The 54,593-nt window shown below is 45.3% G+C and overlaps 3 protein-coding genes and 1 long non-coding RNA gene across 4 annotated transcripts; 2 read left to right on the top strand and 2 right to left on the bottom strand.

Annotated features, from left to right (window-relative positions):
* Positions 1–6,238: 6,238 nt before the first annotated feature.
* LOC132387593 (uncharacterized) lies at positions 6,239–7,081 on the bottom strand. The gene is made up of 2 exons (XR_009509946.1): positions 6,976–7,081; positions 6,239–6,652 (listed from the first exon to the last, which is right to left on the bottom strand). It is a non-coding gene; the product is annotated as an uncharacterized LOC132387593 (long non-coding RNA).
* Positions 7,082–9,152: 2,071 nt separating this feature from the next.
* On the top strand, positions 9,153–14,804 carry LOC132387592 (zinc finger protein 239-like). The gene is made up of 3 exons (XM_059959967.1): positions 9,153–9,585; positions 9,672–9,840; positions 12,774–14,804. Exon 3 carries the CDS (start codon positions 13,161–13,163, stop codon positions 13,860–13,862), a length of 702 nt encoding a protein of 233 aa, XP_059815950.1. The 5' UTR covers positions 9,153–9,585; positions 9,672–9,840; positions 12,774–13,160; the 3' UTR covers positions 13,863–14,804.
* A 1,758-nt stretch (positions 14,805–16,562) lies between these two features.
* LOC132387591 (uncharacterized) lies at positions 16,563–21,760 on the top strand. Its single transcript, XM_059959966.1, has 2 exons — positions 16,563–16,670; positions 19,706–21,760. The coding sequence occupies exon 2, from the start codon at positions 20,514–20,516 to the stop codon at positions 21,324–21,326; it is 813 nt and encodes a 270-aa protein (XP_059815949.1). The 5' UTR covers positions 16,563–16,670; positions 19,706–20,513; the 3' UTR covers positions 21,327–21,760.
* LOC132387590 (zinc finger protein 239-like) lies at positions 17,960–34,556 on the bottom strand. The gene is made up of 4 exons (XM_059959965.1): positions 34,086–34,556; positions 29,074–29,237; positions 24,593–26,145; positions 17,960–18,164 (listed from the first exon to the last, which is right to left on the bottom strand). The coding sequence occupies exon 3, from the start codon at positions 25,821–25,823 to the stop codon at positions 24,702–24,704; it is 1,122 nt and encodes a 373-aa protein (XP_059815948.1). The 5' UTR covers positions 25,824–26,145; positions 29,074–29,237; positions 34,086–34,556; the 3' UTR covers positions 17,960–18,164; positions 24,593–24,701.
* Positions 34,557–54,593: the final 20,037 nt, after the last annotated feature.

Consider the following 54,593-nt stretch of genomic DNA (forward strand, 5'->3'; position numbering starts at 1 on the left):
CACCAACCAAGAATAGTGTAGAAATATATAGCAATATAATACCATCAATAATTAAATAATAATAAGTTAATCTTTGCAAGTGGAAATAATTCCAGGACCAGCCTATTGGCTCAGGATGTCTGGCACTATGAGGGAAGATTAGAAAAGTTTGATGGCCACAGGCAGGAATGACTTCCTGTGACGCTCAGTGTTACATCTCGGTGGAATGAGTCTCCGGCTGAATGTACTCCTGTGCCTAACCAGTATACTATGGAGCGGATTGGAGTCATTGTCCAAGATGGCATGCAACTTGGACATCATTCTCTTTTACGACACCACCGTCAGAGAGTGCAGTTCAACCCCCGCAACATCACTGGCATTACGAATGAGTTTGTTGATTCTGTTGGTGTCTGCTACCCTCAACCTTCTTCCCCAGCACACAACAGCAAACATGATAACACTGGTCACCACAGCCTCGTAGAACATACTCACCATCGTCTGGTAGATGTCAAAGGACCTCAGTCACCTCAGGAAATAGAGTCGGCTCTGACCCTTCTTGTAAACAGCCTGTGTGTTCTTTGAGCAGTCCTGTTTATTGTCAATTCGTATCCCCAGGTATTTGTAATCTTCCACCATGTCCACACTGACCCCTTGGGTGGAAACAGGGGTCACCAGTGCCTTAACCCTCCTCAGGTCCACCACCAGCTCCTTAGTCTTTTTCACAGTAAGCTGCAGATGATTCTGCTCGTACCATGTGACAAAGATTTCCACCATAGCTCTGTACTCAGCCTCATCTCCATTGCTGTTCGACATAACTGCCTTCTCTCGACATTTACCCTGAATTACAAATATCTCTCTCATCACCTATTTTGTGGATGAACTGAACATTCATACTTTACCATCTGAAGACTCCAAGCCTTGTTTCCCCCGAGCTCAATAGTTTGGGAGTTATATTTACACACATATATACACATAACACTGTTAATTTTCATTTAATTTGCTGAAGTTACTATAGTATAAATGGATACTAATAAGCATTGTTGTTTTCACATCAAAAACAGACTCCAGTAGTAGTCTGTTGCTGGTGGTTCGTTTCTGAAGCGTTAAGGTTCGTAACAAAATGGGGCCTGCTTCTGGGATATGATCAAATTTGAGGATTGATTAATTATCAATTTCATTGGGGAAATCTCTTTTGATTTATTTCTGTTTGGAAAATTTGCAGCAATGGATGTTGATCGATGTCAGGAAGCGCCAACCTCTGTGGCATTAGAGGACGCCAGAAGGGTTGAGTTGTTGAGTATTGCTGAAAGGTTAAAACTTGCTAAGGTGAAATTGACAATGAGGAGATGCAGAGGATAACAGCTTAACATTATGTATCTGAGGGGGTGTTTAAAGTGGAGGAGTTGGAGGGGTTTCCTGAAAGTAAACCTCGTGAGCTTGAGCTCCAGTACAAGTGAGAAAAATTAAAGATGGAGGCTGCGGAAAGGCAGAGGCAGTTTGAGGCTAGAGAGGCAGAAAAACAGACAGAAAATTGTCTCATAAAGTGTAATAAAGGGAAAGGCTTAGCATGCCTATACTGCTTTGCCAGTTGATGAAGCAGCTGATTTTTTATACTGCACCAATCATCGCCATTGGGCTATAAACGTGCAAGAGCAGTGTGTGGTTCAGTGCTTTGCTCAAAAACACTCACACTGCCTCGGCTGAGGCTCGAAAACATGACCTTCAGATCACTAGTTCAACACCCTAACCAGCTGGCCACGCACCACACATTATGACCTAGTGAAGCAGGCTGTGCTCAAAACTTATGAGTTGGTCCCAGAAGCATAAAGGCAAAAGTTTAGAAATTTGAAGAAACCTGTGAAACAGACTTATATGGAATTTGCTTATGAGTAATTTGTGTGTATTGCCCGCTGGTGCACATATAAAAAATATAAATAATGATTTTAACAGCTTGAACGAGTTGGTTTTAACTGAAGAATCCAAAAAGTGTGTCCCTGATGACATAAAGATGTATTTAGATGGAAATGATGCTGCCACTATGCAGGAGTCTGCTAGATTAGCAGATCAGTTTGCTTTAACTCATAAGGTTATGGTTACCCTGAATAAGAGTTTCGAAAAGAGTAGCAGGGATAACCAGGGTAAACCAGAAATTAATGCTGGGATTTGTCACAGTTGTCAAGTTTTGGCTAAACCTCATCAGGTCACCCCAGTGGCCCCACTCCGACCTATACCTGCATTCTGTGAACCCTTTTCTAAAGATATAGAGAATTATGTTGGCCCATTGCCAAAGCCTAAAGCTGGCCATCAGTATCTGCTAACTATTATGTGTACTGCGTCCAGATTCCCAGAGGCAATGCCTCTCAGAAATATTAAAGCTAAAACTGTGGCGAAGGCTCTTACTGAGTTTTTTTTTACTTTATTCGATTTGTCTCAAGAAATCCAGTCTGATCAAGGAAGTAATTTTACATCTGGGTTATTCCAGCAGGTAGTTTCTGAACTGGGAGCAAAACAAATTACATCGTCTACATACCATCCAGAATCACAAGGGGCTTTAGAAAGATTTCACTATACCCCCAAAACAATGATTAAGACATACTGTGTTGAAAATGGAAACAACTAGGATGAAGGAATACATTTGCTTTTGTTCGCAGTAAGAGAGTCGGTTCAGGAATCATTGGGCTTTACTCCATTTGAACTCGTATTTGGACGCAGAGTGAGGTGACCTTTGACCTTGTAAAAGGAGCGGTGGATTGGTAGGGATTTACATGTTAACTTGTTAGACTATGTTTTAAATTTCAAAAATAAACTACACCAATTCTGTGGTCTAGCGAGACAAAACTTAAAGATTTCTCAAAACAAAATGAAGTGTTGGTTTGATAAGCAGGGTTGTGAAAGAAAATACCAGGTGTGAGATAAGGTGCTTGCCTTATGTTGACGAATCCACTTCAGGTGAAATTCAATAGACCGTATGAAATAGTCTCTCAATTTAATGATGTGAATTATGTTATTACAACACACAACCTACGTAAACTAACACACCTGGCACACATAAATATGATAAAGCCTTGTTTTGACAATCAGGCACCATCTGTGTGTGTTGTTGTCAAAACATATGAATCTGGCAACCCTGAGCTTGAAACAATTGACTCGTCTGAGACTTTTTACAAGCCAAACGTGGTCCCAGTTCGGCTAATGAACTCCGTTGTTCCAGAAAACATTGATAACAAGTCGGCTCATCTGCAGCCAAAGCAACAACAACAGCTGAAGGAATTAATTCTGAAGTTTAAAGATTTCTTTCCCGATGTTCGCAAGCAAACCACGGTCTCATTACATGATGCAGATATTGGTCAAGCCAAACCGATTAAACAACACCCATATCGCATGAACGTAGAGAATGTAAATTGGCTGAGCAATTGTTGTAAGCGTGGAAACAGATTCAGTAGGTCTCAGGGGCACAGATTATGGGAAGGTAAATGAAGTAACAAAAACAGATGCCTATCCTGTCGCTAGGATAGATGATTGCATCGATAAAGTTGGAATAGCTAATTTCTTACAAAGATTGATCTGTTGACAGGGTATTGGTGTGTTCTATTGACGGACAGACATAGAGAAATTTCTGCCTTTGCGACACCATCTCGGTTGTATGAATACAATGTTTTGCCTTTTGGAAAGAAAAATGCTCCAGGAACATCCCAGAGAATGATTAATTTTGAAATTCGAGGGTTAGAACACACAGATGCCTATATTGATGACTTAGTCACAGGGAGTGACACTTGGGAAGAGCATATCTCTGATTGGTAAGAAGGCTCTGAGAAGGTTTCTGGGAATGGATGGATATTATCGTAAGTTCTGTAAGAACTTTCCTGCTCTCGCTCTTCCTCTGACTAATCTCCTGAAGATGGGTGAAAAGTTTGTTTGGACTGAACCTTGTCAGGAGGCATTTGATCGATTGAAAGATATTATTTGAGATTAGGCCAATCAATGTAGTATTCTCAGCAAATTTAATTAGCAGATTGGAGCTGTGGGTGGCAACACAAGTCATGGGTGCACAGAGAGTAAAGGAGAGGGCCAAAGTGACAACCCTGTGGGGTATGTGTGCTGAGGGTCAGAGAGACAGAGGAGATGGAGCCCACTCTTACCACCTGCTGGTGATCTGACAGGAAGTCCAGGATCCAGCTACACAAGGCAGGGTGAAGGCCGAGGTCTCTGAGCTCCTTGTCGATACTTCATGCCTTTGTATGGCTTCTGCTCTGCCCATGACTGCAAGAAACTGCAGAGAACTTTGGAGAGCAGAGAACATCAGAGAAACAAGCCTCCACTCCATGGACTCTCCCTACACTTCCCCTCCCTCGGAAAAGCAGGCCATGTACACAAAGAACCTCATAACCCGGACATTCTTGCTGCAAACCCGCTCCCACATTGGCGGAGAGATACAAAAGCCTTAAAGTGCGTAACACCAGGCTGAAGAACGGCTTCCTGTCTGCAGTTATAAGCCAAATGAATGATAAAATGGACTCGGCCTCACAATGTAACTCGACGTGACCCTGCACCATATGTCTATCTGCACCGCACTTTCTCTGCAGCCATAATACTTTGTTACAGTTATTTTTTTGTTGTCTATGAGTTCAATGTACTGTTGTAATGTATCGATCTGTGTGGATGTTACATCAGGCAAGGTTTTCACTGTAGCTCAGTACGTGATGATAATAAACAAATACACCACTTTAATTGTGTGGAAATATTAGACAGACTGAGCTTCTGCTCCGGAACCACAGAAGGAAACTGACCAGTTGTCATTTCTGTGGAAAGCAAATATATGGAAAATGCTTCAATCTCACATTACGATCTGCGGTAACTGGGATCAGGTGACTGGCGGTGGGTCTCCCATATCAATATCAGAATCAAGTTTAATAGCACCAGCATATGCCATGAAATTCGTTGTCTCTGCGGTAGCAGTAGAACCTAATTAACAAAGGATCTTAACAATTGTGACTTAAAGTAAGTATATATATATATATAGTACAAAAATATAAAAAAAATGTAATAAGCTATTCTAATTGTGTAAATGTAATAATCTAATTTAATTGTGTGGAGCTATTTGATCCGGATCTCACTGCGTTCTCTGAAAGGGACAAAGGTGAAGCTACACGTACACGTCGAGCAGTGACCCGCAAATACTGCAGATCTGCAGAAAAACGTGAACAGGAAACGGGATCAGGTGACGGGTGGAGGGTCTCCCTCCTGAACTGGTGACTCTGCTCCTCGGCCCTAACATGCTGCCCGACCCATCCGCCGCATTCCCCACATTATTCCATATTTACACCAGATACATGTCTACTTTTCCACACCATATCTACCGCGATCCCTTTCCCTCCACCCCCAGGTCACAGAGTCACGGGCTCGATTCCCATCCCCTTTTTCAGAGACTGGGATCACTGGTTCAACCGGTAATGATGTTCTGCATTTCAATGTGTTCACCTCTCAGTCCTCGATTCTCTAAATGACATTTAGAGTTACCACATTTGATCTTTCTTCAGGTTATGACCCCACCTCTCCAGGGATCAGTCAAGTGAATCTTCATTGCACTCTCTATAACAAATACTCTCTAACCTCATTGTTTATGGAATTAATTTCCATCTTCTGCAGCTCCGTGTTGCCCCAACCATTGAGCTCCCACCCCTGTCACTATTTTCACCTTCCACCTCCCCCCTCACCTGAATCCACCTCTCACTCCCCAGCTCATGCCCCATCCCTACCCCTCACCTCTTTTCTCTGACTATTTCCCCTCCACTCTCAGTCCAGAGGGAGGGTCTCGGCCCGAAATGTTTACGGTCCATCTCCCTCCACAGATGCTGTCCGACCCACTGAGTTCCTCCGGCAGTTTGCTCTTTGGTCTGTATAACCCGTGTTAATATGGGGAGCGGGATTTTACACCATATTGCAGGGTTAGGGTTAATGGATTTTTCGGTGAGACGACAACATTAATCAGGGGTTTCATCACTGAATCCAGGGTTGTGGGATGTAAAGTCCCCTGTTATGTGTCCGGCTGTGCCGTGTTGTTGGTGGAGTGGGCAGCGTGGTGTTTGTCTCGATTCGGGTCACAACACCAGAATTGCCAGCGGGATCCACACACAGTGTATTAGTCAACAGAAAACCTCTCGTCCCTGCAGTCTTTGTCTCCTGGTAAACTCAACACCCTGACAGTGTGGACCATAGATACCCCTTCCTCTCAGAGTCAGGGAATCACTCAGACAGCTGATCGCTGAGAGGAATTATATTTATTGGTCATTAAAGTTCGCCCAGATTCGTTTGGACGGATTTGATGTGGAGTTCGGGGTGTCACAGTGACAGGGCCGGACGGCCGAACTCTTTCCGTTGTCCAAACATCCTTCCAGGTGAGGCGACACTTCACCTTTGAATCTTCCGGGGTCGCCCGTTGTGTCCGCTGCTCCCGATGCGGCCGCCTCTACACTGTTGACACCGGCTCCTCTGCAGTTGTGTCGGGAAGGAACGTTTTTAACGGGTGTCGATATTTTTCTTCCCTTTTGTGCGGGCGGGAGGGGTGGGTTTTGGGGGTTGATGATCGGGATGCCGTCCTTTTGATGCGGGGGGTGGGGAGGGAGTTTCATTTTTTTTTTCTCTGAACGACTAACGTTTTCTTTGTTTCGTGGTTCTCGGAAAAGGAAAAAAACTCAGTGTTATTTATGAATTCCTGCTTTGATAATAAATTAATCTTTCAACCATCCACTCCGAGCGGGACTTCCCGGTGTCCAGACATTTCAATTCCGATTCCCATTCCCGTTCCGACGTGTCATCCCATCCCTTGCCAAGATGAGGCCACCCTCAGGGTGCGGGATCAGCAACTTGTATTCCGACTGGGTGCCCCCACCCACCCTGATGGCATGAATATCGATTTCCCCTTCCGGTGAACAAATTTACCTCATACCCCTCCCTCCCACTCCCTCTCATCCCCTCTGTCTTTGTACGTCCTCTCACCTGCTTATCACTTCACTCTGGGTCCACTGCTCCATCCCTTTCTCAATATATTGAAGTGTACCTGTGAGTGTCGATACTCAAAATATCCTCACACGTCTGGTGTTACATGGTTCGACCTTCATACATCCTGTTTAGTGTTTAAATATATAAAAAGTTAAAGAAGCTAGAATCTTTACATAAATTATTATCGCAACTAAACGAATAGAAAATATTGTATTTTGGAAGTGACAAATGTTAATGGGAGGAGAGCAACCATTTAGGAGGTTTGGAAATGCATTTCATCTCGTTCATTGTCTCACTAAGTTACTCTTTTTCCTATCAACACAAAGAGAAAAAGAGCCTCTTTTCAATCAACTACAGTTGGTGGAGCGAGGCCAAGGAGTTAATCAGCTACTAATGATATGAAATGACGTAAAACTAGCTTGTAGCCTAGAATTTTTTTTCCATTTGGCTTCCAAAACAAAACTAAATTTATCCAGGTGTAGAAGAGGATTTTGGATGATTAGCTTGTGTATTTTTCTTTCATTATTTTCGACTCTTAAACATGGGTTTCGATGTTCATTCCGTGCTTAATATAGCTCCTTCCTGGAATCCAATGGTATCCATTGGAAAGAGCGGAAAAATGCTTGCATTTGTGTACAGGTATTTCCCAACTTCATTGGACAACGGGACGAGCGAGAAGGAATTTCACAAATACCTAAATAAAAAACAGTCACAGCTCCAGGCTTTCACCAAAAACAATCAAATATCCTAATGTTATTAGTGGTATTTCTCCCCACCAGCCAACACCCCCGCTTCTGTAAAATTCGCTCTATTTAATATGCGGGGTTGTTAAATTCCGCACTTGTTTATATTGACTTTTTTACAGAGGTGTCAGAGCGGCGCTGCTGTGAGCTCTGGTAGCACTGCACCCCTGAATGTATGAGATAGTACAGTGTTAAATGCAAAACCCTGAGCAGTGTCGATGGTCAGAGGGATCTTAGACTCCAAGTTCATCACTCCCTGAAAGAGACTGCACAGATTGATCGGGTCGATAAGAAGGCAAATGGCATGGTTGTCTTTATTAGTTGAAGCACTGAGTTCAAAAGTCATGAAGTTGTGTTGCAGCTTTGTAAAACTTGTTAGCTCACATCTGGAGTGTTTCATACTGTTCTGGTCGCCCCCATTCTCGGAAGGATGTCCGGGCTTTGGAGAGGGCGCAGAAGAGGTTTACCAGGATACTCCCTGGATTAGAGGGCATGAGCTAATTCAAGAGGCTGGACAAACTTGTGTTGTTTTCTCCAGGCTGGGGTGAGACTGGATGGACGTTTACAAGATTACGAGAGGAATAGGTAGAGTGGACAGAGGGTATGTTTTTTCCTGGGGGTTTGAAATGTCTGACACATTTAAGGTGAGAGGAGATGTGAGGGGCAAGTTTGTTTATTTCCACAGAGTGCTAGGAAGCTGTAAACTATGCCTGGGATGTTAGACCCCACCAGTCACGTGATCCCATTTGCCCCTCCCATTTAACCATAGATGTAACAATCTCTTTGTGCATGTTCTCAATCTCCAGGTGGGTGGTCACGCATCCTCCATGTTGTGTTGGGGAAATCTGATGTTGGCCACTGAGTCCCGTTAACTTCCTCCCAACTGGCCTCGTTTCCTGAGGCTCCTCACATTTGACCTGGAGCTTTATGGGTGTTGTGTCTTCTCCCGGACTGGCGTGGGTGAGAAAGGAGAACGTCCCAGGTTGTGGGGATCTTTGATTTCACTGCCTGCTTTACCGAGAGACTGGGAAGTCTCGGGGTGAGAATGTTTCCTGTGATGTGCTGATCTGGACACAAGGACACACATGCAACCTCTGCCAAGGCTCGAACTAGCAACCTTCAGATCTCTAGATGAACGCCTTAACCACTTGGCCACGCGCCAACACATGTGATAGTAGAACACTAAAGAAAGCACAATGTTTCCCTTTAAATTATCCTGGTACCAATTTGTTTGTTATTCCTGGAAATGTGTTCAGTACAGTTGTTGCTAACAAGGTGTACATAAGTAATCTCAGGAATGATCGGCTTTATGTATGAGGAGCATTTGATGGTTCTGGACCTGTGCTCAATGGAGTTCAGAGGGATGGTGGGGGTGGTGGAGGGATGTATGGTTAAGTAAACCGACTGAATGTTGAAAAGCCTGGATACAGTGGACATGGAGTGGATGTTTCCATTAGACAGCGAGTCTGTGATCTGACAGCACTGTCTCAGAGTAAAGATGCTTCTCTTTAAAACTGAGATGAGAAAAAATAAATTGGCCTTAAGGTGTCTGATCTGTGGAATTTGTTGCCACAGAGGTTGGTTGAGGCTCCAATTTGGATATATTTGTGACAGATTAATATATTCATGATTGCTGAGTAGCTTCAGGTTTACAGGAGGAAGACAGGGATATGGTGTTGGAATAAAAATCAGCCGTGGTTGAATGATGGGCAGACCAGATGTATCGAATCACCTAATTCTGTCTTATGTCTTACCATGACTGAATGATGGCTCCTTCTTATCCCATATCGTTCTGTGAGATGTGAGGGACAATAAAAGATTGTTCACTGAGATCGTTAAATCTGCCTTCAGTGTTTAAATTTCAGTGAGTTTTGTTCTTAGTAACATTAAGCAGAAAAGTTTAGTTCTCCTTTTCATTATTAATGTGCTTCATTGTCTCTCTGGTTAAAGTTAGACCTGTGGTGAGAGATTTATTGGAAGAAAAACACCAACTGGAGGCAAACCACGACTGAAGACGAGGGAACAGCAACAAGTGTACCAGCCCGAGGACTGAGAGCACCGACTGGAGAGAAACCAATCTGACTCGGAGATTCCAGTGATTCAGTCAGGAGAATGTTTGGTGAGTCTCGTTTACTCAAACACTGGTCCTTTAGATATTACATACCTGTACAAAGGAAGGTAGGTAATAGTGGGGAGTGAGACTGAATGTGCCCAGAAGAACCAGTTATGCCTCTGTCAGACCCAGTTGCAATCAGTCCCGGTCTGGTAATGTGCTTCCAGCAGCCCAGCCCTTTGAAACCACTCCCATTCCCTCACAGTGGTCACTCAGTTCAAGATCTTACATCCTCTGATGCAGCTTTTGGTCAGTTCTGAGTGGGGAGAGGGAAAGAGAGGGGAGTGTTTATACTGACTGTCTTTCAAAAACAGTATTTGTTTGAACTTGCTGCAATCTCTCTACCCATACCCAGTACTTTCTCAACCAAAGTATTGACATAGATGACAAGTAGCAATGGGCATAACCTCAGGGAACGTCACTAAGCACGGGACTCGAGTCTAAGAAACAGTCTCTCACCATCACCCTCTGATTCCTACCACCCAGCCATTCCCAGGCTCTGGGGCTCTGTAACAAACTCAATGTTAACAGGAAGATTAGTCAGTGATTAAGATGATGAGAGAATTGTGGCCTCCTGAAAGGACATGCGAGCTGAGCTGTCTGATTCATTGGACCAGATCCACCCTCGTTGACAACGTAATTTACCCCTTGCCCATCCACCCACGTCATATCACTCACAGTACCCCAACCACCCTCCGTCCCGCCAGTGGCCCCACACCCTTCTGACTATTCATCCCACACCGACACATAGACAGGCCCCCTTCACCCACGTCCACCCTCCCAGCTTGGGGAACCACAACAAACTGATCCCGCGATCCCGACACAGTGCAAAACTAAAACCAGGGATGTAAGACTGGAGAGCCCGGAGCCTCCAGCTGTCCGGCTCGGTCCCGGCCCTTTGCCACTTGCAACCGGCCCTGGATTTACACAAACCCGAGATTAACCCCTTCCTCACCGCCACCTGAACAGGAGAAACACCCGCATCAGCTGGGGTTGAGCTGCAGTTGGTTCCGGTATGTGTTAAAGCTCCCCGCTGTCGGATATGGAGACCAGAATCGTACGCGGTAAAACCATATAACAATTACAGCATGGAAACAGGCCGTCTCGGCCCTTCTAGCCTGTGCCGAACGCTTACTCTCACCTCATTCCACTTACCTGCACTCACCCCATAACCCTCCATTCCTTTCCTGTACATATACCTATACAATTTTTTTTTAAATGACAAAATCAAACCTGTCTCTACCACTTCCACTGGAAGCTCGTTCCACACAGTTACCACTCTCTGAGTAAAGAAGTTACCCCTCGTGTTGCCCCCTAATCTTTTGCCCCTTAACTCTCAACTCATGTCCTCTTATTTGAATCTCCCCTACTCTCAATGGAAAAAACCTGTCCACGTCAACTCTGTCTATCCCCTCATAATTTTAAATACCTCTATCAAGTCCCCCCACAACCTTCTATGCTCCAAATAATGAAGACCTAACTTGTTCAACCTTTCTCTGTAACTTGGGTGCTGAAACCCAGGTAACATTCTGGTAAATCTCCTCTGTACTCTATTGACATCTTTCCTATAATTTCGTGACCAGAACTGTATACAAAACTCCAAAATCTGGCCTCGCTAATGCCTTCTACAATTTTAACATCACATCCCAACTCCAATACTCAATGCTCTGATTTATAAAGGCCAGCATACCAAAAGCTTTCTTCACCACATGAGATTCCACCTTCAGGGAAATATGCACCATTATTCCTAGATTTCCTCACACTGTCTACAAGCTTTCTCTATTTGTGAACTAACCACTTCTCTCCTAGTCTCTTCAATTTGATTCCCACCCCCCAACCATTCTAGTTTAAAGTCTCCCCAGTAGCCTTCACAGATCTCCCGCCAGGATATTAATCCCCCTAGGTTTCAAGTGTAACCCGTCATTTTTGTACAGATTACTCCTGCCCCAAAAGAGGTCCCAATGATCAAGAAACTTGAATCCCTGCCCCCTGCTCCAATCCCTCAGCCACGCATTTATCCTCCACCTCATTCCATTACTACTGTCACTGCCGCGTGGCACAGTCAGTAATCCCGAGATTACTCCAGCCCTCCCTTCTTGCTCCCTCTCTCCCTCACTCTCAATTCTCCCTCACCCCTTCCTTGTCATCACAAGGATGTTGCCAGATCTGGAGGACTTGGGTTATAAGGAGAGATTGAACAGGCCAGGACTTCATTCCTTGGAATGTGGAAGATTGAGGGGAGATTTGATGGAGGTATACTACAATTATGAGGGTTAGAGATAGGGTAAAAGCAAGCTGGCTTTTACCACTGAGATGGGGTGTGACTATAACCAGAGGCCATGGGTTAAGGGTGAAAGGTGAAACATTCAGGGGAACATGAGGGGAAACTTCTGCCGGGTGAGATTCCAAAGAGATCACCAGCTCGAAACCCAGCACGGATGGAATGCGTGCAGGGGAGCCGGCTGGATTCGAACTCGGGACCTTTCATCCTGAAGTCTGGCATTGATGCCACTATGCCACCAGCCAGGTCAGGAGATATTGACATGGCATTGAAACTGTGGCACTTTATATTAACATTACATAAAGGGAAACCCCAGCTGCACGTCAACAAAGGCTATTTACGTGAGAGGGTTTATTTACCGTGGGGCCAGACACCCTTTCAGCTCAGTGGGAAGAGGGACTAATTCAAATGGACAGAGTCAAACAGAGCCAAGTCACAGATTGGAGATGGCATAAGTGTCCCACTCTTATAGACCATCAGAGAGTTTGAGGGTCGTTCCAGATACCAGTACTGTGCCCAGTTAGAAGGTGATTTCTCTCTCCAACTTGTGTTGAGCTTCACTGTAACAGTGTGATATTGGATCACACCTTGGCAACTCAAGTGATCTCATCTCAAATGTTGTCCTTCACCACTGATGGATTTTTAAATCTTTTCACAGGTTAAAATCGACCAGGAATTTGTCTATGGGAATTCAAACTCAACACACCAGTTGTGCTGTCTCTGTCTAGATATTTAAGGAGCAAGAGATTCAATCAGCCATCCTTCCTGCTCAGACTTTGCGGAGGGATTCACTCGGTCATCTGATCAATTGACACGTCCATCATTTTACACGGGAGAGACCATTCACCTGCTCAGACTGTGGGAATGGATTCACTCGGTAATCTCAACTGAAGCTACACACTGGGGAAGTCCATTCATCTATTCTGTGAGTGGGAAGGGGTTCAGTCGGTCTTCCCACCTGTGGACACACCAGTCAGTTCACACGGGGCAGAGGCTGGTCATCTGCTGAATTTGTGGGGAAGGATTCACTCGGTCATCTGATCTAATGGCTCACCAGCGAGTTCACACCGGGCAGCGGCTGTTCGCCTGCTCAGACTGTGGGAAGGGATTCACTTGCTCATCTAAACTGAAGGTACATCAGCGAGTTCACACTGGGGAGAGGCCATTCACCTGCTCAGACTGTGGGAAGGGATTCACTTGCTCATCCACACTAAAGGCACACCAGCGAGTACACACAGGGGTGTGGCCGTTCACCTGCTCAGAATGTGGGAAGGGATTCAGTCAGTCATCTGATCTACAAAAACACCAGCGAGTTCACACTGGGGAGAGGCCGTTCATCTGCTCAGACTGTGGGAAGGGATTCAGTCATTCATCCACCCTACACAGTCACCAACGAGTTCACACTGGGGAGAGGCCATTCACCTGCTCAGATTGTGGGAAAGGATTCAGTCATTCATCCACCTTACAGAGACACCAGCGAGTTCACACTGGGGAAAAGCCATTCACCTGCTCAGAATGTGGGAGGGGATTCACTCAGTCATCTGATCTACAAAACCACCAGCGAGTTCACACTGGGGAGCGGCCATTCACCTGCTCAGTCTGTGGGAAGGGATTCACACAGTCGTCCAAACTATTGGCACACCAGTCAGTTCACACTGGGGAGCGGCCGTTCACCTGCTCAGACTGTGGGAAGGGATTCACGCTGTCATCTAATCTACTGAGACACCAGCGAGTTCACACTGGGTAGAGGCCGATCACCTGCTCAGTCTTTGGGAAGAGATTCTCTCGGCCATCTCCACCAAATGTGCATGATTGTCAAGTCAAATTTGAGTTTCAGGAAGGTATCAAGGAAGAGCAAGAATTCACTCGCAGAGAGGACGGAACCTTCTGCCTGAGGGCGGTTTCTGCCCAGAACATTTGGGCGGACCCCGCAGCGTCACAGTGGCAGTCCGAGAGCAGCGTCACAGTGGCAGTCCGAGAGCAGCGTCACAACCCGCGGTAAGATGCCGAACTTTAAATAATTGTTGATACTGTTTCAGGGAAAAGAACACTGCTGTCACTGCGTTTGGTTTAACTCCGCCATCGGGATCATCGCATGCAGGCACTTCTTGAAAATGGCGCAAGGCTTAAGAAGTGCTTGCGAACCTTCGAGAGAGTTCACCCAGTTTGGAATCATAACGGTCCAGTAGAGAAACGGAGGTGCACGTCCAAAATTGTCTCCGAAGTCCGAGAGGCAGCCAGTTTTTCACCTAATCCTAATGCTGATGCTACTGCTACTGCCACTGCCTTATGACTATCCTTGACTAGACTAATGACTGACATGACTGATTATTTATGACTACTGACTAATAACTAAGAACTATGAAATGCCACACTTGTGAAAATAAAAATAAAAAATGGAAAAGAAGGAAAGTTGTTTGGTCATTGAATGGAATCCGGTTAAAACCTTCGGGTATTCAGTCCCGTTCGAGTGTGGAAGCTGCACATGTGCAAAGGGAGCAGTGAAAATACTGCTTGACAAAACTGTTTGACTCGGAAACTGGAGGACCAGGAAACAGAAATCTGTGAGCTTTGAGCTGGGACAGCAAGAGCAATAAACTGTAGTCCTGAAAAAGGAAGGAAGGAGAAAGGAGGATGCTGAAATACTAACACCAACGGCGTTGGGCTTTTCCTCTAATTTTCCCACGCCAGCCATCAGACTGAAACCGACGGCCCTTCCCAAGTTTCCTGGCAGCAGACGTGATTTTCACAGGTGGAGAAAGGACTGGGAAGCACTCCAGAGGCAGGGAGAGCCGACCGGTGCAAGAGAGGTGAAAAAGATTCAACTGCTGGACAGTCTTGACCACAAAGTCAGAAGAGACCTTCGCCTCAAAACTTATAAAACTGCAGATGTCATCTTTCGTGTTCTAGAAAACCGCTATGGAAATCGAGCGTGGAAATCGGAAATGGATAGTATTGGTGCAGCATGCGAGCCAAAATGCGGGGGTTGCGGCTGCGGAAACTGCCAGCCGGGCGGCAAAGGAATGACTCTTGCTGAAGAGAGGGAACTTGTATACAAATTCATATACAAAAAAAAATCAAAGCAATAGTGATAAGGGAGAAAGAAAGGCATGAATATTGACTTCTCTAACTTCCGTTAATGCCCCTCCTCCCCTTCTTACCCCATCCCTGACATACTGAGTTGCCCATCATGCCACCTGTTCTCTATCTCCCTCTGGTGCTACCCTCCACCTTTCTTCCTCCCTAGGCCTCCTGTCCCATGATCCTTTCCCTTCTCCAGCTCTGTATCACTTTTGCCAATCACCTTTCCAGCTTTCAGCTTCACTCCACCCGCTCCGGTCCTCTCCTATCATTTCGCATTTCCCCCTCCCCCACCTGCTTTCAAATCTCTTAGTATCTTTCCTTTCTGTTAGTTCTGACGAAGGGTCTCAGCCAGAGACATTGACAGTGCTTCTCCCTATAGATGCTGCCTGGCCTGCTGTGTTCCACCAGCATTGTGTGTGTGTTTGAATTTCCAGCATCTGCAGATTTCCTCGTGTTTGCACAATACTTCACATTATGGATCATATATACAAAAAAGTAAAATCAAAGCAATAGTGATAAGCGTGGACGCTGAAAAGGCATTTGATTCGGTTAATTGGAAATTTCTTTACAGAGTTTTACATAGATTTGGTTTCCATAACAATTATTAAAACTATACAGGCACTATATGACAACCCTACTGCTAGGATTAAAATCAATGGATATTTAATCAAATAGTCTTACCCTAGAAAGGGGCACAAGACAGGGTTCCGCATGGTCAGCACTACTCTTCGTATTATATTAGCTCAATACATCAGACAAAATGGGGAATTACTAGTAAAGGGACAGAGCATAAATTGGCTTGTTAGGTGGATGACATTTTGGTCTATCTAGGGCAACCAACATACTCTTTACCTGATTGATGCAATCCTTTGAACAATATGGTCAATTATCAGGATACAAGATCAACATAGATAAAACACAATTACTTTCATATTACTATAGCCCAGCAAGAGAAATTGAAAGTAGATAACCCTGGGCATGGCAAACAGAGTCTTTCAAATATTTGGGCATCATTATGCCAAAAGATTAGGCAACATTGTCAGAATGTAATTATCAGCCTTTATATAAAAAAAAACATTAAGGAATATATAGCCAAATGGAACCTGATTCCTTTCTTTTAGTTTCAGTTCAAGGAGTGAGTCTATTATAATGAATACACTGCCCAGACTGTTATAGCTCTTTCAGACCCTACCAATAGAGATTAATCAAAATCAATTGAATGAATGGAACAAGATGTTACCAAGGTATATTTGGCAAGGTAAAAGGCCTAGAGTTCATCTCAAAACTTTGCAATTAGCAAAGGAAAAGGGTGGATGCGGCCTAACTTCTCTTAGAGGTTATTATTTTACAGCACAGTTGAGAGCTGTGATATGCTGGAGCAACCCATCGTATGACGCTCAATGGAAAAACATTGCGGAGCGGGTACTTCCCATCCCCGTACAAGCATTTTGGCTGATAATAACTTGCAAAGGTACATAAATACTATTGATAATCCATGGGTGAAATTGACTCTTAATATGGAAAAACTACTATAAAAGAATATAATCTCGAGGGAGATACTGCAATTCTTCAATGGTGTGCATATAACTCGGATTTTACACCAAATAAATTGGATGCTAGATTTAAGGACTGGACAGCTAAAGGAATAACAGTTCTTTGCAACATAATGAAAGAAGGAACACTGTTCAGCTTTGAAATGCTGAAAGAGAAACATTTAGAAAAAACAGATTTTTATCAGTATTTATAGATGTGACGGTATGTTAATAGGATGCTTAAAATTGTATCCAAGGCAAGCACATGCATGATAGAGCTATTTAGAAAAGCATATAATTCAGATAACGGTAGTAGAATTATTTCAAGCATGCATAAGAGTTTGTCAAATCTTAAAACATATTTGACTTCTTACATTAAAACAAAATGGGAGAAGGAAGGAGGGATAATTATATCTGAGGAAGAATGGACAATAATATGGAGGTATCAATGGAAGTGTACCAGTTCTCAGAAATGGAGGGAGTTCGGATGGAAAAACTTGATAAGATATTTCATTACACCCTCTCAGAAATCCCATTATGATAGTAACCTCGCTGTTTGCTGGAGAAACTGTGGAAATTGAAATGCAAATCATTATTATATTTTTTGTGACTGCCCTGTTATCAAAGGCTATTGGAGGGGGATACACAATGCCCTACACGGCATCTTTAAATGTGAAATACTCTTGGGGAGTAAGACCATATATTTTGGATATATACCTCAAGAATGGTTGAAAAAAGACAAATATTTAATGAATATATTGTTGGCAGCTGGTAAGAAGACTGTTACTAGGAAATGGTTATCACAGGAGAGCCCAACTTTATGCATGGATGGAAATTACAATGGACAAGTTGGAGAAGATAATCATAATCTGGAACAAATTGATTCATACTGGGAAAAATGGTTTAACTACATAATCCCTCTCGGCCTGCTTTTATTCTCACAAATCAATGAATATGTTCTAAAAAAAGATCACTCCCTACTTGTACATAGTTTTTTTTTCCTTTTGCTTGTTTTTTCTTTCACACTTATAGAAGTGTATACCTCAGATAAATTCTATGTGGGGATTTGTGGCATATATGATTATATGATATATATTTACAATGTCTGAAATACATCTTCTGGAAATGTTTATTTGATGATGAACTTCAATAAAAAAAACAAGAAAAAACAGATAAAACTTTTAAGTATATATTTTCATCAAAAATGAACAGGATTCAGCACTCCATGTGTGTATTTGCAATCATGATAAGAAATACAGACCAGAAAACTTAAATGATAGACCAACTCAGAACAATCAATCATCACTCCGGAAGAAAACTTTAACCAGTGAAATAAGTATGACCCTCCATGCGAGACATCCCAATGATCTGAGTAGACTAGATGTTGACAAGGAAGCCTTGAGCACCTGACTGAGAGTTGGAGACCTCTCCCCCTAAAAAACAAAGGGGGGAAACATCAAAAATACATGAAATATTAACAAACGAGGAAGTTAGTGCAGAAAATGCCAGAGAAATCAGACACAATCCAACACATTCCAGGATCCTGCAGCAGATTAACTCAATCTGATTACTTAGAAAGGTACAAAGAAATGGCAAATATCATTCATCAAAATCTTGCTTTAAAATACAAACTCATGAATGCCCATCACTTCATAAAGGTACCATAAATTCAAGCCCGATACAGTTTTACTGTCAAAATCTTGCAAATTAGATGATAATCAATACATTATTTCAGATAGGACAATCCATAATAACCATCCGGATATAATATTACAGGATAAACAAACAAGAACAACTCCCCCAACAGATAAAACCATTCCCAACACACACGTGTTCCTCAACCAGTGGAGCACCGCACCCCAGGTATTGTTTGTGTCATCGGACAACCAAATTATTTTCTCTGTCAATCAGCTTCCAAATGTTGCTACTCTGTCATTCATTGCCTCATTCTGCTGCTGATCCCCTTCTCATCATATGTTCTTACCTCAAATATTATCCAGATCCCCAAACTCTGCCCTGTGCAGACTCGCCTCTGGTTTCTGACCCTGCTTCATTGAGCATTCAACTAATCGTTTCCCATTCTGCTTTCAGTTTTTAGAGAACAGTGGTGTTCTCTAACAACACTTTAGAAGCAGGGAAAGTGACCCATAATGTGGAAATGAGTCGTGATTAGGAGTTTAACTCGCAATGTCATTCTTCCTCATCCAGAGATTAGAGGGGTGAAGAACATCTCAGACAGAACTGCAGTCAGCTCGACTTCTTCAGTCAGTAGAAAATTCAAGGGAAACCTCTTCACCCACAGAGTGGTGACTGTTAGGAACCCATCACCACAGGGAGGGTGAGAGGGTGAAAACGGGAGGATTTAAAAGGACTGTTGTGGAACAGAATCACTGGGTACAGCTGGCCTGAGTTGACTCTACTGTACACCAGGTGTGTTGTAAATTCACCAAGACAGAGTTTAAAATAGAACTGATTTATTTGTCTCAGGTCCAGAATATTAAACTCCAGTCCCATTAAAGGTGAATGTGCAGCAGAAGAAACTCCTCCCATGCCCAGTGACCTGGGTGCAGAACTGGGTGTGGTGAGCAGCAGCAATAATTGCAGAGTTCAGCACCGACAGTCACTCTCAAAATTGCATTCAGCAACGGTGATAGACAAATATCCAGCCTGCAGTTTATTGAAACTTCCTCCCCAGTGTGAAACTGGTAGTGTGTCAAAAGTGTAACAATGTTTAGGTTATGACCAGAGATGACAGGGATTTGGAGTGCGAGGCTATCCAATGAGAGAAATGTTCTTTCTTGTGAGTTTGGAAGAGAGATTTTGTGCTCTTTTGCTGGGGAGAGATGAGAAGACGTGAATGGAGAGACTGGGCCCTTTTTCTTTTTTTTTGTTTTCTTTACTAACCCTATAGTCAAAGTAAGAATTATAAAGCTCAATCATTTAATCACATATTGTGTACTGTTTTGTATTTCAGGGTACTGATTTACTACAGGGGACACAACACACAGCATCCACCAAAAGGAGATTTCTTAAGTTTGGCCAGGCTGCGGGTCTATGACCCCCCATATTAAGCTGAGGGCCAAAGCGAGAGTTACATATGGTTAGAGTAAAGAACACTGGGGCTGTCTACAAGAAGGGTCAGAGCCGTCTCTATTTCCTGAGGAGACTGAGGTCCTTTAACATCTGCCGGACGAGGCTGATGATGTGGTGGCCAGTGCTATCATGTTTGCTGTTGTGTGCTGGGGCAGCAGGCTGAGGGTAGCAGACACCAACTGAAACAACAAACTCATTCGTAAGGCCAGTGATGTTGTGGAGGTGCAACTGGACTCTCTGACGGTGGTGTCTGAAAAGAGGATGCTGTCCAGGTTGCATGCCATCTTGGACAATGTCTCCCATCCACTCCATAAAGTACTGGTTAGGCATAGGAGTACACTCAGCCAGAGACTCATTCCACTGAGATGTAAACCTGAGCGTCATAGGAAGTCATTCCTGCCTGTGGCCATCAAACTTTACAACTCCTCCCTCAGAGTTTCAGACACCCTGAGCCAATAGGCTGGTCCTGCGCTGGTTTCCACTTACCCCTAGACATTGATTGAGCTTGTTTCTTATTATTGATTATTATTCCTACACTTCTATGTTTATTGTTGCTAACTTGTTTTATATGTGTATTTGTATTATTGATACTGTTTTGCTTATTTTACTAATAAACACCTTTAGCTAACGTGATAGATTTCCCTTATCTGATCTGGTTGTGTGAGAAACCAGAAAGACAGGCAGCAGAAATGGATGTTGACGAGTTTCTGTTAAGTCCAGACTTTGTGGCTTTAAAGAAGGCTAAAAAGTCTGAGTTTTGGGAAATGGTGGAGTCCTTGGAATTCAAGGAGGTTAAGAAAGGGACGACGATGGCAGAGATACAACGTAAGATGGCTGAACATTATCTCATGATGCAGATATTCAAGGAAGAGTTGTTAGAACACTTTCCTGTAGGGAAAAAAGTGGCTGTGATCCAGAAGTGGCCGAGAGATAAGTGGGTGGTGTTGTTACAAAGTGTACTTAAAAGGAAGGCTCAACGTGCATATGCAGCATTGTCGATGGAGGTTGCAGAGGATTATGAGGAAGCAAAACTGGCTATCCTTCGGGCCTATGAGCTGGTACCTGAAGCCTATAGACAAGAGTTCAGGGACTTAAGGAAGCAGTGGAATCAGACGTTCACAGAGGTTACATACGACAAGTGTGTGTACTTTGACCGCTGGTGCGCTGCAGAAGGGGTTGGGGAGGATTTCTGCTGCCTACGAAAGATGATCCTGATTGAAGAATTAAAAGATTGTGTTCCGGATAATGTCCGGAGATACCCGAACGAGAAGAAAAATAAGTCCATATCAGAATCTGCCAAGCTAGCAGATGAATACGCCTTAACCCATCAAATGAAATTTTCCCCAAATAAGTGCTACTACGGAGCAGTAGGGGTGGTAGAGAAAGCCTACCGGCTAAGTCTGAGACTAAGCCGGGGTCTACCGGAAAAGACAAGGAGGAAAAGCCGTCTGGCAGGTCTCCTAGCGTTGTGTGTTATAACAGTGGGAAATCTGGCCACATAGCATCTAAGTTCTTTGCTCCAAAGGAGGAGACGGGGAAAGGAAAGGCGACCGTGCCGACGGGCTGTGTTAAGCCGGTTGAAATGCCGTTAAAAGAGGAGCTAAACCGAGTTCAGGAGGGATGTGAGAAATCCCTTTCAACCGGGTTGGTATCTGTGAGTGAGGGGTGACCCCCAGTGCCAGTAAGAATCTGGAGAGACACTGGGGCTTTTTAGTCCTTAATCCTAAGCAGAGCATTGGAATTCAATAGTGAGACAGATACTGGTGACGTGAACGTGATAGAAGGGGTTGGAAAAGGAACTGAGGCCGTACCGTTACATAAAGTATTTTTGAAGAGTGATCTGCTATCTGGACCAGTCACGATCGGGATACAGTCTGCACTCCCGATACCCCATGTAGATGTCTTACTCAGGAATGACCTGAGCGGGGGTTGGGGGGGGGGGGGGGGGGGGAGGGATGTGTTCTCTGCAGTTCAGCTCGCGAGTAAGCCTGCCAGGACTGAGCCCCCGCCCATAGTTTCTGAATTTAATCCCGCAGGTGCAGTCACCAGAAGAATGTCGAGGAAAGCTGTTAAGACTACCCCTGATTTAGCCGAGTCCAACCTTGATTTAGCAGAGACATTTTTACCAGCCTTGTACCAGGAGAGGTTGGAGGGTGGTAAAACGGAGAATAGTGGGGCTAAGGAAAGTAAGGGAGACAAAGCAGAGTCAGTGTTGTCAAGGAACAGAATCTTGAAATTGGCCCGTAAGATACCCCTGGGTGGACATTTTGGAGTGAGCAAGGAATTTATGGAGGCACAGAGCCAAGATGAGGAACAGATGTGGCAGTTAGAAGGTCCAGGGTTGGACACGGATGATGTATCTGGATTGACAGAGCTGGTTGTAGTTGAAGAATTTAAGTGTGTTCTCAATAATGCAAAGGCTTTCTGAGATAATAAGGATGCCTCTACCTTGAGGGAGTCCGCTGGGTTAGCAGACGAGGTTGTTTTAACCTGCAAGGTTGAGTTTACTCCAGATGGGTGTTGCCCAGAGAGTAACTGGGAGGATCAGGGGAACTCGGAATTTGAAACTGGGACTGGTATTGAAAGCCTAGAAGAGGCAGTTGTCCCATTGGCCTATGTTCAGGTTACTGAACCTTGTGTGGAGACTCAGGAAAGGTCTGAAATGTCTGATTTGGTTAAAAAGGAATGCAATCCTTTTGGGTCAGATGCACTTGGTTCAGTGAAGAAAGGGTTAACCTTGGCACCAGGAGAGAGTGAGGATTCTCAGTCATGTGTATTAAAAGTCAGTGATGAGATAAAAGCTGGTGAGATGGATGTTATTGGAGATACTGAGCGAAAAAGTGTTACTCGACTTTTGAATAAAGTAAATGTAAAGTCGGGTTTGGTTCCAGGACTGTTGTGCAAAGGGAAGGGACCGTTAACTAAACAATGGTTTGTTAACAAGATGTTTGTTTTGAAATTTAAGGATAAGCAACTTGGTGATGTTGCTCAAGTATGTGATTTGGAGAGGCAGAACTTAAAGTGTTGTTTTGGCCCAGAGAGACCATCTGCTAGTGTCATCAAGGAAACTAATCAAATTAAAGATCCTGAAGATAAAATTAATGACCTGCTTAAAATTAATGAGTGGTGTGGAAGTTCAGAAAATGGGCTTAGTTTAGAAAACATCGGTGATAAGCTTTATTTTTCTGGACGAAGCTTGTGAAAGTTAAAGATGATATCATAGTAGGTTGACTGAAAGTTAGGTTTAGAAGTAAAATAGAGATTACTATTTGCACAATCTTCTGTTATGTACTACATTATAATCACACATGTAGTGGTTCACTCTTTGTGATATACACCTAAGCTAAGAACTAACTCCACTGTAGAAAAAGAATTACTGTCACTTACCCTGGCATTACAGCATTTTGAGGTCTACATTTGACCAGCATAGAAACCAGTGATAGTTTATACTGATCGCAACCCCTTGGTATTTTTGACAAACATGAAGAATAAAAATAGATGGTTATTAAGTTGGAGTCTGTTGTTACAAGAATTTGATATTAAAATACAAAATGTAAAGGGAAATGACAATGTAATTGCTGATTGTTTATCCAGGTGTTAATTTGAAAGTATACCTGTGTTATCCTTGTAGTTAAAGACCACTTCTGTATTAGATTAGACTCTGTAATGTGCTTTACTAGTGAATTTTCAACCCGGTGAAGATTCTTTGAAGGGTGGGGGTGTTATGTGTGCTGAACAGACCTGATGGAAATGGGGTCCAGAGCTGACCCTTCCCCCCCCCCCCCCCCTTTGAGGACTATGCAGCTAATGAGAGTGAGAGAGAGATGAAGAACAGAGGTAGAGATATCTGCTACAGATAAGAGAGAGACGACTGATTTAGGTATTATGGCTGCTTCACTGATGGACAGGTAAACGAAACCTTTTGCTGCAGGGACACTTCTTTGCTCGTTAACATTCCTGAAGAGACAGCAGGAGTGGCCTAGCTTGATGGACATAGACATATTGAGTTGATGGATGGCTGATACCCCGTCAGTGGGGATAAAAGACGGGTCTGGGGAGACACTCTTCAAACACACCAGTGGACACTGACCGAGTGTTGTGCACCCACAGGAAGGTGGGGGCTTAGAGGACCGAATCAGAAGATCGGTCACAAAAGCTCACAGTGTGACGGCAGGGCTGGTGGGGACTTGTGTGTGTGTCCAGTCATGCCAGGGTGATGAGTCCACCACTGAAGAACAGTCTAGCTGAGAACGGAGGGGTCATAACCGAATGACCACAATGGTACAACGGAATAAGAAGACAACAGAAGGTTTGCTTGCTGCAGCTGCCCAATCTCTTGGTCGCTTTCTGCCCCCCTCTCTCTCTCTCCAATTGCAGCACAGCAACAGCTACCTCAGCATGGACGAACTGAACTGAACTTTATATTCTCTTATGACTATTCATATACCCCTAGATATTGATAGAGCTTGTTTATTATTGCTAACCTGTTTTATATGTATATTTGCATTATTGATACTCTTTGGTTTATTTTACTAATAAACACCTTTAGTTAAAGAACCACCAGACACCAACATATCCTTCCATTTCTGCTGGTCTGTTAACCCAGTTACTGGGTACGTAACAGCATACTTGACTTAGTATTATTTAATTATTTATGGTTTCATATTGCTATATTTCCTGTTCTTGGTTGGTGCGACTGTCACGAAACCCAATTTCCCTCAGGAATAATAAATTATGTCTGTGTCTGATTACTGAGTTAATTGCTTACCACATTCACAGCAGGTGAACGGACACTCCCCGGTAAGAACTCAATGATGCCTACTTGGTTGATTTGGCTGAGAAAATCTTTTCCTGAAGTCTGAGCAGGTGATCAGCCTCTACCCAGTGTGAATTCGCTGATGTACCTTCAGCTTAGATGACCGAGTGAATCCCTTCCCACAGTCTGAGCAGGTGAATGGCCGCTCCCCGGTGTGAATTCGCTGGTGTGCCAGTAGGTCGGATGACCGAGTGAATCCCTTCCCACAGTCTGAGCAGGTGAATGGCCGCTCCCCGGTGTGAACTCGTTGGTGTGCCAGTAGGTCGGATGACCGAGTGAATCCCTTCCCACAGTCTGAGCAGGTGAATGGCCTCTCTACAGTGTGAACTCTCTGATGTACCTTCAGTTGAGATGATTCAGTGAATCCCTTCCCACAGTCTGAGCAGGTGAACAGCCACTCACCAGTGTGAACTGACTGGTGTCTCAGTAACTGAGATGACCGGGTGAATCCCTTCCCACAGACTGAGCAAGTGTACAGCCTCTCCCCAGTGTGAACTGACTGGTGTACCTTCAGCTGGGATGAGCAAATGAATCCTTTCCCACAGTCCGAGCAGATGAACGGCCTCTCTCCAGTGTGAATTCTCTGATGTACCTTCATTTGGGATGACCAAGTGAATCTCTTCCCACACTCTGAGCAGGTGAACGGCCTCTCCCCGGTGTGAACTCGTTGATGCACCTTCAGTTGGGATGAGCAAGTGAATCCCTTCCCACAGTCTGAACAGGTAAACGGCCTCTCCCCGGTGTGAATTTGCTGGTGTGCCATTAGGTTAGATGACCGAGTGAATCCCTTCCCACAGTCTGAGCAAGTGTATGGCCTCTCCCCGGTGTGAACTCGCTGATGTACCTTCAGTTGGGATGACCGAGTGAATCTCTTCCCACAGTTCGAGCAGGTGAACGGCCGCTCCCCAGTGTGAACTCGTCGGTGTGCCATTAGGGCGGACGACTGAGTGAATCCCTTCCCACAGTCTGAGCAGGTGAATGGCCTTTCGCCAGTGTGAACTAACTGGTGTGTGAGTAGGTCGGATGACTGAGTGAATCCCTTCCCACAGTCTGAGCAAGTGAATGGTCTCTCTCCAGTGTGAACTCTCTGATGTGCCTTCAGTTGGGATGACCGAGTGAATCTCTTCCCACAGTCTGAGCAGGTGAATGGCCGCTCTCTGGTGTGAACTCGCTGGTGAGCCATTAGGTTAGATGACAAAATGAATCTTTCCCCACAAATTCAGCAGATGGAAGAGCTTCTGCCCAGTGTGATCTGCCTAGTGTGTCCACAGGTGGGAAGACGACTGGATCCTTTCTCACAAACAGAACAGGTGAATGGCCTTGTCCCAGTGCGAACTTGCTGATGTACCTTCAATTGAAATGACCGAGTAAATCCCTCGCCACAGTCTGAGCAGGAAGGATAATCGAGTGAATCCCTTGCTTCACTTCTTAAATATCAAAAGAGACAGCAAAACGTGTGTGTTGTGTTAGACATTCCCGTAGACAAATTCCTTGTCATTTTTAACCTGTGAAAAGATTTACAAAATCCATCAATTGGTGTAGAACAACATTTCAGCTGAGATCACTTGAGTTGTCAAGGTGTGTTCTGACATCACACTGTTACAGTGAAGTTTAACCCAATTTGGAGAGAGAAATCACCTTCTAACTGGGCACAGTGCTGGTATCTGGAATGACCATTAAACTCTCTGACGCTCTTCCTGTCTCTATAAGAATGGGTCATCTCTGCCATCTCCAATCTGTGACCTGCCTCAGTTTGACTCTCTCGATTGGTATTATTCCCTGTTCCCACTGAGCTGCATGGGTTCCTCCCCCACAGTAACTGAACACATCCACACAAATAGCCGGCAGTGCATTCCACGCACCCACCACTCTCTGTGTAAAAAAACTTACCCCTGACATCCCCTCGGTATATATTTCCAAGCACCTTAAAACTATGTCCTCTCGTGTTAGTGATTTCAGCCCTGGGAATAAACCTCTGGATATCCACATGATCAATACCCCTCATCAGCTTATACACCTAAAAATGCTCTAAACATAAAGAATTAAATTATTCATTGCTTTGTGTATTTGTCAGAAGTATACAACATTATGAGGGTAAAGATAGGTTAAATGGAAGGAGGATTTTCCACTGAGGTTGGGTGCAATGATAACCAGAAGTCATAGGTAAGTGGAGAAGGTGAAAATTTAATGGGAACATTTGGAAAAGCTCTTTACTGAAATGGTTGTGAGAGGGTGGAATGAGATGTCAGCACAAGTGGTGAATATGAGCTCGGTTTCACCATTTAACAGAAGTTTGGATGGGAGTGTGGATGGTAGGGGTATGGAGGGCGATGGTCCTGGTGCAGGTAGTTGCACAGCTTAAATGTTTTTTTCAGCATTGACTAGATGGGCCAAATAGCCTATTTCTGTACTGAACTTCTCCATGTTTCTATGTCAGAGAAGCTGGCCAAACTTGTTTGGAAGGGAAAAGGTAGGAGTGACAACGGAGCAGCAATGGCTGGAGTTTCTGGGAGTATTTTGGAAGCTGAGTCATCGATGCATCCCAAAGAAGTGGAAGCATTGGAAAGGCAGGAGGACACAACCGTGGCTGAAATGAGAAGCCAAAGACAACATAAAAGCCAAAGAGAGGGGAAAACAAAAGAGCAAACATTATTTGGAAGCTTTTAGAACCTAACAGAAGACAACTAAAAAAAAGTCAGATGAGCGCAGGAAGTGGAATTATGATATTGTAGTCATTAATGAGTCTTGGCAGCACCCAACAGTCCGAGGCATTTAGAGGAACAAAATATCCGGGGCCTCAATATTTCCTGAAAATCAAGGTTCCCTGCACTGGTTACGTTTCAACTTTTATGTTTTTAGGCACATACAAACTCTACACTCTCAAAATTTCACTTCTCAATGCCTCCCACTTACCAAGTACTCCTTTGCCAGGAAACAGACTGTCTCAAGCCACACTTGTCAGATCCTTCCTGATACCATCAAAATTGACTTTTCTCCAATTTAGAATCTCAACCCGTGGTCCAGACCTCTCTTTCTCTATCTTTATTTTGACTTTCATGGCATTATGATCACTAATTTCTGTCACAAGCCCTGATCATTTCCTAACAGCTTATTGCACACTTCTACGTCAGGAATTTTACATACTGATTAAGGGCACATTTGAGAAACTCTACCCCATCTACCCCTTTTACACTATTCGAGTCCCAATCAATACAGGTAGTCCCTGAGTTACAAATGTCCGACTTACGAGCAACTTGTACTTACGAACCGAGGAAGGAGAACGCAGTCCACCATTTTAAGTCATTGCCTCTAACACTGTGTTGAGTGTTTAACTTTGTATTGGGCTTAAATTTTTCTTAGTAAGATTTACCCTGACACCACAAACCCCTCCCACCATTCCTGTCAGCTGGTGGCGCAGTCAGCTCAGCACTGGGCTAGAGAACGGAGGTTCTCGAGTTTGTTTTAGTGACAGACTGCTCCCGTGCCGGGTTGATGTCGATCCAGTGACTCCCGTACCCTCCATGCAGGGTTGATGTTGAGCTCGCAACTCGACCTTGTAAAAAAAACACTGCCACCTCCAGTTTAAATTCCCACACAGAATATTGTGGAGGATCAAATAACCAAACCGAGCACAGCCCCCACTTGTCCCATTTAACCTGTCTCAGTGTACAGTTTAGGACCTGGGGAATTTAGTGTTGCAGTTCTTTGGACCCAGTGGAGCTCTGGAGCTGGCAGAGGTCGGCACCCACCGCCTGCAGTGTTTCTGTTCCACTGACAGGAAGCAATCGCACTTGAAAATAAAGTGTGAATAAGAAAGCATTTGGAAAGAGGTGAAATGCCATCCGTCACTGGAAAAGCATTAGGCTACAGTCGGTCAACTATTGTAACAATTTTAAATGATAATGGATAAAGTGAGAATAATGGAGCATGTGAAAGTCCCTGCCCTGATGAAAGCTACAATTATTACTAAGCAACACAATAGTTTAATTATTGGAATACATACTTATAAGTGTTTTATATACATAGAAAAGTAAAATATATACTATATACTAAGACAAACGTTTGACTAACTGACACTAAATAATACCGGATGTACTTGTTCCAACATACGTACAAATCTGTCTTAAAGATGGACTCAGGAACGGAACTCATGTGTAACCTGGGGACTGCCTGTATATGGAAAGTCAAAATCACTTATTGAATCAACTTTTGTTTCTTGGCATGGTCTCCAATCTGTCTACTAATTTGTTCCTCTAAATCCCTAAGACTATTGGGTGTAAACAAGTTCCAATAATGTCTACAATATCATAATTCCCTTTCCTGAGCTCATCTGGCTTTCCTACGATGCTCTTTGCATTGTGATATACACAGCTCAGCACATTCATCGTACCATGCTCAACCATGACCTCAATGTTTGACTAAATGAGACTCACCAAACTTTCTCCTGACTGAATCAATGGAAACTGAGTCAGGAGCGTTCTCTCTAGTTGATGCTCTCAGTCCTCGGGCTGGTTCACTTGTTGCTGTTCCCGTCTTCAGCTGTGGTTTGCTTCCAGTTGGGGTATTTCTTCCAATAGAACTTTCACCGCAGGTTGAACTTTAACCAGAGAGAAAATAAAGCACATTAACAATAAAACGGAGAAGCAAACATTTCTGCTTAATGTTACTAAGAACAAAACTCACTGAAAGTTAGAAGTTGAATGCAGATATAATGATCTCAGTAAACAATTGGTTATTGTCCATCACACGTCACAAAATGATATGGGATAAGGAGCAATCATTCAGTCAGGAACAGAAGTAGATGATTCAATCCATCTGGTCTGCCCCGCCATTCAACCATGGTTGATTTTTATTCCAACATATTCCTGCCTTCCTCCTGTAACCCTGCAGCTACTTAGCAATCTGGAATATATTAATCTCTGTCATCAATATACCTCAACCAACCTCTGCTGCAACAAATTCCACAGATCAGACATCTTTTGGACAATACGATTTTCTCAGTTTTAAAGGGAAACATCTTTATCCTGAGACGGTGCTGTGAGATCACAGACTCTCTGTCTAATGGAAACATCCTCTGCATGTCCACTGTATCCAGGCTTTTCAGCATTCTGTAGTTTTACTTAACCATACATCCCCCACCACTCCCACTGTCTCTCTGAACTCCATTGAGCACAGGTCCAGAACCATCAAATGCTCCTCACACATAAAGCCGATCATTTCTGAGATTATTCATGTGAACCTTGTTGGCAACAACTGCACTGAACACATTTCCAGGAAAAACAGACAAATTGGTACCAGGTTAATTGATAGGGAAAGTTGTGCTTTCTTCACCGTTGTACCAGCACAGAAAGAGCCATTTCCATTCCCAGGTTAAACCAGGTCAATTTCAGGAAATATAAACCAGTCCAGGATGAATGTAATATAAAGAAGCTGGATTTACCAGAAACGCTCAGCAGGTAAGGAACAGCTGTGGGGAGAGGAACAAACTCTACAATTCAGGTTAATAACATTTCATCAGAATGACTTCAAACGTTTTCAGTTTTTAGTGCAGATTTCCAGCAACTTGAGATTCTGCTTGACTTGCACCGAGTGGCCAACAGATGACAGTGAGTGGGGGGGATTTCTAAACACAGTTTGACCACCAAACTCGCAGGTCTATTTTTCCTGTTGTAAACACAGAACAGCCCATTTACTCATAGCCACTCCTCAGATTAGCAGTCAATGCTTCCAAAGGAACTCCAGAAACTAACATCTGATCCTACAACAGAAGTACTTGCTCAACACCCCATAAGCCCAAGCAGCTCGATTCCTGGGACCATTTTACCTGGATCAAAAACTGTAATATCCCAGGACCCAACCTCATAGATCTCACACTGGGTAGTGCAGTCTGGGATTTCCCCACAACCAATGTGCAGCTGCTCGAAATTTCTGCTTCATTGCAGAAGGATGACCATCCAGCCCCTTCTGTAGAAGCACTAACTGAAGTCAAAGCTATCACAGGACTAGGGTCCAAGCACCAACTCTCCCAGTACTCTTTGCTGACTGTAATACGATGAAGTGTGTCAGCCAGTCACAGTTCAAAAACTAGACCCTCCACACCAATGCACAACAGAAATGGGACCTGATGACCCTCTGGCATTCCAGCTAACAAAAAGTGATTTTGGAAATAACTCAGTGAGGTCAAAGGTGTAAAAGAATAGTTCACAATGAAGACTATGGTTAGAAGGATTGCTGATATTTATCACTGAAAAGGTGTGATACAGGGTGGACCAAGGTTGACCCAGATAGTTGATGCATATCACTGAAGATGGGGTCAGAGAGACTGGACAGAGGTTGAACAAGATGGGCAGGGAATGAGCAGATGTAACCAGATGGGAGAAGAGATCAAGGACAATCACTGATGGTTCTCCAGCAATATGCAGATACTGAATTAATGGTACATACTACTGTATAAAGGATTCCAAAATGACAAAGTTAGAACAACCAGTAAAAACATTGCCAGATATACTTTGATCCTCACCGTAGTTTTATCAACAAGCTTTCCATCCGGACACTTCATGCTTTTTATGGTAACTACTCTGCCCCTGACTGTGAGGATCTGCAGAGACTTTTGGATCCAGAACAGCACATCACAGAAACCACTCCACCCCTAGACTTCCCAGTCACTCAGTAAAGCAGGCAGTGAAATCAAAGATCCCCACAACCTGGGACGTTCTCCTTTCTCACCCACCCCAGTCCGGGAGAAGACAATAGCCACAAAGCTCACGGACAAATGTGAGGAGCCTCAGCAAGCTTGGCGACTTGGGGAAAGTTAACGGGACTCAGTGGCCAACATCAGATTTCCCCAACACAACATGTGATCTTGCATCACAAACCGGAGGGCGGGAGAGTTCTGCAAGAAAAAGCCGTATGTGACCTGTCTGTGGGTCACCCATTTCAACTCTGCAGAAATAGACAGCCTGTGCTCCTGGTTTGGATCGTTCAATGCAGATTAAGTGAAGGGGACACATTTTTGACCAGCCCAGATAATCGGAAAATAAATGAGTAATTGGCCCTCAGTTCGGGGCTCACGGCCCACATTGGATCTCCCCACTCGGGATCGGTCTCAGTACTCACCGATGGGACAGCAATATCTTTGGCCCACAGACTGTGATCTGACCCCTGGCTCCCCGACCCAGGAGGCGAGGACACCTTCCCCGATCCCACAGACATTCCTCTTCAGTACAGAGCAGAAAGGAAAACACTGCCCACCCAGAGTCTGTGAGCATAAGCGAAGGGATTGTTACATCTGTGGTTAAATGGGAGGGGCAAACGGGATCACTTGGCTGGTACCCCAGGCAGAGAGTCCAGCTGCCAACCACTTCTGTGGAAAGAGCCAAACTTGCCACTTACATCTCCTCTCACCTTAAGTGTATTAGACATTTCAACCCCCAGGAAAAATATATCGTCTGTCCACTCAGATTCAGTTTTATTATCACTGGCGTGCATCATGAAATTTGTTAACTTTGCAGCAGCAGTTCAATGCAATACGCAATATAGAAGAAAAATAATCCTAAAAATAAATAACTAAATCAATTACAGTATCCATATATCTGGGAACATTGCTCGTCGTGATTTTTATAAAATGACCTGGATGAGGAAGTGAAGGGATATGTTAGTAAATTTGCTGATGACACAAAACTTGGGGGTGTTGTGGATAGTGTGGAAAGTGTTAGAGCTTACAGCGGGCACCGAAAGCATGCAAAACCAGGCTGAGGGGTCGCAATTGGAGTTCAACCCGGATAAGTTTGAAGTTGTTCATTTTGTTTGGTCAAATGTGATGGCAGAATATAGCATTAATGGTAAGGCTCATGGCAGTGTGGAGGATCTGCGGGATCTTGGGGTCCGAGTCCATAGGACACTCAAAGTTGCGACGCAGGTTGACTCTCTGTTTAAGACTATGTATATTGCATTGACCTTTATTAATCGTGGGAATGCGTTTAGAAGCGAGAGGTAATGTTGCAGCCATACAGGACCCTGGTCACACGCAACTGTGTTCAATTCTGGTCACCTTACTACAGGAAGAATGTGGAAACCTTAGAAAGAGTGCAAAGGAGGTTTACAAGGATGTTGCCTGGATTGGGGAGCATGCCTTATAAGAATAGGCGGAGTGAACTCGACCATTTCTTCTTGGAGTGATGGAGGATAAGAGGTAACCTGATAGAGGTGTATAAGATGATAAGAGGCATAGGTCGTGTTCAAGGGTTCAATGTCCATTTGGCAATCAGATGGCAGAGGGGAAGAAACTGTTTCTGAATCACTGAGTGTGTGCCTTCAGCCTTCTGTACCTCGCTATCTGATGGTAAAATTGAGAAAAGGGCAGCCCTGGGTGCTGGAGTTCCTTAACAATGGACGCTGCCTTCTGAGACACTGCTTCTAATCCTCTGGTAATCGTATAAACATCTATCCAGAGAAAACAACATGAGATTGTCCAACCTCCCGTTACAGCTCATGCCCTCTAATCCAGACACTATCCTGGTATACCTCTTCTGCGCTCTCTCCAAAGCCCCGACATCCTTCCGTGAATGGGGGCGACCAGAACTGTATGAAACACTCCAGATGTGCTCTAACTAGTTTTATAAAGCTGCAACGCAACTTCCCGACTTTTGAACTCAGTGCTTCAACTAATAAAGACAACCATGCCATTTGCCTTCTTAACCATCCGATCAATCTGCGCAGTCTCTTTCAGGGAGCGATGCACTTGGAGTCTAAGATCCCTCTGATCATCGACACTGTTCAGGGTTTTGCATTTTACAGTGTACTGTCTCATACATTCAACCTACCGAGCTGCCAAGATGATCATCACGAATCAAATCTCACTGAGATTTCTCAGGTCCTGTTGAATCTATTGCCAAGTGCACAAGTACGGGAAGGTACAGGTACAGAGAAACACTGACTTGTGGCAGCATCACAGGCAAGTACATTCAGAAAACACACGGAACATAAATTGTACAATTCTCTGTCAGTAACAATATGGAAACATGTTTTACTTCATCCTGCTAACAGGACCAGAACAACAGGGGCTGAGCGGCGGCTCATCTCAGACGGTTCGGTGTGAAGGTCTCACAACCCGGACCGACCCCGGCAGATTCTGTGAAGGAAGCGAGGCGAGGCCGCCAGTTCGGGAAAGTTCATCCCCTCCCCCATCAGGTTGCACCGATCACCTTGTGTTTCTCTCTCCCTCCCCACCCCACCTTTTATTCTCCAGTCCTGTCGAAGGGTTTCGGCTGCTAATGCCGACTGTATTCTTCTCCTAGATGCTGCCCGGCCTGCTGAGTTCCTCCAGCATTTTGTGCGCTTTGCTCCCATTCCCAACATCTGCAGGCTTTATCTTGCTTGAGTTCTGGAAAGTTAACTCACTACCCACCGTCAGACCTCCCCGCTCGGAACCGGCTTCTATACTCACCGAAGGAAAATTGTTGGTGTCGCCCCACAGAGAATAATCCGCCTCCGGCTCCCCGTCCAAAGGGGCGAGAACCCCCTCCCAATCCCGAACACACCGCCAACCAACTTTCACAAAGAACGAAAAAACAACACTGCCTTTCCCGGGACTGTGAGCATGCGCATTGTGCTCATTGCGTCACGGGCGTTGGGCGGAGCATCGGAATCAAACCCGCAGATGCTACCGATCTGCGGTGAAACAGGATCACGTGACTCGGTGACTGTTTCTTCCCCCTTCACATATTGCCCAACCCACCGCCGCATTTCCCAAAATATTTCATTATTTCCCTATATTATTTCCATTAGACAAGTATTTAGTTTTTCCCTCCATATCTTCCCCGATCCCTTTTCAGCCACCCCCAGGTCATAGAGTTCTCAGAGTTATAATTTCGATTCCCATCCCGTCCCGACACACAATTCAGAACCACCCCGGAAATGTGCGGGTTTCATTTAAATCAGTCTATGTTCATAAACGCTTATTTCTATTTACATTCCTCTGGCTTCATTGGACAGGAACACTGAAACATCAAGTGAGAAACAGCAGGATGTGGCCATTCAGCCCCTCTAACCGTCAGCAAGATGGCGGCTGCTCTTCCATCTTAGCCACATGTTTCTGCCCGATCGTCATTTCCTCGATCCCTTCTGTCTCCACACATCTGCCGGCCTCTTTTGTAGGAGGACGATCACTGAGTCTCCACCGCTCTCTGTGGTGGGGATTGTTGTGGTTACATGATATGAACAGGAGACGCAGACAATTCTTCGAGAAGTTTAAACCTTTATTTGAAAACAAAGGCAATCAATGATCTTGTCACCGAAATGTACAGCATTCTTTATAGTAATTTCTTATCTCAGTTACATTTCGGTTTCATCACCATACCCAATCAATTTTTAGTTGCATATCATCTATACATGAACTAATCAAACGCTCTTGCCCAGCTCTCGGTGCGCCACCAGTATTTCTTTCCAGTTCACATCTTGTGCCTCATTCCTGGCCACGGTTGTTTCTCAGTCAGCCTCCCTTAACCTCCCTCACATTTCCTGCTCATACCATCCTCCCTGTTATCTCTTCAGAAGCCATGCTGTTGGATAAATGTACATTTCTGCTCATTAGTGTTGCTAATGCGAAACAGCTGTTCTTTAACTGCCACAGTATGTAGCTAAGAAAATACAAGGTATCTAGTAAAAAATACATAGCAAAATGTGTCTAGTAAAATAATACATAGTAATATTCGGTACACAAGAGTGATTACATTGTATAGTAAATAGCTACTACATAGTGATTATATTTCAGGTATATATTGTGATCATGTCAGGTATATTTCTCAATAGGATTTACAGACATTCACCACCCTCGGAGTGGAGACATTTCCCCTCATCTCAGTCCCGGACAGTCCATCCCTGTTTCAGAGACTGGGATCCCTGGTTCAACCGGTAATGATGTTGTGCATTTCAATGTGTTCTCCTCTCAGTCCTCGATTCTCTAAATGAAAGGGTTATCACATTTGATCTTTCTTCGGATGATGACCCCACCACTGCAGGGATCAGTCTTGTGAATCTTCATTGCCCTCTCTATAACAAATACTCTCTAACCTCTTTGTTAATCCTCTATGGAATTAATTTCCATCCTCTGCAGCCCCGTGTTGCCCCAACCCCTCACCTCCCATCCCTGTCACTATTTCCACCTTCCCACCTCCCCCCTCACCTGGATCCCCCCTCACTCCCCAGCTCTTGCCCCATCCCCACCCCTCACCTCTTTTCTCTGACTATTTCCCGATCCACTCTCACTTCAGAGGGAGGGTCTCGGCCCGAAATGTTGACGGTCCATTTCCCTCCACAGATGCTGTCCGACCCACTGAGTTCCTCCGGCAGTTTGTGCTTTGGTCTGTATAACCCGTGTTAGTATGGGGAGCGGGATTTTACACCATATTCCAGGTACAATCTCAACAAAGCACAAATAATGGTCCTGACCATCAGCCCCGCTTGCAGGGCAACAGTCGGCTGGTGTTTGCCCCAAGGTGGTGAATCCCTCTGCTCAACACCACCGTGGGCTCAGACATTTCAACAGATGAGCCCTCCCCGTCCGCACCGGGACAAACATCCTGTCCGCCCCCTCTCACACCATCTTCACCTTTTCAATAAAATCCCCCCCTCCCTCCCTCCGCGGGATGACGGAAGACGCCGCGCACCTGAGGGCAGATCCCGGTGTGGGGAGCCCCGTGTGTGACGTCAGACGCGTGTGGGGTGTGTCCGACGTCACCTGCGGAAGAGCGCTCGTATTTAAAGCACATTAATGGACGTTTCTTATGATTTCGGTGGGACAACAACATTAATGACGGGTTTCATCACTGAATCCAGGGTTGTGGGATGTAAAGTCCCCTGTTAAGTGTCCGGCTGTGCCGTGTTGTTGGTGGAGTGGGCAGCGTGGTGTTTGTCTCGATTCGGGTCACACACCAGAATTGCCAGCGGGGTCTACACACAGTGTATTAGTCAACAGAAAACCTCTCGTCCCTGCAGTCTTTGTCTCCTGGTAAACTCAACACCCTGACAGTGTGGACCATAGATACCCCTTCCTCTCAGAGTCAGGGGATCACTCAGACAAGCTGATCGCTGAGAGGAATTATATTTATTGGTCATTAAAGTTCGCCCAGATTCGTTTGGACGGATTTGATGTGGAGTTCGGGGTGTCACAGTGAAAGGGCCGGACGGCCGAACTCTCTCCGTTGTCCAAACATCCTTCAGGTGAGGCGACACTTCACCTGTGAATCTTCCGGGTCGCCCATTGTGTCCGCTGCTCCCGATGCGGCCGCCTCGACACTGGTGACACCGCATCTCCGCAGTTGTGCGGGGTAGGTTTTTTTTTATGGGGCGGGGGGATCGATGATAATATTCCCTTTTGTGCGGGAGGGTGGGTCTGGGGGTTGATGATCGCAATGCCGTTTTTTTATGCGGGGGGTGGGGTGGGTGTGTGATTTTTCTCTCTGATAGATGCTGCCGCGCTGCTGAGTTCCGCCAGCATTTTGTTTGTGTTGCTCTGAATTTCCAGCATCACGACTTTGTCGTGTTTGTGATTTAACTCTCCGTTGTCCCTCCCGCCTCCGACCACGGCTGGTGCTGAAGAAGGGTCTGATTTTGGGTTTGTGGAAATCGGGCCGGTTGGCGTGGAATTTCAACTTGGTAGGCCGAAGGGCCTGTATTGTGCTGTCGGTTTTCCATGTTTCTATGGAAAGTGTCGGGAACGAGCTCTGCCGGACGGCTGAGGCTCCGGGCTCCCCCGATCCCGCACCCCGGTTTTAGCTTTGCACCCGAGTCCGGGCTGTGGGATCAGTTAGTTGTGTTTCCGGGCTTGGAGGGGGATTGGGTGAAGGGGATCTGCCTGTGTGTGTGTGTGGGTAGAGGTTGTGGGTGGACTTGGCCGTGGGGTGAGTGCATGGAAGGTGCATAGTCGAGGACGGGGGTGGGTGGGGTTGCTGTTGTGAGAAAGTGGGATGATCGAACGTTCCGTGACCCGGATCAAATAAAGTTGTAAACAGGGGAGGATCTGCTCCGTTGTATCGGACGCTCGCGTGTCCTTTCAGGAAGCAGCAATTCTCTCTTCAAACGAATCGCTGTTTAATCTTGCTGTTAACATTGTGTTTGTTACAAAGCCCCAGTGTCTGGAAGAGCTGTCACTGTCCATGGGCTGTTGGTGCAGATTGGGATGGCGGTGGGTTGTCAGTGACCTCTGTATCAGAGAACAACACGGTTTTCTACATCCTCCTGTGAGATATAAATGTCCTCACAGTGGATTCGGATCAGCTGGCATATCTGGAGTTTTCTAAAGGGAAAGGGAATAGCGAAGGGCTGAGAAGAGAGAGTTTTAATCAGCAAACCGTCGTCCGCGGTGGAGGGATACAGGAGCTGTCTGATCGATCGTTTTACAGTAATTGTGTTTTTATATAATCTCACAGACGGTGACTGAGGAAGAAACTTGTTGAGGGAGGATACCCGGAGGTGAGCAGGTCAGACACGGTATCAGGAGAGTGACAGTGATGTGATTTCCTGTGTCACGGGTACAGACAGTCGTCTCAAGTGAGGAGTTTGTGTGGAGATGCAGCTTCCCTGGAGGTGGAGGAAAGAGGACACACCAACAGGTGGAACCAGCTGTGGGAAGACATGGTTTGTCAGGTCTGACGACGAGCTGAATGTACCATAACCTTCAGACTGAATCAGAAAACCATTCTGAGGGTATTTGAATTGCCAGAAGCAGGGGAGATGTGATCACAGGGGTTGTGTCTCCATCAGACCCACAGTGAGATGGTTCAAGGTACAATGTGCAGGGGTGAAATCACAGTGTTTGGGGCCGGATTTAATCACTGATTCTGACACAGTGAGAGGGTTAGTTTTGCTGTAAGGCAGCAACATTAATGGAAGAAGACACAGGAACTTCATCAATTGCCAGTTGTTTAGCAGAAGTGATCAATCTCGATGTTACCTTGACAGAAAAAGATACTCCCAGTGGTGACAAAGGGGTGCAGTCTGGTTTATTTCAGGTTGGAGAGGGGTGTGGAGTTTTGAAATCAATGCCTTGCGGTGCCACCATCGTTAATTTACCATGTCCGGAGCGGTGGATCACACAGCACGGAAACAGGCCTTTGGCTGGCCATACCTGTTCTGACCATCCACTCACTGTCTACACTGGTGCCATTTATCAGCACTTGGTTCATAGCCGACTGTATCTCGGCAGTTTCAATGCTCATCCACTTCGTAAATGTTGTGAAGGGACCTGCCTCCACCACCACCTCGGGCAGTGAGTTCCAGATTTCAGCTACCCTCTGAGTGAGAAATCTCCTCCTCAGATCCCTCTAAACCTCTTCATCCTCTGCTTAAATCCTTGCCCTCTGATCGGTGACACCTCTGTCCCAGGATCGGGGCTGATATGGGCATCAGTGAGGCCTTTCATACGGTTCAGCATGGTAAGTTCCTGTGGAAAGTCAGACCACATGGGATCCAGGGAGAGCTGGCTCACTGGATGCACAGTTGTCTTGATGGTAGGAAGCAGAGAGTGATGGCGGGAGGCTGTTTATTGGACTCGAGGCCCGGGCCTAGTGAGGCTCCCTAGGGTTACACCCCATTGCTCTCATTATTCATTCAGATTTAATTATATTTGCATTTGCAGTTTGTTGAATTCTATGCTCCACTTGATCTTTCATTGCTCCTGTTACTATTCTATAGATTTGCTAAGCGTTCCAGTAGGAAAAACAATCTCAGGGTTGTACGTGGTGACATATATGTACTCTGATAATAACATTTACTTTGAACATCAACCATTATTGTCATCTAGATCAATAATTTGGTTAAGAATGTACAGGATATGGAGAGTAGGTTTGCAGCAAGTTCAATTACTATTTCTGAAAGATATTCAGTATAATCTCTCTGCTCTGTTTTCCTCTCTGCATTTGACCACCCCCTCCCCTTACCGTCTTCCCTCTCTGCCCCGTCCTCCCTCTCACCCTGACATTGGACATACGTTCAGGGTGAAAGTGAATTATTTTTGGGGAATCTGAAGGGGAATTCTTCACTCAGAGGTTGGTGAGAGTGTGGAATGAGCTGCCAGTGGAAGTGGGTTTGATTTAGACACTAAAAAGGAATTTGTGTGAGGACGTGGATGGGAGGTGTATGGAGGTTCTGCTGCAGGTAGCTGAAACTGGGCAGTAACAACAAAAACAGGTCGGCATGGACTAGAAGGGCCGAGCGGCCTGTTTCTGTGCTGCTGCTCTCTGTGACTCTAATAATATTCTGAGTTGTAATTTCCACAGTCAGTACTTTGCTACTTCTGACTGAACCCAGACATTTACCCAAACAAGAACCGAAAGACACTTGGCTGGCTACAGAAAATGTTTACAAGCTGTGATACTTGCCAAAGGGGGTGTTACTCAGTACTGACAATGCAGGGCACACAAGCTTTTGCTTCCGGCCTTTTTCCTTCTTTATTATTTTGAGATTGTAAAAGATGTAACTAAAAATGTAATCTTGCTTAAAATATTAAAGAAATGTGTCATCTTTAACTTTATGCTTTTTGTAATCAGGTCATCTTTTACTCGCTTAGCTGTTCACAGGAATAGAAATTTTGACCGGGGTGCCCAAACTTTTGCATGCCACTGTATATATCCTGTGCCTTCCAAATTGCTTCCAGAAATTCCAGCCGTTGCTGCTCTCTTTTCGTCCCTGCCCATGTTCTTTTAAAATCAATTTTGACCAGTTTTTAATCTCATGCCTCTCTAATCCTCTGTATTCCACATATGACTTTAGCTTCTCCTTCTCTAATGTCGGGGTGAATTTGATCATATTAAGAGCACTTACCCCTAAGGGTTCTTTGGACTTTAGTGACCTAATTATTTCCGGTTCATTACAATAATCCAGTATATCTGATCCCCCAGCGGGCTCAACCACGAGCTGCTCTAAAAAAACATTTCGTAGGAATTCCTCCTCTTGAGACCAACACCATCCTGATTTTCCTAATCACCTGCATGACAATCCCCCATGACTCTGGTAACATCGCCCGTATGGCACACATTTTCTATTCCCCATTGTAATTTGTGGACCTCATTCTTACTATTGTTTGGAAGTCTCTGCACAATTCCCATCAGGGTTTTTCTTAACATTTGCTGTTCCTTAATGCTACCCACAGATTCTACACCTTCCAACCCTTTAATACCTCTTTCTAATGATTTTATTTAATATTTCACCAACAGAGCCACACAACCCCACTACTAGCTTGTTCTTGGCTTGTTCTTTCAAGTAAGATAAGTATCTGGGAAACAAGAGGACCTGCAGATGCTAGAAATCTAGAGAACTACACACAAAGTGCTGGAGGAGCTCCGCATGTCAGGCAGCATCTATGGATGAGAATCAACATTTCAGGCCAAGACCCTTCACCGGGACTCTTAATACACCCGTATCTGGAATATCAACAAGCAAAGAGAATAGAAAGTGGTGCGGAATAGGGAAAACCTTTGAGAAAATTTAGACCAAGGCTTGAAAAAAACTACCAAATAGAGCTCAATAATTAACAAATTCAATACAGGTAATAAAGATTTTCATCAATACCGACATTGAATTTTTCTTAAATAAAAATATCTTGGTCCCATTTCAATCAGTAAAATTTTGAATGATAAACAAGAACTTAAGAAAGCTTTAGAAAAGACCATTTACACTCAAACCCACTTAGATTAACACTACCTTGGACAGGAGGAGGAAGAGAAATAACACACATGAAATAAAAAGAAATCACACAACAGTCAGATAAAACTTCTTGGTATATATATTTTTATCAAAAATGAACTGGATTCAGCACTCCATGTGTGTATATGCAATCGTGATAAGAAATACAGAACAGAAAACTTAAATGAGAGGCCAACTCAGAAAAATGAATCATCAGTCTTGAAGAAAACATGAACCAATGGAATGAGTATGACCCTCCACGGGAGATATCCCAACGATCTGAGAAGACTCGATGGTGACAAGGAAGCACCGAGCACCTGACTGAGAGTTGGAGACCTCTTCCCAGAAACAGAGGAGTTCCTTGCGGAAATACAGTACAAGGTGTTTAAGACAAAGAAAAAAATCTGAAATACATGCAATACAAGCAAACAAGACACTAAATGCAGAAAATGCCAAGAGAAACCAGACACAATCCAACACATTCCAGGATCCTGCAGTAGTTGAACTCAATCTGATTACTTATGCAGGTAAAATCAAGTGGCAAAAATCATTCACCAAAATCTTGCTTTAAAACACAAACTGATGAATGACCACGGTAACTTCATTAAGGCACAATGACTTCAAGCCTGATTCAGTTAAGGACATAATCTCACAAATTATATGATAATTAATACACTGTTTCAGATAGGATCATCTCAAATAACCATTCAGATATAATATTACAGGATAAACTAGCAGGAATAACTCCCTCAATAGGTATAACCATTCTCAACACACACATGTGCCTCGACCAATGGGGCCCCTCACCACAGGCATTTTTCGTCAGTCAAATAACCAAGTTATTTCGTCTGCCAATTAGCTTCCACATGTTGCTACTCTGTCATCCATTGCCACGTCCCACTGTTGAATCCTTTTTCCTTATCATACGTTCTTAGCCCATCCATCGCCCAGAGTCCCAAACTCTGCCCTGTGCAGACCCACCTCTGGTTTCTGACCCTGCTCCTTTGAACATCCAACTTATGGGTTCCCATTCCAATTTAAGTCTTTAGAGGACAGTGGTGTTTCCAACAACCCTTTAAAAGCAGGGAAAATGAGTCATAATGTGGAAATAAGTTGTGATTAAGGAGGTTAACGAACAATGTCATTCTTAATCAGCCCTGAGATTAGAACTGCAGTCATCTCGACTTCTTCAGTCTGCAGAGATTTTAGGGAAACAACAGGGGAGGATTTAAATGGACTGATGTGGAACAGATTCACTGGCCGGGTTCAGCAGGCCTGAGTACACCAGTTGTGTTATAAATTCACGATGTACCAAACACAGAGATTTTTTATTAGTTTTTTAATACATTTTCTACATAGCTACAGATAAAAAAAAGCCCGGATCAAAATGAAGAACATTGATACAGTGCAAAAATATACAATAATAATATGATACGAAGAAAGATAATTGAGAAAGCAGCCAAATTGAAGACATGTAAAATTAGTGTCCTCCCCAAGCCCCGCAACAAAAAAAAAAAAATCCAGACCAACCACAACACAATATAGAGAATATAAATCAGGACAATCAAACCCCCAAACTGTGAATACACTCAGCGTGTGTGGGCAGGGCCACATCTCTCCATCTAAGGAAGATGAAACGCCTAACCAGGAGAGAGGCAAAAGATAATATTCGACACTTAGTCAAACTCAGACGTAAATCTGTCTCACCCCCGAAACCAAACAAAGCAATTAAAGGGTTAGGTTCTAGGTGGTGATTCTGAATATACGATAACGTTATGAAGACATCTTTCCAAAATTTCTCCAAGCTAGGACAAAGCCAGTACATATGAATGAGAGAGGCCTCGCCCCTTTTGCATTTATCACAAAGCGTACTGATGTTAGAGTAAAACCGAGATCATTTGGATTTAGACATATGGGCTCTATGAACAATCTTAAACTATAAAAGGCAATGGCGAGCACACAGGGAGATTGAGTTAACCGATTTGAGATTCGAGTCCAAAGTCTCATCGGATAAAGAGGTATTTAAATCATCCTCCCATGCCATTTTAAGTTTATCCACAGGGGCACGTCGTAGGGCTGCTAATTTATCACGAATAAATGATATTAAAACTTTACCTAGTGGATTAATAGAAAGAAATAAGTCCATAACATTTTTCTCAGGCATTTCAGGGAAGTTAGGGATTAAAGGAGTAATAAAGTGTCTAATTTGGAGATATCTAAAAAAAATGAGCATTAGGCAGATTAAACTTAGCAGAGAGCTTTTGAAAAGAGGCAAAGCGATTATCAATAAAAAGATCTTCAAAATGTCTAATGCCCTTCCTATACCAATCATGGAAGGCTGAGTCATATGTAGTAGGTTAAAAAAAAGGTGATTATGTAAGATAGGGGTAGAAAAGGAAATACCATGGAACCCATAAAGTTTCCTATACTGAGCCCATATACGCAAAGTGTGTCTGACAAGAGGATTAACTATTAATCTGGACAAACTACTAGGGAGTACGGTGCCGAGAAGTGCAGAGATAGATAATTCTTTAGTGGAGCTCAACTCCATTGCCACCCGATTAGGGCACTCGGGTTGGCCATGGAAAAAAGACCAAAAGGTAGCACAACATATATTGGCTGCCCAATAATATAAACGAAAGTTAGGTAAAGCCATGCCACCTTGTTTTTTAGACTTTTGGAGATAAACTTTGTTAATTCTAGAGCGCTTATTCTTCCACAGATATGACAAAATAACAGAGTCTAAGGAATCAAATAAGGATTTAGGAATAAAAATTGGGATTGATTGAAATAAATATAAAAGTTTAGGGAGAACATACATTTTAACAACATTAATACGACCTACCAAAGACATAGATAGAGGTGACCAATGTAACAGACTCTGTTTAATAGTATATGAAAGATTGGCAAAATTTTCATGAAAGAGATCTTTAAACTTCCTTGTGAATATAATCCCAAGATAAGTAAATTGATTGTGGACTACTTTAAAGGGGAGATCACGAAATGTTAATTCTTGTGCTTCTTTATTAATTGGGGAAAGTTCGCTCTTATGTAAATTAAGTTTATATCCAGAGAACTGGCTAAACTGGTCAAGAAGTGAAAACATTGGAGGTAAGGATGTAGACGGATTTGAAAGAAAAAGTAATAAGTCATCAGCATAAAGAGAAACTTTATGCTCAACACCCCCTCTCCAAATCCCGGTCAGTTCAGGACAATTTTGAAAAGCTATCGCCAAAGGTTCTATAGCCAAATCAAAGAGAAAGGGACTTAAAGGGCATCCATCCCTGACGGGTGCCACGTTTGAGGTTAAATAACTGGGATTTCTGAGAATTAGTTAAAACAGAGGCAGTCGGACACAAATACAGCAATTTGATCCAAGAGATAAAACTTTGACCGAAGTCAAATTTTTTCTAAAACTGCAAAAAGGTAGTTCCACTCTATACGATCAAATGCTTTCTCCGCATCAAGGGAAATAACACATTCAGGAATCCCAGTTGGAGGTGAATATAAAATGTTAAATAAACGCCGAATGTTAAAAAAAAAAGGAAGACGGTTTTTAATAAAACCAGTTTGATCATCAGAAACAATAGAGGGAATAACAGTTTCTAATCTATGCCAAAACTTTGGCCAAGATTTTAACATCAACATTAAGCAATGAAATCGGCCTATACGAGGAACACTCTGTTGTGTCTTTACCCTTTTTAAATAAAAGAATAATAGAAGCCTCATTGAAAGAGGGTGGCAATTTGCTGTAGTTAAACGAGTCAGATAATACTGAAAGTAACTGAGGGGAGAGAAGTGAAGAGAATGAGTTATAAAATTCTACAGGGAACCCATCAGGTCCAGGAGATTTCCCTGAAGACAGTGCAGAAATTGCAGTAGATATTTCTTCTAATGATATAGGCGCATTGAGTTTGGCTTTAAAATCAGATGAAAGTGAAGGAATATTCAGATTATTTAAAAAAAATGATCGATAGAGATATTGTCATTTAATGATTCAGAGGAATAAAGTCGAGAATAGAATTTTTTAAATGCGTCATTGATTTCTAAGTGATCCGATGTAAGGTCTCCATTCTCCTTCCGGATCTTTGTAATATGTTGCTTGGCTGTGGAATGCCTCAGCTGATTGGCTAGAAATTTACCAGATTTGTCACCATGAATATAAAAACCACTCTTACTTTCAAGAAGTTGGCGTTCGACAGATTGAGTGGACAGAAGATTAAATTTAGTTTGAAGTTCTACACGTTTCTTGTATAGTTCAAGATTCTTAGTTTGCGCATAGAGTTGATTCAACTCTTTAATCTGATTAATGAGGTCTAATCGATCTGCACAGGACTTTCTATTAAGAATTGCTGTATAGAAGATTATTTGACCCCTCAGATACGCTTTCATGGCATCCCAGACAATCTGGGATGACACTTCAGGTGATGTATTGGTGTTAAAATAAAAGGTTATCTGATCTTTGATAAATTTTAGAAAATCATCATCCAATAGTAAAGTCTTATCAAACCGCCAGTGTTTATTCCTCTGAGGAAGGCCAGGAAAATTTAAGGACAGAGTAATTGGGGCATGGTCAGAAATCAGTATACTCTGATAATCACAAGAATAGACAAATGGAATGAGTTGATTGTCGAGTAAGAAGTAGTCAATTCTAGTAAAGGTATGGTGAACATGTGAAAAAAAAGAATAATCTCTCTCAGTAGGATGAAGGAAACACCATATATCAGAGATATCATAATTAGAGAGAAACGATTGAATAGCTGAGGCAGATTTAGTAGGTGGAAGACAGAGTTTAAAATAGAACTGGTTTATTTGTCTCAGATCCAGAATATTAAACTGCAGTTCCATTAAAGGTGAATGTGCAGCAGAAAAAACTCCTCCAATGCCCAGTGACCATGGTGCAGAACTGGGTGTGGTGAGCAGCAGCAATAATGGCAGAGTTCAGCACCGACAGTCACTCCCAAAATTGCATTCAGCAACGGTGATGGACTAATATCCAGCATGCAGCCTATTGAAACTTTCTCCCCAGTGTGAACCCGGTAGTGTGTCACAAGTGTAACACACTGTAAGGATTCATTGCTGATGTAATGGCCTCTCTGTAATGTTTCACTGCTGAGGTAATGGTTACTCTGCAGCAGCAATGTTTAGGTTACGACTAGAGATAACAGGGTTTTGGAGTGCAAAGCTATCTAATGACAGAAATGTTCTTCCTTGTGAGTCTGGAAGAGAGATTTTCATGGCCTTTTGCTGGGGAGAGATGAGAAGACGTGAATGGAGAGAGTGGGCCCCTTTTCATTTTTTTTTGTTTTCTTTACTGACCCTTTATTCAAAGTAAGAATTATAAATCTTAATAGTGTAATCACATATCATGCACAATTTGTTACTTCAGGTGTCACACAGGCACAAACCTATAAAACTACCAGCAACAATTGAACACACTTGGGAGTAGGGTTTTGCAGTGAAAAAACACTATTTTAGTGGTAACTACTAATAATAGTGAACTTAAACCAGATAATCCAAGGGTTAGCAATGTTATGCATATATAGGTGTAAATACAGGTTTCCCCCGGTATCTGAAGGTAGAGTGTTCCTATGAAACCTTTTGTAAGCCGAAATGTCATGAAGTGAAGAAGCAATCACCATTAATTTAAATGGGAAAAGATTGTGGATGTCCCCAGGCCCAAAGAATAACCCACCAAATCATACCAAATAGCACATAAAACCTAAAATAACACTAACCTATAGTAAAAGTAGGAATGATATGATAAGTATACACACTATATAAAGTAGAAATATTGTATGTACGGTGTAGTTTCACTGAAAATCCAGAAGATAGTGAACTGAAATTGATTTGGAGAGAAAGAAAATCGGCACGTGCACGCATGCATACACCACTGCCGCACAAGGCTTCACGGTCACGGTAGTCTTTCTCGGGGTAAACTCATGTATAAAGCAGTCATCAGCTTTATCGTAAAAGTGAAAATCCTCTTTGGTTAGAAAAAACAGGTACTAACGTAGGTCTTTCATAACAGTGAGCTTGTGGCGGCTCATTTCCTAGAGTATCCGAACCGACTTACAATTAGATAGCCTACGGGGGTTTGCGAGCACAGAGCTTTGGAGCCTCTTCGCCATGGGGGGCCGGTTGACAGAGGCTTAAAAGTGAGGCTGAAGTTTTCGAATAAAGTTTTTTCCTTCGATTGCAGTTACCGACTCCGTGTCGTAATTTTAGCGCTGCGTGTAGCACACCGCTACAATTGGTGACCCCGACGGTCCAAACGATTTTTGGACCAGAAATGACCGACGCCGCCTCTGTTCATACGGTTCCGTTGAAACTGCCGGGTTTCTGGACACAGCGCCCGGACCTATGGTTCCAGCAAGCCGAAGCCCAATTCCACGTTCGCCGGATCACCTCAGAAGACACCCGCTACTACTACGTGGTGGGCTCCCTCGACCAGGACACAGCTGCCCAGGTCGCGGAGTTCGTACAGTCGCCCCCGGCAGACGGCAAGTACACGGAATTCAAAGCCCTGCTCCTCAGGACTTTCGGACTCTCACGGCGCGAGCGGGCTGCCCGTTTACTGCACCTGGATGGCTTGGGCGACAGGCCTCCATCGGCTTTAATGAATGAGATGTTGTCTCTGGCCGAGGGACACACAGGCCTCATGTTTGAGCAGGCATTCCTGGAGCAGCTGCCCGAGGACATACGCCTGCTGCTGTCCGACGCGGATTTCAGTGACCCCCGGAAGGTGGCAGCCCGGGCTGACTTGCTGTGGAACGCCAAAAAGGTGAGCGGGGCGTCCATCGCACAGATCTCCCAGCCACGCTCCCGGCAGCAAACCAGTCCAGGCCCGGCCGCAGAGCCCACTAACCCCGGGCCCAATGAACACTGGTGCTTCTACCACCAGCGGTGGGGCGCAGAAGCCCGCCGTTGCCGCCCGCCCTGCAAGTTCCCGGGAAACGCCAGGGCCAGCCGCCGCTGATGGCTACGGCGGCTGGCCATCGGGATAGCCTCCTGTATGTGTGGGATAGAAGGTCGGGACGCCGGTTTTTGGTCGATACTGGGGCTGAGATCAGCGTTTTACCTCCGACGAGTTACGACACCCGCAGCAGGGCACCGGGTCCCCCCCTGAGGGCCGTGAATGGCAGCACAGTAAGGACCTATGGCACCCGTCAGGTGCAGCTACTGTTCGGCCCCAGCCAGTTCACGTGGGACTTCACACTGGCCGCCGTAGCCCAACCGCTTCTGGGTGCGGATTTTTTGCGAGCTCACAGCCTGCTGGTTGACCTGCCCAGGAAGAGACTGGTACACGCCGAGACCTTTCAGACGTTCTCCCTGGGCGCGGCCCAGTTGCCAGCCCCTCACCTCGGCTCCATCACGCTGTCCGACAACGACTTCACCAGGGTCCTGGCGGAGTTCCCATCGGTTCTGGCACCGCAGTTCACAGCAGCCATGCCCAGGCACGGCGTACAGCACCACATCCCGACACAGGGACCACCCCTCCATGCCCGTGCTCGGCGGCTTCCCCCGGACAAGCTCCGACTGGCGAAGGAGGAGTTCCAGAGAATGGAGGAATTGGGGATCATCCGGCGGTCCGACAGCCCCTGGGCTTCCCTTCTGCACATGGTGCCCAAAGCGACGGGGGGCTGGAGACCGTGCGGCGACTACCGCAGGCTGAACGAGGCTACCACACCGGACCGCTACCCTGTGCCGCACATTCAGGACTTTGCGGCAAACCTGCACGGCGCCCGGATCTTCTCCAAGGTCGACCTTGTCCGAGGGTACCATCAAATCCCGATGCATCCTGACGACGTCCCCAAAACGGCTCTCATCACCCCGTTTGGCCTCTTCGAGTTCCTCCGCATGCCGTTCGGCCTGAAGAATGCCGCACAGACGTTCCAGCGGTTAATGGACGCGGTGGGACGGGACCTGGACTTCGCGTTCATCTATTTGGATGACATCCTCATAGCCAGCGGCAGTCGTCAGGAGCATCTGTCCCACCTCCGTCAACTCTGCGCCCGACTGAGTGAGTACGGTCTTACAATCAACCCTGCCAAATGCCAGTTCGGACTTGATACCATTGACTTCCTGGGCCACAGGATTACTAAAGACGGGGCAACCCCTCTGCCCGCTAAGGTAGATGCGGTCCGCCGCTTCCCCCGACCCACCACGATCAAAGGCCTTCAGGAATTCGTAGGTATGGTCAATTTCTACCGCCGCTTCCTCCCTTCAGCTGCCCGGATCATGCGCCCCCTGTTCGCCCTGATGTCGGGTCCGAGCAAGGACATTACCTGGGACGAGGAGTCCGCCGCCGCTTTCGTTCAAACGAAGGAAGCTTTGGCTGACGCCGCAATGCTAGTACATCCCAGAATGGACACCCCTACCGCCCTCACAGTGGACGCATCAAACACGGCAGTCGGTGGGGTGCTGGAGCAGCTCATCGCAGGTCGCTGGCAACCCCTGGCGTTTTTCAGCAAACACCTGCGGCCACCCGAGCTCAAGTACAGTGCTTTTGACCGGGAACTGTTGGCGCTCTACCTGGCAATCCGGCATTTCAGGTACTTCGTAGAAGGTCGGCCCTTCACCGCGTTCACGGACCACAAACCGCTTACCTTTGCGTTTACGAAAGCATCCGACCCCTGGTCATCCCGCCAGCAACGCCACCTGTCCTACATCTCTGAATACACAACGGATGTCCGGCACGTCTCGGGTAAGGACAATGTCGTGGCGGATGCGCTCTCTCGCCCTACCGTTCATGCCCTTTCCCAAGGGGTAGACTTTGAGGCACTGGCAGAGGCACAGCAGGTAGATGAGGAGATTCCGAGTTACAGGACTGCAGTCTCTGGTTTGCAGCTCCAGGACCTCCCCGTGGGCCCAGGTGAGAGGACCCTACTCTGTGACGTCGCCACCGGCCAGCCCCGTCCGGTCGTCCCCGCAGCCTGGCGGCGACGTGTTTTCGACTCCATTCATAACTTGGCGCATCCCTCCATCCGGACAACTGTCCGGATGGTTTCCAGCAGGTTCGTTTGGCACGGACTCCGCAAACAGGTCAGTGAATGGGCCAGAACGTGCATGCACTGCCAGACGGCCAAGGTTCAGCGGCACACCAAAGCCCCACCGCAGCAGTTCCATCCCGCCCACCGGCGTTTCGACCACATTCATGTGGATATCGTGGGCCCCCTGCCAGTGTCGCGCGGAGCGCGTTACCTCCTGACTATCGTGGACCGGTTCACAAGATGGCCAGAGGCGGTCCCGCTCACCGACACCACCTCCGAATCTTGCGCCCGAGCCCTGATCGCCACCTGGATATCCCGCTTTGGTGTACCAGCCCACATTACCTCCGACAGAGGCGCCCAGTTCACCTCCAGCCTGTGGTCAGCTATGGCCAGCCTTTTGGGGACTCAGCTGCACCACACCACTGCCTACCACCCACAGTCGAACGGGCTAGTGGAGCGTTTCCACCGTCACCTGAAGTCGGCCCTCATGGCCCGCCTGCGAGGAGCCAACTGGGCGGACGAGCTTCCCTGGGTCCTTCTCGGCATCCGCACAGCGCCCAAGGACGACCTGCACGCCTCGTCGGCCGAGTTGGTATACGGCGCGCCCCTGGCCGTCCCCGGGGAGTTCCTACCAGCCCCGAGGGGGCAAGAGGAAGAACCCGCTGCAGTCCTGGGCAGACTTCGCGAGAAGCTCGGTAACCTGGCCCCCATACCCACTTCACAGCATGGGCGGCACCCGACCTGCGTACCCAAAGACCTACGGAACTGTAAGTTTGTGTTTGTACGAAGGGGCGGGCATCGGCCACCGCTGCAGCGGCCATACGAGGGGCCGTTTACGGTGCTCCGGAACAACGGGTCCACGTTCGTGCTGGACGTTGGGGGGAAGGAGGAGGTTTTCACGGTGGACCGCCTCAAGCCGGCCCATGTGGACCTGGCGCAACCGGCCGAGTTTCCGGCGCCTCGGCGCAGAGGCCGACCTCCCAAGCAGGTTCTGGCCCAGGCTGTGGACATTGGGGGGTGTATCGCCGGTTCCGGGGGGGGGGTTATGTGGCGGCTCATTTCCTAGCGTATCCGAACCGACTTACAATTAGATAGCCTACGGGGGTTTGCGAGCACAGAGCTTTGGAGCCTCTTCGCCATGGGGGGCCGGTTGACAGAGGCTTAAAAGTGAGGCTGAAGTTTTCGAATAAAGTTTTTTCCTTCGACTGCAGTTACCGACTCCGTGTCGTAATTTTAGCGCTGCGTGTAGCACACCGCTACAAGCTGTTGTAAAGCGAACGTCCGAAAAACGGGAGCCACCTGTATATAAAATCCAAAACCTCGGTGGTAAACGATATAGTCAATAGACAATAGGAAATAGGTGCAGAAGTAGACCATTCTGCCCCTCGGGTCTGCACCGCCAGTCTTACGATGATGTGGTAGATTCAATTTAGTTCACAAGATTGGAGGGGGAGGGAGGGAGGGAAGGAGAGGGCGAGGGTGAGGGAGATGTAATCCAAGTAAACAGGTGTTGTCGACCTTTTCCAATGCCCATCAAATCTTCCAAGTTAGCCAGACGTGACCAACTCAAGAGCACCTTCTTCAAGAGAAAGTCTCCCAACCCAAGCAAGGGTTAGACTCTCCGGTAGATCCCACAGGGTCGCTCTTACACGCACTAAAAGCCACAGATCGATTCTTCTTTATCGATCCTCAAATCCCACCCTTGTGGGTACAAGAAAGTCCAACTAGCAGAAACTTTCATCACTAGCCTTTGAGCGTCTGCGTGTCCTGCGAGAAAAGCAGTTACGTGTGTTTAAATACCGTTGTGCTGAACACCATCTGTCCATCACGTAGCTCCGCCCCCTTTCTCTGTAAGAAGTCGCTTGCTTGTTCTGTGTCGGTAAAGGATCATTCTGACCTTGCTTAACCACACAGAACATAAACATTAGCTGGTCACCATAGCAACCCAGCACTTCTGCAGAAATCCAACAGCGTGTCCAAAGTCAGTCTCGGTTCTCTTTGCATTTTAAAGAGACAGTTCACAGAAAGGGGACACATCACTCAGTATCCACCCAAACGAGATTATTCAGTTTGGCCAGACTGGGGTGGGCAGGCTATAACCCCCTCTGTTAAGCTGCCAGCAGAACTGAGAGCTACATAAGATTAGATGACTGAGTGAATCGCTTCCTACATTCACAGCCGGTGAATGGCCTCTCCCCAGTGTGAACTCAGTGATGCGCACTGGTTGATTTGGCTGAGAGAATCTTTTCCCAAAGTCTGAGCAGATCGGTCTCTACCCAGTGTGAAGTCGCTGGTGTGCCTTTAGGATGGATGACTGAGTGAATCCTTTCCCACAGTCTGAGCAGGTGAACGGCCCCTCACCAGTGTGAACTCACTGATGTATCTTCAGATGGGATGATGAAGTGAAACCCTTCCCACAGTCTGAGCAGGTGAAGGGCCTCTCACCAGTGTGAACTCGCTGATGTATCTTCAGATGGGATGACGAAATGAATCCCTTCCCACAGTCTGAGCAGGTGAATGGCCTCTCACCAGTGTGAACTCGCTGATGTGCCTTCAGTTGAGATGACTGACCGAATCCTTTCCCACAGTCTGAGCAGGTGAACGGCTTCTCTCCAGTGTGAACTCGCTGATGTACCTTCAGATGGGATGAGCAAGTGAATCCCTTCCCACAGTCCGAGCAGGTGATTGCCCACTCTCCGGTGTGAACTCCCTGGTGTGCCTTCAGTTGAGATGTCAGAGTGAATCCTTTCCCACAGTCTGAGCAGGTGAACGGCCTCTCTCCAGTGTGAACTCGCTGATGTATCTTAAGTTGAGGTAATTCGGAGAATCCCTTCCCACAGTCTGAGCAGGTGAACGGCCGCACCCCAGTGTGAACTCGCTGATGTATCTTCAGATGGGATGACGAAATGAATCCCTTCCCACAGTCTGAGCAGGTGAACGGCCTCTCTCCAGTGTGAACTCGCTGATGTATCTTCAGATGGGATGACGAAGCAAATCCCTTCCCACAGTCTGAGCAGGTGAATGGCCGCACCCCAGTGTGAACTCGCTGGTGAGCCATTAGGGTGGATGACTGAGCAGATAAATGGATTCCCCCCGTGTAAATTGACAGCATGTCAGTCGGTCAGATGATCGATGAATCTCTCCCCCAGTCCGAATAGGAATAATGATCGAGTGAATCACTCCCCACAGCCTGAGTAGGAATGATGATCGAGTGAATCCCTTGTTCCACTTCTTAAATATCTGGACATAGACAACAAAACAGCGTGTTGTGTTCGACTTCCCCGTAGATAATTTCCTTGTTGTTTTTAACCTGAAAAAGATTTATAGTACATCAATGGGTGAAGGACAATATGTCAGACGAGATTACTTGAGGTGTCAAGGTGTGATCTGGCATCACACTGTTACAGTGAGGTTCAACCCAAGTTGGAGAGAGAAGTCATCTTCCAGCTGGGCACAGTGCAGGTATCTGGAATGACCATCAAACTCTCTGATGATCTTCCTGTGTCTATAAGAATGGGGCATTTCTGCCGTCACCAATCTGTGACCTGGCTCAGTTTGACTCTCTCCATTGGTGTTATTCTCTGTTCCCACTGAGCTGCAAGAGTGCCTGTCCGCAAAGTAACTGAACACTCTCACACAAATACCCTTTGTTGACCTGCAGCTGGGATTTTCTTTTATCTATTGTCAATGTGAAGTGCCACAGTTTTGAAGCCATGCAAACGTTTCCTGCCCAGATGAATGGTTGGTCCGCACAGCTGTTAAAAGGAATTAAAAGAATAATCATATTATTTCAGGTTCTTGTCACAGTCATAGAAAAGCACAACACAGAATCAGGCACTTTGGCCCATCTAGTTTGTGTTGAACTATTTAAACTGTCTGCTCCTGTACCCCTGCCATCCAGGTACCTATACACCCCTCTTAGAAGTTGAAACTGAGCTCGCATGGACCAGCTGGGTTTTCTGCTCATTCCACACCCGGATGACCGTCAGTGGAAGAAGTTTCCCCTCATGTTCCCCTTAACATTTCACCTTTCACCCTGAACCCATGGCCTCTGGTTGTAGTCCCACCCAATCTCAATGGAAAAAGCCAGCTTGCATTTACCCCATCTATAACCCTCATGATTTTGGAATGCCTCTGTCAAATCTCCCCTCAATCTTCTACATTCCAAGGAATTCCAATTTTGGGGGATATTAACTTGCGAGTGGATTGGGAAAGTCAGGTCAGCACTGGATCTCAAGAGAGAGAATTTGTAGAATGTCTCTGAGACTGATTTTTAGAAC

The sequence above is a fragment of the Hypanus sabinus genome, unplaced genomic scaffold, assembly GCF_030144855.1.
Source record: "Hypanus sabinus isolate sHypSab1 unplaced genomic scaffold, sHypSab1.hap1 scaffold_2007, whole genome shotgun sequence".
NCBI lineage: Eukaryota > Metazoa > Chordata > Chondrichthyes > Myliobatiformes > Dasyatidae > Hypanus > Hypanus sabinus.

What these genes read in the sequence shown, in the direction of transcription:
- LOC132387592 (XM_059959967.1), top strand. Translation starts at nt 13,161, where the DNA reads ATGGCTCACCAGCGAGTTCACACCGGGCAGCGGCTGTTCGCCTGCTCA.
- LOC132387591 (XM_059959966.1), top strand. Translation starts at nt 20,514, where the DNA reads ATGGATGTTGACGAGTTTCTGTTAAGTCCAGACTTTGTGGCTTTAAAG.
- LOC132387590 (XM_059959965.1), bottom strand. Translation starts at nt 25,823, where the DNA reads ATGGCTCACCAGCGAGTTCACACCAGAGAGCGGCCATTCACCTGCTCA.